Source organism: Triplophysa dalaica, chromosome 9 (genome assembly GCF_015846415.1).
Source record: "Triplophysa dalaica isolate WHDGS20190420 chromosome 9, ASM1584641v1, whole genome shotgun sequence".
NCBI lineage: Eukaryota > Metazoa > Chordata > Actinopteri > Cypriniformes > Nemacheilidae > Triplophysa > Triplophysa dalaica.
In genome coordinates, this window is record NC_079550.1 from 10,672,962 (window position 1) to 10,734,012 (window position 61,051).

The window sequence follows — 61,051 nt, forward strand, 5'->3', positions numbered from 1 at the left end:
TTTTTAGGCCTTTGCAGGGTGAGAAGAATAAAATAGCCTGAATGAACCTTAAAGATGATTCATTTGGGCTAACGATTTTGTTTTTCTCCAAAAGCAACTGCAGGTCGAATCTAGTTCCTCCAACTCCTCATACCAGTTGCTCAACTTTCTTTGCTACAGTGGGGTTGGACAGGGAGTAGCAGAGGTGTATAAAATGTGCACAAAATCTGTGTGAGACTGTAAAACCAACAGCTCAAGATGCGGGCACTGGGAACGCTGCTAACAGTACTGCTACTACAGTATGATTCAAGTGGAGCAACTGACCCGTAAGAACACTTCTCATTATCCTTTTTAATTGAGTAGATATGCAAGTACTATATGTTCCCTTTAGGTGCAAAGGCGTACTTTTTAAAATTTATCATGACAGTTTTTGTACCTTTTTCCGCCTGTTAATTTACTTAAAATAATTTAATCAAAATGCACCATTCAATGAAGAACATATCATAATTTTCACTTATGAAAAATTTCCATTTCTTCAGTATTCTATTCAATTTCTACAGTACCTATGAATTAAAGATAGCGGGACTGTATTGCAAGCAGAATGACAAGCATTATAATACAATTACATAATACAAGAAATAATCCTTAGTTCCTCAATAAAGCACACACACACATTCAAAACAGTTATTCTATAAAAGCTGTGTTCCCCTTCAGTCGGTCTCTCAATGTTGTGTTGAGAGACAGACTGGAGTTTGATCTTGAGAACCTATCATCTCTGAGAGCAATTTAAAACGGCAATGGGTTTAGCGAATTGCACATGCACGTCAGTCTCCGTCCCATACATATGGGTATGAAAGGAAGATGGCGGCAATCATTCATTCATCCTTTGTTCTTCGGAACCTGCATGACGGCATGTCAAGCTGCATCTCATCGAGATTCATCTAGATTGCCGGAGTTACGACCCGAAGCAGCAGATTTGTCCCTCTCGGTGGTGGGCTTTCCCCTCTCAGTGGTGGACTTTCCCCTCTCGGTAGCGGTGTTCTCCTGGGTGTCTCGGCAGGGAGCTGAAGATATTTCTAAAAGAGCAAAATTTCTTCGGGCATGTCTTGCACATGTGTTCTTTGGTATGACAGACTCATCCTCGAGTCTTACGGGCACGACACCTGTACTGCACGTCGGGGTTCCAGCGTGCAATGGCACGGCTTGTCGATTTAGCTGTTGCTTGCTGAGCGTGACTGCTGCTTCGGAGAGGTCGACCGCTCCAGCGAGTGGCCGGGGTGATCAGGGATTCCCGTGGATGTCACTCCGCCAGCTTTGGCTCGTGGATCATCCATGCCCCGGCACTTTCACCTGGCTCGTCCCCGATGGGCGGTGGTGTACTGTCCCATAGCGGACAGACTCAACAAGTTGATGGGATGAAATTTCTGTGCAAAACATAGGACAGCAACCTCCTGGCATCAGATGCGAAGCCCCTTGGAGCTCCCGCCCCTGGGCGGTAGAGCCCAAGAGGAGGCGTCGCAGAGATGACGGCCGTGCTTCCCCGGGCAGCATGGAGGGCGGAAGCAGTTTAACCCACAGCATCATAAGTGTAAAAAGAGCTTACATGTCCTGGAAGGGAGACTTTGTCAACCCCTCTAAGTGGCAGCATCCGCCATGCTCCATGGCTGCTCAAGCCACCTTGGGGGTCAACTTATCCCTTAGCTGCCCTTCAGACAGGAACATGTTGCGAACGGCATATTCCACGTCTTTGTGACCTCCTCATGCATCTCCAGGTCAGCCACGAGCGTTCGGGTATGATCTGATGATGATCATTACTTTGGCATACCAGTTCCAAGCTCGCCCGTGCCCACTTGCAGTACATTCGCGAGGTTTTAAAACCTCTGAGTGAAACCAGTGTCAGCATATGTCTTACACGCCACCGCCATATAGGACAGGCCTCTGCCCTGGGTGTACGCCTACGAAAGCACCTTCTCCCCTTTTCAGGTGAGTCCAGCGCACTATATTGTTTACCTACTTTCCTGAATTTTTTGTTAAACAGGCCGGGTGGAGCCGTCTGTTGAAACCAAGTCCAGCATTGGTAGAGTCGGCCCTGCTCAGGTGGACCCCTATACTAGGACTGTTGCCCCATACGTAGTGACTTCCCTGAAGGGTGGTTCCGTATGTTGAATCCCTCACTCCTGATTCCCCTGTTGGTGATTCTGTGACCTCCCCTCCGGTAAATCTCCCACCTTCTCCCTACTGGTGAGACCATGTTAGTGTTGTCCACATGTACCTCCCGCAGTGGTAGGATGTGGTCTTCGAAACACTGCTCTCCAAGAGGAGAGCAGTGTTTCTCCAGTATTACGGCTCCTGACGGCACCTCACTACTAGAGGCAAACACCTCTGTCCGTGATGACTGTCAGCTGTCAGAACAGGCTTCTTCGTATGACCACTACTGTTCCCACTGGAAGATTACGTCTCGCTGTAGCGCCCAGTCCGACTGAAGGGGAACGTTCCGGTTACGACTGTAACCTCTGTTCACTGGTGGAGGGAACCACTTGTTGTGTCTTCGTGCCTCAATGTTTCACCGATCCGCTGCAGCAACCGTGATATACCTCTGAGGTTTCTCAGCCCAAAGAGTGAATGAATGACCGCCGCCATCTTCCTTTTATACCCATATGTACGGGGTGGAGACGGGCGTTCGTGAGCAATTTGCCAAGCCCATTGGCGTTTTGAATTCTTCTCAGAGATGATAGGTTCTCAAAATCAAACCCCAGTCTGTCTCTCAACACAACGTCTAGTTTCTTTCCATCAGGGAATGGAGGTTACAGTCGTAACCGAGACGTTTCCTTTGTGTTTTGTCTTCTTATAGCACATACCTGGTGGCAGTCACTTCTCAGACAGTGAGCGGCACTACAGAGACTCTGTGTGCACATATCCATGAGTCCAGTACAACCCTTTCTTTAGTGGTAACTTTGAGCTCAGATAATGGAAATATGACCATTCTTAACGAGAAATATATTAAAAGGGATTACTACAAGTGTGTGCCTTTCCAGGTCAGTATACTTCACATTTTAGTACATTGTTATTTTGTGGTCATTCCCTTTTGTTGTATGTCATATATGCTTTTGAATTTTTCTTAATAAAAACACAAGAAAATACATGATTAATAAAGATTCAAACAAATCCATTTATTATATATTAACATCTTTGGAAGCCTGGTTGGACAATTTAGCAAAGTGGCTCTCTAGGAGCAAGAGTTTATAAAACATCTTGGCTTTAAAGGTCTTCTTGTTCCTTGCTTTGGATCTTTTAGGTCCCTGTAGTGCTTGTAGACACTGTGGGAACTGTCTATGTTCAAATCAAAGGAGCTTCAACAACGCTTGTCAAAACCACCCGGATTCTCATAAATCCTCCAAAGAAGCTAGTTTTCATCCAAACAGACAAGCCAATCTACAAACCTGGGGAAACAGGTAATTTTTTTAAAAAGATTTCCATTGTCAGTTCTTCTACACATTTATCAATAAATAAATGTGATTTTAACAGCATACCCTTCGTTCAAATTGCCAAGTTTACACTCACTTTATTGCTTATGTGCTACTGTTTTGTTTTACAATTGTCTTACCCAGTAAAGTTTCGCATCGTCTCTTTGGATTCCAATTTCTTGACTCACAATCAGAGGGTAAAATTAATTATATATTTTTTTCTTTTTGTAAATAGCATAGTCAGTAAATTTCTGTAAGGGCCAACAGTAAGAAATTATTTTATGATAATTGAGGCAACGATTAAGTAATCTTAAAGTGTGGTCAGAGTTTGAAAAGCTTTTATGCCAGAGCTTCAAGCATTGTCACTATAATACTATTGATCAAACTAAACAATTTTCTTTTTCTTTTCAGTTTCAAACAGTAGAACTCCGGGTACAGTATAAAATCCTATAAAATCCATTTGTTTATGTTTCCTTTCTGTCAATCTCTCGACGTTATGTCGAGAACACAACAATATGGGGTTTGAACTTAAGAACCTATGATCTCTGATAGAATTTAAAAAAGTCAATTAACTTGATGACTAAAAAACTACTTCAGAGTCTCCTGAGAAACATGGCATCCTCGGCAAGAGTTATTTTAATCAGGTTGATGCACATAAAGCTGCTTTACCACTGGCTTCAGAATCAGGTTCCCTGGAATGCATTACACACTTTGGAGCTCCCTGACCGAGTGCACAGACAAGCAGAAATAAGCCTGTGAAAGGTCAAAGAAGATGAGCATCATGCTGCTCCCTTGTACCCTACTGGCCAAACCATACTTGATTCTCAGAGGTTATGCTTTTGACAATAACTCTTCTGGATTCCCTTCATGAAGAACCTTCTTTCTCAGGGGAAAGTTAAGTGTGGCACCCCAGGACAGACCTGTGGAACCTCCCAGCCTTCAGGTACTCTCTGTGTCCAAAGTGTATCTCAAGTTCAGTCCAGATGGTCCTGAGACCTGGGCCTCCAAACAGAGAATGTCGCACTGGATGGTGGATGCCACGGCTACAACATACTGGTCCCCAGATCTCCCATGCCCACTCATTAAACAATGTTAAAAATGCGCATTTGAAAGGCTGAAATGAATTTGAACGTGCTAGACGTAGGTTTTATCTTGAGTGTGCCTTGGTTCAAATATGCGTTAAGGTAATGGAAACAGTTTATTGTCACAATGAAGATGTAGTAAATATTTGTGTATGTTAACAAATATAACATAGCCCTCAACATCTGTGTAGAATTCTGATGTTTAAAGTTAAACTCAAATTACACCTGGGGGTGCAGATGGAGGCTGGCGTGTTTAACTCGGCCAGAGAAGCCAGAACCCAAGCGAAGGCAGCGATACAAAACACATACTGTATTTAACACACAAAAATGACCCATGATAAGGAAACTAAACAATACAAATTTAAAAAAGCCAACACTTCCCACAAGGGGACAAAAAGCAAGAAAGACTGATAACTAGATACTAGGCAGGAACAAGACAAGGTAAACTGACATGGATATTCATCCAAAGCACGAACCAAAATGATGAACCAAAATGAAACAGCACAGGACAGCAAAAAGGGCATTAAATAGGGGAACTAAAAGTTATTAACAAGGGGCAGGTGTGGGGAATCAAACACTGTTGGGAAGCTAAACGAGCAAACAAGGTTTCATCAGTTCTTCAGGCGTCTCTTAGCAGCAATTTTCAACCACACAAATCTCTCTCTCTCTCTCTGAAGTGTCCATCACCACAAGTTTCCTTCCGCATTAAATGCAAAACATGTGACGGAAATAAATATACAAGGAATATTTGACAATTTACAGATCAATTAAACGAAACGAAATACAGTGACAATATGCTGCTGAGTTTGGTTCCGTTTGTGCGGCACAGTTCACCACAAATATAGGAAATATGACAGAGCGCATCCGGATTTCATTATTTTGCAAAAGAACAATGTTCTGTTTTTAGTGCACTTGTGTACATGACTAAAAGTAGCTATCTTTGCAGAAACTTATGACGTGCTCTCAGTCATTCGAGAGGTGTTTGAGACTTCTGAAAGAGCTCATTTCTACAGCGTGGCTTGTCCCCCTGTTCTCCTGGTGTGATACTCTCATCGAGGTGGGGGACGGACACAATGTCTGCCTCAAGTGTTTGGGTCCCCAGCACGCTGAAGAAACCTTCGTGGATACATCCTGCACACACTGAGGACGGATGGCGATCAAGACATTGCAGTCACGTGTTGCTGTGTTCTTTCGGAATCCGGCTGCCACCTCGACTGCTTCCCGTTCTATGACAACAGTGGCTACAGCCCTCGCGAGCGACAAGGAAAAATGGGGTTACTGTGAGCGTAAATCCATCACCGGACCGCTCGTACCCCTTCTCGCCTGACCGTTGCCCAGGAGGAAGTCCCACCCTGTCTTGTTCATCAACAACGTATTCGGAAACGGTGCATGAAGATGATGAGATGTCTAACGCAGCATCGAAGGGTGACCTCCTGGCATCCAACCCCGAAGATTCCTTGGAGCTCCCTTCTTCCGGGGGCAAGCCCCGGAAGAGATGGATGTTGAGATGTCAGCCATGATTTCCCTGGCCAACGTGAGCATTGGGCTGCATTGCAATGCACCGCCCCTTCCCCAACACTAGCGGTTGAACAGCGCGACTCCAAGCCATGCCCTGCTCCGGTTCCATTCTTCCCGGAGGTGCAGGAGGATCATAGTAAGACCTGGAATGTCCCCTTTTCAGCTCGTTCACGCCAGACTAGTTCCGTCGCCCTTACTTCCCTCGATGGTGGGGAATATCAATGTGCCCCAGTTGGAACGTGCAGTCGCTGTGCACCTGTGCCCGCAGATGGCGGCCACCTGAGAGGTCGACCTAGACTCCCGTCCAAAGCGTGTACGATTTCGGCTTCCCTGGTGTTTAAGGCTTTCACTCCCTTGGGCCAGGCTGCCTCCTCTCTCAACTTTATGGCAATCCTGCAGGTCCATCAGGCCAAGGCGTTGAAAGAGCTCCATGAGGGTAATACTGACCCAGGGTTGATGCACCTTATGGCCACCGGCCAGGTGACCCCGCGGGCCCTGGGCCTGACGATGTCCACACTTGTGGTCCAGGAGCAGCACCTCTGGATCAACCTTGCGCAGAGAAGTGACGCCTAGAGCTCCCACTTACTTATGGCGAGATACAATGTCAAGTATACTCTGCAGCCCTCAGCCCTCTCAAATTGACGGTGCGTTTAGCTGCATTTCCGGACAGGTAAATCAGCAGACCAGATCTCCTCCCTGGGGCTTCTCCACGGCGAGGGATCCGCACGACCAGCAATCGAACCACCCCTCGGGATGTCGATGAAGCAGATCGAACCCCTAGGCCCCCTGTCTCGGTCCCTGGGAGCCTAACAAGAGCTTCCCAAACCATCATGGTGGCTACAGGATACGATCCGTCTCGGCTAGGTGATCCAACTCACCAGACGCCCCCCCAAGATTTGAGATATCCTCTCAATCTCATTCAGAGGCAAGGATGCTCCCATGCTTCAGATCGAGGTCGCCACCCTTCTGGCGAAGGAAGTGATCGTGCTCGTCCCTCTAGATGAGATGTTCCATACTACATCATCCCAAAAAAAGGCTGGGGCTGTTGTGTAGATCTGAATACCCTGAACAGGCACCTACACAAGCTGCCGTTCAGTATGCTCAATTCTCCCTCGTCATCCCCCGTTCATACGGTTCGCTTTCGAGAGGCGGGCATATCAGTACAGAGTCCTCCCTTTCAGTCTGTCCCTGTCCCCATGAGTCTTCACGAAGGTTTTGGAAGCCGCCCTCTCTCTTCCCTCATCTCTACGACTGGCTAATCTTGGCACAATCGCAAGATCTGTTTTGTACACACTAGGACCTGGTGCTCCGACACCCAGATCGCCTGGGACTTCAGGTCGACCGGGAAAAGAGGAAGCTCTCCCCTCTGGAACATCCATGTCTGTTTCCTGAACAGGATGAGGAGATCCTGAGAGACCCCATGCGGTGGTCGAGACGATCACGACCACTCAGGCTAGGCAATTCGCCTAAAAGTGGAGCTTCTTCTATTCCTGGTGCTCTTCTGGAAGAGAAAACCCGTGGAGTTGCTCAAACGGGAACGTGCAGTCCTTTTTACAACAGAGACTCGAGAGTAATCTCTCCCCTTCCACATTGAAAGTGTATGTAGACGCCATTTCCACTCATCACAACCCAGTTGCTTGTAAGTCTCTAGCACAACATGGTCATTAGGTTCCTAAGGGCATGAGAAGGCTCAATCTGCCTCGTCTGCGCTCCGTACCCTATTGGGACCTTGATGTGGTCCTGGCGGGCCTCCGGAGGCCCCCCTTCGAGCCCCTCGGAGATGCCATTATTTCTCACCTCACCATGAAGACAGCACTCCTGATGGCGCTCGCCTCCATCAAGAGGGTAGGGGACCTACAAGCATTCTCCGTGTCCACATATTGCCTAGAATATTGCTCCCCTACTTTGCAGCTCTTTGTCTGTTTTTTAGGTCAAAATAAGAGGAGGGCTGTCTCCAAAAAGAGATTGGAGCACTGGATTTTGGACCCATCACTTAGCACTTCCTGTGGGCAGGTTGGCTGGGCAGAGAAGCCCTACCCCGTTAGGCCGGGTACCTGCTGAGTTATCCACCGCATAGCTCTAACCGGACCTAGTGCTCCAGACGTAGCAATCCCCCAACCTGGCGGTTTTGTCTGCTGTATCCTCATGATTGGTTCCCGCCTTGGTAACCATGACCTTCCCTGGGTAGACCTCCCCCTTGTGGTACTTCCTTTAATCCGCACATTCCTCCCATGAGTTCTCCCCTATCGGCGAGACCATTTGGGTGTCTCCATTAAACTCCTCCCAACCGTAGAAATTGGTCTCTGTAGCGTATTCCCCCACTGAGGAAATAACCCTTACCCAATGGCCCTTACGGTCCTGGGTGGCTTCTCGTAGTTATAGAAACTAGGCCGCCGTCTGTGACAGCGGCCTATCCACTGGAAGGTCACATTTTCGCATTAGCTCTAACGTCTGACACGCCCAGGCCAGTCACCATTGCTTCGCTAGAGATTGTGACATGGCACAACGCCGTGGCATTTTCCATAGGATCCCCATCTGTTTGTTCGAGACAATGTCGGGAGACCAACAGAAAGGGAACATCTTGGTTACGGATGTAACCTCAGTTCCCTGATGGAAGGAATGAGACGTTGTGTCCTTCATGCCAGAATGCGTGCCGCCTGCTGCAGCCAGTTCGTTATCAAAATAAAATAGTTATGGTCATTATAATTATTATATAATTATATTATTTTTTATGAAATATATAGACGCAACAGGTCCGCACAAACATTTTTCCGTAAGCACTTGAGGAGCGGGATCTTCTGAATGAGTTCCCGGATTGGATTTCGGAGCTGCCGGATCCGGATCCTGCTCATACCGGCTGGGCCCACACCTGCCTGAGCAGCTTCTCCCCTTCATTCGGTGAGTGAGTGGGCAGATTTAGCCATCCCTGCTTCCTCCATTTTAATGAAGTACAGTATAGGCATTTCATCCATCACTTAAGCACTTTTCTGGTAACTAGCTGGACGGAGCGGCCCAATTACAGAGAGTTATCCCTGGTTCAGGTGAATCCCATACCTTAGCCAGTGCTGCTCCATACATGGTGACTTGTCCGTTTTCCCCATGTTGGACTCTACCACCTCTTGTCTTTTCACCCCTCGTATGGAATCCAGCACACCTTTGTTCCCATGAATTCTCTTCACTGGTGAGACCATGCAGGGGTTTCTATATGGATACCCCCTGCGGTAGGATGTAGCCTCTGTAGGAGAGGGGGTAGCGCTTCAAAGTGTCGCTTACGATGCCTGGGATCATATTACGTTCTCGCTACGTGGAGAAGGAAGTAAACCGCATGTGATGGCCCATGGCAAGAGCTTCTCATCTCTCAACAAGCTCAAGGTGATGCCTTACTACCACCCAGTGTCGCTCTGCTTGAGGTCATAAGGTTGTGTCGACATAACATCGAAAGACAGACAGCAAAGGAAAAATCTCTGTTGCGACCTTAACCTCTCCTTTCCCTAAAGGAAAGAACGGGACATTTTGTCCCTCAGGCTCGAAAGTGCTCCATCCGTTACACCGATCGGTAGTCGCCTACCAGGTTCCTCACCACAAAGCCTGAATGAATAGAAAGCCATCTTCCTTCTATACCCGTGTGTACAGGGCAGAGACTGGTATGCGGATTCCATTCGCCAAGTTCATTGGCCTTTTTAAATTACGATTAGAGATGATAGATTCTCTAGTTCAAAGCCCATATTGTCATCTCAACATAACATCTCATTCCCTCAATCAGGGAACAGAGGTAACATATGTAACAGAAACATTTTAACACAAATTATTATAAATTATTTCTAGCATTGTTTGCAGTTTCATTATACTGGGTTTGTTCATTATGTGCCACTTCTAGGATCCTAACTCAAACCGCATTGGTCAGTGGTTGAATCAGACCACCAGGAATGGCATTTTAGATCATTTCCACCGCATGACACCTCAGGCCGCTGAGGGCAACTACGTCATCACTGCTTGGGATAAGAATAACCAACAAACAACACACTACTTTGAAATTAAAGGATATGGTTAGAACTAGAAATCAGTTTTGAAAGTTTTTCATACTTTGTCAGTCCATTATTTATCCTGTTTTTAAACTCATTTTATCTTGCTTCTTATAGTTCTGCCTAAATTTGATGTCAACGTGAATCTTCCTCCTATTATAACTCCCACGAACAAAGAGTTCATGCTACACATTTGTGCTCAGTAAGCTTTTGGTAGAGAACTTTGCAGATAAATGAGATGTAAACAACAATATTATCGGTCTCTTAATTTTTTTTGTGTGTGTAGATACACCTATGGGAAGGGCATTCAGGGATCTGTGACTGCTGAAGTGTGTGGAATAAACTATAATTATTACTGGTCTCGCCGAGTTGATTACTGGAATCATGGAAGTACACCAAAAACATGCAGAAACTACGTCATAAAGGTTTGCTACAGCTAATGAAAAACTTTAATTGTCATTTATGTTCCTGATTCCCTAATGTCTTATGCAGTCACAGTTAGAAGACACAATATATGTCATTGTTCAATGAACCGCAAATAAAAGCTTCTCACACCATGTTACATGGCGAAATTCTTGTATTCACTTCATGTCAATGATTTCTGTTTCATTTAGACCGACAAGACCGGCTGTGCCTCTCAAGTATTAAATGTGACTGAATATCACATGAGTCCAGGAGGATATTTTCAGATCAATTACAAAGTAGAAGAGGATGGAACAGGTAAGAGTATCAAATGAGACTGCTCTTCTACATTTTAATAGGAGAAGGACTAATGAAACATGTTCTTCTGGTTTTCCAGGGATTACAGTGGAGGGTTCAGCTGGAGCTTCTTATAGCAGCGACGTTATCACAGTTTCCTTTGTTGACGCAGCAGATACATACAAACCTGGGATTCCCTATGAGGGAAAGGTTGGATGTTCATGATATTTTGCAACCAGTTTATAATAAAGATGTAGACAACATTCAAAAAAAATAATCTTCTTAAATGGTACCAAAACTGTCACTTTCATTAAAAAAAATTCTCCACATGCTTTTTTGACAGGTTCTGGTCACTGATGTAAACAGCAAACCACTGAAAGATCAAAAAGTGTATCTCATTGTAAACCACGATTTGAAAAGTGTGAATAGGACACTAATGACAGACAGCAAAGGCATGGCTCACTTCTCTTTAGACATGACAGATTGGTCAAGTCAACCTGTTTATTTACAGGTTGGTGCTGTTTTTACAAAAGTATTACTTTTATAACTTTGACATGCAGTAGAAGGATGTGTGTCATTCATTTGTTCATTTATTCATTCATTCTTTCATTTAAATTAGGTTCGCCACAGTGGGGATGAACTCCAGAATGGTTTCTGGCCTGCAACAAGATATTATAATGGAGCCAGTCTCTGGTTAAGCCCGTTCTACTCCAAAAGCAAAAGTTTTCTAAAGTTAATTTCGACTTCAAACCCATTGAGTTGTTTGAATGGGGCAAATGTAGAGGCCAGTTACATCATTCAGGGCAGTGCACTGAAAAAGGGACAGAAAATATTGGATGTCTTCTGGATGGTATGTTTAACTCTAAATCCATGTACAGTGTAACATTAAATCCATACCTTCAATGCATTGTTAGTTTTTTTTTTGTAAGTGTCAAACAATGTCTGGTTGCATTTCATAAACTTTTCCCACCTTGTGTGTTCCAGGTCTTTTCGAAAGGCAGTATGGCTCAAAATGGCCTTGTCTATGTCAAAGTGCAGTTTGGAACAGGTATGAATTGAAAATTACAGAAAACACACAATAAATATTGTATTGTTGTATGTTCTAAGATCCTCATTTGCTTTCATTGACTGGTTTCTTCCCTTTATTTCAGAAAACAAAGGCAAATTGTCATTCAAATTAAGAAAAAACGCAGCCCTGTCTCCATTTGCCCAGGTAGTGGTGTACACAGTTCTTCCCAATGGAGAAACAGTAGCAGACAGCTGGAACTTCCCCATTGAACAATGCTTGCCAAACAAGGTCAATAAATACGAAATGAAAACCAGAAACTCATTTAAATATCTATAAAATTATCCTTTACGTATAATAAACGTGTTTCTGTGCTCCAGGTGTCCTTAAATTTCTCATCTACCACGGCTCTGCCTAAAGAAACAGCGACTCTAAACCTGAGAGCCCAGCCTGGTTCCCTTTGCTCGGTCAGGTCCATTGATCAGAGCGTTCTGCTTTTAAAACCAGAGGCTGAACTAAATGCTGCCTTTGTAAGACATTTTTAACAGAGGAATCTTTCAAAATATTTTGATTGTTCTATTTGATTTTGCGGTGTCAATTCATCCTGTAAAATAACTTTAAATCTGTAGGTTTTTGGAATGTTACCAGTCCAAATGCTGGGCGATTACCCATACCAAGTTTGGGAATATAATGAAGATCCCTGTATACCTAGAGACATGGATCCAATTGACCCCCCGATACTCGTGAGGGATCCAATTGACCCCCCAATGCTGGCGACGGAAAGACGTTCACTCTTTTATTACCCTTATTTCAATAGAAATGATGCATACAGTGCCTTTAAAGTAAGATATCATATTCTCTTGTTTCAGTGGTTGTAGGTTTATCATTATTCACTATCCATTTAATAATGAGACATGGTGCGTTCTTACTTCTAGGCAATTGGAGTCAAAATTGCTACCAACTCTGATGTGAAAGAACCTGTTTACTGTAATAAATATATGTTTATGAGGCCAGCAGTGGGTAAGTAACTTCATCTTTGTTTTCGAAATTCTGTACTTTCTTTCCTACTATCTATCTACTATCTGCTCAAACAGCACCAGGTGCAGGTGATGTTCAACCAGATGAAAGAACAGAAAATATGGGTGTTGGTCCACCTATGGAAAAAACTGTTCGAAATACAATCCGCAAATTCTTTCCGGAAACTTGGATATGGGATCTTGTGCCTGTGGGGTGAGTACAGCTCATGTTAATTTCACTATACCTACATTCCCATTCTATCATATAAATATTTACTCCTTATGCAATTACACTTGGATGAATATGTTTTTATTCATTAGGAGATCTGGATCCGTGACACTTAGAAGAACTGTTCCTGACACCATCACTAAATGGGCCACAGATGCTTTCTGCACATCTTCTGTTGGTTTCGGAGTGGCACCCAGCACTGCTCTCACTGCTTTTAAGCCGTTCTTCGTCAGCCTCACACTCCCCTACTCTGTTATACGTGGAGAAGTTGTCATCCTCAAAGCAACTGTATTCAACTATCTTTCCAAATGTATTATGGTGAGGCCCTGAAATATTCCTCTATCACTGTGACTTTGCTCCCTCCTCCTGTATACTGAATGTTTGATGGGTTGTGCTGCAACTATTTAGCAAATTGTAAAAGTCTAGTTGTTTTTGTATTTTTTGTATTCTTGTGATACAGGTAAAGGTCACCTTGGCAGGTTCAAAGCAGTTTGAAGTTTCTCCTTTCAACATTGGAAATTATACTCAATGTGTTTGCTCAGAAGAGAGCAAAACCTTTGAATGGATTGTTACACCAATTGTCCCGGGTAATTCAAATACTTTGATACAAAAGAAAAACACATAGAAAACATAGAAAAAACATTTTCTATGCTCAAACTTAAAGTGTTCAATCGTACTAGAATAAATTTGAATTAGAGCAGTACAGTGTCCTAGTGTTCAATTTGTGTTTTCAGCATATTTTGGGATTTTTTTATTTAAACATTATTAAATTGTGGTTAAGTGTTAAATGATCTAATGATGACGCATCATTATTAGAAAATAATTTGAAGCCAGATTGTTGTCAGATCAAGAATTTACTCCTAATGTCAGTCTTGAAATTCACAGTTCATTATTACAGAGTCTATGGCACTTTGCTGTAAATCAAATTTACCCAGGAAACACACATATCAATAATAATCAATCCACCGAGTCGCTTTAGATATAATCATCAAAATTATATAATCATCAAAATTTGCCAAAAGCAAAAAAATATACAGGTTAGTGTTGTCGTGTATTCTGGCTTTGTAATGAAGGGTGCATGTACATTTCAGGACGAATTAACATTGCTGTGACATCTGAAGCTCTGCAGACTCAAGAACGTTGTGAAAATGAGGTGGTGACAGTGCCAAAAAGAGGGCATATTGATACTGTGGTGCACTCACTTTTGGTGGAGGTGAGTACTTTTACAAACAGTAACTTCTCTTATAAGAACAGTTCACCGTCTTTTGGATATACTGTACATCATTCGTTTGTCAAACATTTTCATTGTAAGGTCCCCTTTGTGTAGACTGCTGTTATGGTTTGTTTGACACGAGGGAAACGGGAAACAGGAAACAGGAACAACGACTTAGCATAGAGCTTTAACAGGAGTACGTCAAACAGACTCAGCACACAACGTACAGCATACAAGTACAATGAACGCGCACAAGACAAGGAAACATGAGGACTCTTTATAGGAAGAGGTAACAAGAGGGAACAGGTGCAAGGGATTACACTCAAGGAAAGCTAATTAACACAAACTTGGAAACAGGAGGGTAGGAACGATGACGAGACAAGAGAGAGATGAAATCGTCTCTCTCCCACATGAAACAGAGGATTCTGTATGATTCCACCTCTAAACCAAGAAATACCTGACGAGGAGAGGTGAAACCATGACAGAACCCCCGCCTTAAGGAGCTGCAACCTGATGCTCCTCAAAGGCACGAACAAGACAAGGCAGACTGAGACAAAGACAAGATCAAACAAAACATGGAAAACAAGACTAGGGGCAGACAGGCAAGAACAATGAGTGGATTAGGGTGGGACAATAAAAATAACAGACAAGGGAGGGGGGGTGGTGGCAAACAAGAAAACATTGGGGGAAGTCCAGAAGGGGCAGGGCTGGGAGGGGAAGTCCTAGCCCTGGGGAACGCGCCAGAACGCGGAGCCCCAGGGGGCTTGACAGGGCTTGGCGCCGGTCGGAAGATCGGCAGGAGAGGTCTTGACGCCGGCTGATGGGCCGGCAGGACAGGGCTTGACTTCGGCTGCGGCGGCTGGGCAGCCGGGCTTGACGGCGGCGGCTGGGCAGCCGGGCTTGGTTCCGGCTCCTGGACCGGGCTTGGTTCCGGCTCCTGGACCGGGCTTGGCTCCTGGGAGGAATCTGCGGTCGGGCTGGCCGCTCGGACCGGCACCTCCCTACGGCGCCCCCCAAAAAAATATTTGGGACTCGGGACCACCGGACCACCGGACTCGGGACCACCGGACTCGGGACCACCGGACTCGGGACCACCGGACTCCTCTTCTTTCTACTCCGCTTGCCAACAGAACTGGTGGGCGGTGGAGTGGCTACAGGAGGCGAGGAGAGACCAACGAATCCGATCTGCAGGGCCTGGTCCTCCGGGATGGTGACCGGCCCCGTGGGAGAGCTCACCCATCCTGCTGGGTTCTTCTTTGGCGCGTTCATTCTGTTATGGTTTGTTTGACCATTCCACCTCTAAACCAAGAAATACCTGAAGAGGAGAGGTGAAACCATGATAGACTGCATTGCTTTGTGGCCCCACAAATAAAGACTTATAATATCATATAAGACTTATAAAACTTAGAACTTTAATCAAAACAAATACATGTTAAGTTGTACAATGCTGGAACATCAATTCCTTTGGTTGGTGGTCTTATTTTTCTGATGTTTGATAGCATAAAATCTATGAAAAATGTCACAAAATCTGCCCTTGGATCCATCTTGCCCTCAGTTTCAAAACTGTTGTACATGACTAAAGGTAATCAGGATTACAGCAACAAGCTCCAAAAAGATTTTTGTAAAGAAAATTATCTAGATGGGATCTTGACATCAATTCTAGCTTTCCTCTGTACGTACATTATCCTATGAGAGAAGTATTGATGTCATGTTTGTTTGAATTTGTTTGATGTAATAATTCAATTAACCCTGTTATTACACTCTTTTGTCAGGCAGAGGGAACTAAACAGATAGTCACTCACAACGACCTCATCTGCTTGACAGGTTAGTGGCATTTTTCTAGAGTTGGTATGTTTCAGGTTTAATTTTAGCTTTGATCAAATTTAAACTCTCTACAATTTCTTACCTGATCAACTTCCATTAGATGCATTTAAATGTTTGATTGCGCAACTTTTGCATAAATTGAGGAATAGGTCGAAAACATTTCCTATGGTAATGCAGTTGAAAGGGCGTAAACTCACAACATTCCTTTAAAACTATGATGGGATGTTTACGTTTTACATTGTTAAATGTTGGAATGATTTACAGTTTTATAGTCTAGGCCTACGTACATTGTATTGGTGTAAATGCAGTCAATGGTATGACTGGTATCTGGAAGTTACTTACCAGTTTGCTAGTATACTGTGTATGACACTTTAACATAATACATGTGGTGTCATTGGTTTAATTTAATTGCGTGTCACATCACTCATCCTTACTTTTTTAGAAAACCAACTGATAAAATAAAAACAAAATATGGTTCCTTAATTTTTGGTAAGTTAATTTTGGAGCTTGCCTTTGTGTCTTAAGTTTTTGTGCATCAAATTGTTGGCAATACAAGCATTATAGATGAGGGAAGAGAATGGGGATTTTTTATCCTTTAGAAAAAAATCTAATTCAACAAAAATTAGCATGTTCTTGTTGTAAACTCCAAGCTCTACAAAAAGTTTGAAAACTCCAAAAATAGCTCATTACAAAACAACATTTAATGTCATGCAGGTTAAAGTTTAGTGGAGTCAATACAATGGCTTGCAACAATGGCTTGGTTAGAAGTGTTTTGAATCCAGATCTACTAAAGTATAACACTGATTTGTAATTCTATTTTTCCACTTTAGGAAATCAAATGAACACAACTGTTCCTCTCACTCTGCCCGAGCAATTTATCGAGGGATCTGTTCAAAGCTTTGTCACTGTAGTAGGTGAGCTTAAAGATGTGCCCGAAAATGTCAAAGCAGTGTAGTGATGTACACTTTAGCATATTGTAATTATATGTTATAAAAAAATTCCAGCTTTTCTACTTAAATTATATGGTTTGGATGATTGGATTCTCATATTTAATGCATTCTCATGTTTATTTTCTTTGCTCAACAGGTGATCTGATAGGTTGTGCTTTAAAAAACATCGCTGATCTGTTGCGGATGCCTTACGGCTGTGGAGAGCAGAAAATGGCGATCCTTGCACCCAATATTTACATCCTTCAGTACTTGGAGAGCAGTGGACAGCTCACTCCTGAGATTTTGGAACGAGCTAAAACCTATCTGGAGACTGGTAAGAAAAGACTTTATGAGAGTGGTGATTTGAAACATATTTCTTATAAATTGTTCTAGTTGTTCTTATGATGTGCTTATAATAAGCATTTATGTCAACTTTAGTTTGCAAATACATTTTAGGCATATGCTAGGAATGTCTATCCTAATAATAATACTATAAATGAACAACCTTTCTAAACGAATATAATACGTGCATTTATTAAAATGACAAAGCTACATTTTCTAAAAATAGTTAAGCATTGTATTAAAATAAATTAATGCAAGTTGTATTATTGTGTACTACAACTTTTTTCAAATATTTAATCATTACCCTTCAGATAAAATCTTTATCAGTTCAGAAACATTTCAGCAAAGTGGCCCTAAAATTCACAATAGTGTAAAAATATTTTTTTTATGGGTGAATACAAATGGATGAAAATCACATTGAAGGGGGAACCTAATTGAAACATAATTTTTGAACAAAAAGATACCATCTAAGCCATTAAATCCAGAACAAGCTATAAACTGTACAGCAAAGCCCCAGTTTATTGAGAGGGCGTGCAAGATAATATATACACATATATAAACTATACAAAAACTTATATGTATAGATTACACTAGTAAAACACCTTACAATTGCATTGTAATTTGATAATCCCATGTGTTTTGAGATCTTTGGCTTCTTAACTTTCTACAAGATACTACACAATAATTTACATATCAAACCCTTCAGACTTCTTATGTTGCTTGCAGGTTACCAAATAGAGCTGACATTCAAGCAAAATGATGGATCTTACAGCCTTCACGGGATGAGAGATGCCTCTGGTAACACTTGGTAAGTTTCCCTAGAAAGACAATAAAAACCTTCAGCTGCATGCCTTTGTGTTTTCTGTGTGGATTGTAATCTCCTATACATCCTTTTAAAGTGCTTATTAGGAAGTCCACGCTGAATCCGTTTACAGTGATTTAAGAAAAATGATCCACAATCTAATGAAAAATGAAATACAAACATGTAAACCCTCAATGCAGGTCAGAAAACATAAAAATACAATTCACCCCTTGGCGAAAACGCCATCTAATGAAGAGGTTTACACAAATAAATGAATTCACAAATGAATTCCCATATTTTTTTATTTCATGAGTAATGAGATTTCTTCAAAATGATTAAAGCAGGTGAGATCATGATTCATTAGATCATGGACATTTAACAATATTTTTTGGTTATCAGGTTAACTGCGTTCGTGATGAAGACCTTTGGAGGGGCAAAGAAATATGTATTCATAGATCAGACACAAATCGACCAGGCAAAGACTTGGTTGGGTCAGCAGCAGCAGACAAATGGGTGCTATGCCTCAATGGGCCCATTCTTAAACAATTTAATGAGGGTGAGTACAGGAGAGAAAGAAAACAAAGCTTAAATTCTCTGTCCTGAATAATTTGCACAAACTAGTAATAACATGTTTTAGTTATTAGCACTTTGTTTGTGTTATGCTAGTGAACAAATCATGTGTCATTTTACCACATTAGATGTATTTTTGTTTAAAATAAAAATGGTTCAAAAAGAGCCAACACAAGTTTTGTTAAAAGTAACACAAAGTTTACTGTCTCAGAAATAACAGTTTTCAGAGTTATATTTTGGCTAGTAGAGCTTATAAAAGCTAGTAAAAACTTAATAATGTTTTGTTTTATATAACAGAATTCTCAGTTGCATTTTCCTCCGTTTTTTTCCAATACTTTAGCAGAATTGTGAAGGGTCATTTGTAAAAATATTTCTGGAATATAGGCTATTAAATAAATGCACATTGTATAGCAAGGAATCTTTGGGATCACTGACTTGGCACACTTTAGTGTATTGACAAATACCTGCACCTGTTGAAACATTGTTAAGTCTTTTCTGAAACAGAAATAGAAAATATGTCATTTTTTTGAAAGATTTAAGAAGCAGGATACACAGCTGTCTTGGACAATAAAATAATTCATATTTGTAATTTTTGTTTTTTGTATGTTGGTTATGTTTTCATACAGTGTGATGTTTATCCACAAACATTGACACGTGTAGTTCAAGCAATTCATTTTTATTTGCAATATAGCTAGCTCTTATTCCGGTTTACATTAACATTTAATTCCGATGCTATCTAACGCTCTAATGTGTAATATCTTCTGCTTTCACAGGACGGAGTCAGTGATCATGTCACTCTAACTGCATACATCACAGCAGCTCTGTTGGAGATGGGCATAAATAAATCTGTGAGTATGAGTTCTCAGTGTTATACAGTACTGTTGTCTAGGGATGTAACGATTCCCTCAGCTCAAGATGCGATGGGATTCACAATACCGTTCTCACAATAAGTTTTTTTCACTATTTTTTATTTATTTAAAAAATTAGAAATGAACAACTGCCCTTTTATACAACAAGCTGCACATTTCTTTGTTAAATAAAAACATAATTGGTCAAAGGACAAAACTAAATTGCTACTCTAAAACAAATTCCAAATCAAGCTTTCCTGTAGCTCAGTGGTAAGAGCATTGCCGTTGTGGGTTCGATCCCAAGAGACTGCAAATACCTATGTAAAATGTATAGGATAAAGCAATGTAAGTCGCTTTGGATAAAAGCGTCTGGGAAATGGCTAAATGTAATGTAAATGTAAACCAAGTGAATAATGTAAATAAATTGACTTTAAAAAAAAATACATTTAAAGTTGGAGACCCCCGAGAGTGAATGTATAGAAAAATAGCAAAGGAATTAAATGTTCTTTAAAATATACTCATAAATATGCTAATTAGGCGTCTGGGGATGTTTTTTGAGAGAATTTTCTTTCTTTAGTCAAAGTGCCGCACTCTTCTCCCTCTCGTGACGTCAAATGACGTGATGTTGAAAAAAGTCAAAGAAACGGTCACTTCTTCTAATAAATCTTTTAAGGCTTTACTGTAGCTCAGTGGTAAGAGCATTGCATTAACAACGCAAGGTTGTCGATCCCAGGGGATTGCACTTACCTAAGTATAAATGTAGAAGTTAATTCAATTTAAGTAGCTTTGGATAAAAGCGTCTGCCAAATGCATAAATGTAAATCCAGCATTAACTTTTCATATGGTACTTTTTATACAAGGTTATATATTTATTTAAAAAAAATCTACTTGCAACATGCACTTTAATACATTCTGCTGTTCGAAGCATTTAACCTGATTCATTTAACATCTCAACTGACTTGAGTAGTCACATATTATAATCTATTTTCAACCGGCTTAAAGTGAATCGTCCCATCCCTACCAGTGTCCAAATAGTGGAAAAAAAACAAGTAGAAGATATTGTAACTATACTAACTATGGAAGCAGATACATTACATCCACTGTTTATTTTTTAAATCTTCTGTCTGTTCTTTAAGGATCCTATGGTAGCGAAAGGCCTTGAATGTCTGATGGAAGCTTCCAGCAACCTTAACAACATGTTCTTTACTGCCCTGTCCTTCTACACATACACTCTTGCTGGAGACCAAGAGATGAGGCAGAAACTCATCTCCAACTTGGATAGTCAAGCCAAGAGAAAAGGTGCAATTTGGATTTGACTTAACAGTCTTTAAATGTACAATATTGTTCACAAGCTGCATTAACTAATACATACAGAATAAAGTAAAAATCAAGGAAATCAACTCACCAGTCCTCTTTACTATCTACGTCAGTTAGTGTACACCTCATCAACAGGTTGATCATCCTAATTTATCCTTATTATGTAGATTTCCTTGCAGCCTTTAACATACACAATCACCAAATTAACGCTTGCCATTGTCATTGCAGGGATTGAGCGGTATTGGTCTAATATACCGTATAATGGAATGGTAGGCTCTTTTGAGGTACAAATGAGCTCCTATGTGTTGCTGGGGCTGCTTTCTGGACCCCTACTGCCAAACTTTGGACTGAACTATTCTTCTACCATAGTGCACTGGCTGGTCAAGAGGCAAAATGCCTATGGAGGTTTCTCCTCTACTCAGGTAACGTTCCTCATTTCCTTATTTACTCTTTCTTGGACCCAGTCTGTTCCTTTAACTTCCTCTTGGTTATGTACTTTATGGTTGTATTATATGAGGGCGTTTTGCTCTATTTTACTGCAGGGGCCTGACTAAAGGGCCACTGGGCATGTCAAGTTGCTCGAAAACTCTTAAATTAAGAAATCCCTTAAGGGATAAGGTTCAGGGACCCTTAATGAGAAAAATCCTAAACATTCACTTAAGGAAACCTTAACTGCTAAAGTGTTGCAACAAAGTCCTGAAAGTAATTTCTTATCTTAAACAAATTTAAGCGGATGTAACACACACAGTTTCTGCCAATCTCATGTTAACCTTGAGTACCTATAGAGTAGTATGGCATACTTTGTATCTTCAAAGAGTCTTTAGTTTGATCACGTTTATAAAAGACAGATACCGCTGTACGATTATTTCCGAAAACAGGCGAGTACCTAGAGGTGTGCAGGGGGCGGGACTACAGCACAAGAACACAATACATAATTGTATAATCCTTACCGGGGGTCGCACATGCTACGGAAAAAGTCCATAACATGTTTCAAGCGTAACACTGTATCTTACTATACAAGGACGAACACATGAACTTGTTTGTGTGAAGCTGCTGTCAAACAAGCTGACCTCAAGCGTCTGAGCTGAGCGACCACCCGGCAAAAATAAAAGTATGCTTAATTTAAACCAGATGATAAAATAAATAACTTGTAGTTGTTGAACATGTACTATTTACACTGCATTTTTATGGACAAATGTATTTACTACTGTATAGTAGAGTATTGAAAATAAAAAATGAATTTGGTAAAAAAAACGAAAAATCATATGGCCCTAATTTATCCATTTGTATAACGTAAATGTCCTTTTTCAGTAACCTGTCTAGTTATGTGATGACCTGAACTTGTGTTTTTTAAAAGACGTATACTTGTGCTACAACTGTTTGGCCTGTGCTTCAAAACTTTAAACCTCTGTAGGACCGGTGCTATGTGTAAATGTTAACGTACAGCCCTGCCCTGTTGATTCACTTCAAGTTTGTGTTATGCCTTATACAGTATGAACGCTGGGGGAGTGTATCGACCACAGAAATAAGCCATAACGTTTAACATTGTAAAGAAGTCAGAATGCATGATACTCTCTGGCACCACCCCTTTAAGAGACCAATATGACTCCCTTAGTCTCAAACACAATGATATTATGTTCATTAAAAGTGGAAGAAGTAATGACGATCATTTGTAAAGATAAAATTAGACAAATTACACGTGATTAAATATATATATATATTTTTGGTGTTTTTATGCAAAATAATATCTTTAGTGTCGTCTTTTTTCCTGTACTGATAATATCGTCTGATAATATCTTTTTTTGTAGCTGTAATGTAACGATTGTTTTTTTCAAAATGTAAACGACAACTAAGTGATTCGTACAGGCCATGGTAATAAAACATCTGGGGCTTTGCTGAAAACATTCAGGGTCCCCTTAGTCCACCCCTGTTCTTCTGTATGTCTTAAAATAATGTATACAGTTAGTGCATAATATTATGTGTTTTATAGAGCGGTTTGCTTAAATTGAAAGGCTAATTTACTATGAATTCCTTTAGGCATTTTCTAATAGGTTTAAGAAATGGCAGTTTTGAGTAAAAAAGGTTACCAATACCTAAAAATTACTTTTGTGTTTGGTTTTATAGTGAGAATTACAGTCATACCTCATATCAGGGCTGGATCTATGTTATCAAAGGGCCCATCAAAAAATGTCTTGCTGACAATTAAGAAATATATTACACTTGAAATATTTCATTATTGTATTATCTCTTAAATATTGATATGTACATTTAATAAGAAAAAAATGCTCATAACATATTTAAGGTATGAACAATGGAAGTAAAGGTGTTTAACACTGAGAGTAATCCAGGAAGGAAGCGGATCCAATGGCAGTAAAAGATTTAATGAATACAACAAAATAAAAGACCAAAGTAACAAGGCGCTACCGTAATCCAAAACATGACTAAACCCAAATCACAGAAACAAAGCCTGACAACTGACAAGTAAAACACAAGGGCTTATAAAGACAGAACCAAACAGGGTAATAGGATACACCTGGGGCCGTTTCAATAAGGAAGTTCAACCAACACCGAGTTTAAATCTGAACTCTGAGTTGATTTACTCAGAAAATCGCTACTCTGAGTTTTCAGTTTCAGACCAGCTGAAATGAGTTAGTTCAATCCACTCTGAGTAAGTTCACTCTAGGTTACGCGCCTGCACCATCAATTGAGTGAAGATAGCACGATTCACCATGGCAACGGCACGTGTTAATGCGCAAGTTTATATGTCAATCACTTTTATATTTATTTTGTTGAAACTGTGAAAATGCGAATTATATTTAACTCTCTCGCTCTCTCTCGCTCTCATATAGGTACAATCCTTCTGCAATAAAATGATCTAGGCAGCAGCTGAATATGAAATAAAATAGCATCATTCATTCAGGAATGTTTAAAGAAATAAAATGCTCTTTCTAGTAGGAAGCCTGATTGGGAAATGTTAAATATATTTCTTAAACTGGCCTTAAAAGTTACGATAAAACGTCAAAACCATGCCTCACAATTCTCTCCCGACACATTGTAACTCTCTGCGAATTAATTCAGCTTCCTCATCTACGGGTTCCTGAATAAACAGACATGCCATTTTAAGGTCTGTGTGACTAAATAGAGCGCGAATAGGAACACGAATCAATAAACAAATGACGTATGCAATTTCAACACCGCTCGCGCTTCGAAAAGGGGTGAAGATTGTAACAAACCCTGGGTTTGCGGAATAAAACCTGCTCCCGACCAGGTTAGGTTCACGGAGTATGTTACTCTGGTTACTCACTCGGAGTATAAGATACCTCGCGTCCATATCAGTGGGTGGTTCTCAATTCTTATTTGTGCACCTCGTTTCAATTCCTCGCATCCTTTCCCCGCGTCTTAGCTCCTCCCCTTCAGGATGCGGGGGAAGGGAACAAAGAAAAGAAGCGAGGACGGAGCTTTTTAAAGAAGTCAAATGGCATATTCTCGCGCCCTTTAGCATCACTTCAAAGCGTCGTCAATTGATAATGACTGTACACGTTGCAAATATAAAAAACAAAGTTAAACACATACTTTAGGCAGATTTCACATCCACACTACAATAAAATAAGTTGAAAACAAGCTTAAAAGTGCTCAGAAATGTATATTCGGTCAAATATGTTTTACATAAATATTAACTATATGAATATTATCTATACTGTCTGAAATAGGTATACATTTACAAAAAAACCGTAATTATCACATTTATGCATGTTTGAATATGATCTAAAGATGTGATTATGTCGGATATACGACACTATGGAGAATCATACGCGCATGGGGTTTTGTGGATAAAACACTTCCGCTAAGGAAACACACGTGTATCCTCCCTCATGACTTGTCAGAAAGCCTCCTCTCTCCTCGATCCTCTTCTCCTCCCGGTGCAATTAGAGAATTGAGACATCTTTAAAGATGTTTGTACTCGATCGGTTTCTGGGTCATAGGATGGAGGACGTAGGAGCGAGGAAACGAGGAGGCATAGGCTGCATCCAAAAAAACCCACTTGCGGTCTTTGCACTTATCCACTACTTTTATGGCGTATTTCCTGTTTTTGGCCCTAGTGTTCAAGTGGGAGTGAATATCCCGAGTGAGCATGTAGCAAGTGCAAACATAAAATGTAATTAATGTGGTGTTTCTAATTATGAGATAAAAAGAAGTCTGAGAAACTCTGGGGTTTTCATCAATAAAATATGTAACACTAGGTTTTACTACGCAATTATATGTAATAGGTAATTATATGGTCAAGTCAAGTCTAATGGTTAATATCTAGAACATGATGCATGATGGGATATGCTTAGCCTTAATACCGCGCCAAAACAGTTTTCAAGCTAGTGGGGGTTTAGTGTGCGTTAAGCGCATTGCCCTTTGGCATTTTTAAGACATTGGACCGACTTGTGCTCTTCCTTCCTGTCGCGTGAACGTGCTCTCAAGTGGCCAAGACCGCGAGTGGGGGTATTTGGATGCAGCCATATTTAAAAGCACCCAAGATGTCCTTAGAGATGGGTGAGCTCGATCGGTTTCGGGGTCATAGGATGGAGGACAGAGGAGCAAGGAAACGAGGAGGCATATTGAGAAGCACCCATTGAGAAGCACCCATTGAGTACCACCCAGTGTCACGCCCTGTTGCTGGCCTCTCATTTCGCCACCTGAGGGCGCTATGCTTCTCTGTGTACTGCCTGTGTTTTCGTAAGGACTCCAGTTCCCGTCTTTGTCTCGTAATCGTGTATTGGTCTCACTTGTGTCAGATTACCAGTTTGTCCCTTCATCTGTGTATATAGCTCTTGTGTTCTGTTGTCTTGTGTGAATCATTGTTGTATGTGCTCCCTTGCGTTTCCAAGGATGGGTCTAACCTTATGTGTCTTTTTTATTAAAAAATTTACTGCACGAGGATCCTATCCTTGCTTTCCTAGCTGAACCTTGACAGAATGATTTGCCAAAGCATGGATCCAGCAGTACGTCTTGTCAGCATGTGCCAAGGATATTGTACCCTCAAGGGCCATATTACAGATTTTCTAAACATTGCAAATTTTACAGATTTACCTGACTTTGCATTTATAGATTTTTTTTGCAATGGATTAAATCAAACACAACATGATCACATCAATCGTAATGCTCCTCGAGGGTCTCTAACTGAATTTGTGGATTTGCTCTGCTGTAGTCTGGTTACACATTCACTGTAGTCGAGTTGAATGAAGAGCTCGGCCCCCTTAATATTTTTTGGGAGGGGCAGTGGGCCACAGGCTTCAGTGCCAAAGAGCCCGCTCGCAAGATGGCCACCAGTCCAGAGCCCGCTCGCCAGATTGCCGGCAGTCTTGAGCCAGCTCGCAAGATGGCCGCCAGTCCATAGCTCACTTGCCAGATTGCCGCCAGTCCAGAGCCCGCTCGCCAGATTGCTTGCAGCCCAGGACCTCCAGTTATCGTGGTCGCTTTGGTGGTGGATCCAAGTCCGTTGATTCCAGAGGTAGCTCTTCCTGAAGCCCTCTCACTGGAGTCGGCTCTATTGGTTGTTACTGCAGCTCTGTGGTGTGTCTGGGCGCCAAGGCTTCCAGCACTGCTTGGCACGCTGAGACTTCCAGACTCTCCGGGACTGTTATTCTGAGGGGCGGCTGGAATCCGCCCTGATGGGGGGCTATGTCACGTCCTGAAGGGGGTACTATGTCACACCCTGAAGCAGGGTTTTTTTCACGCCCTGAAGGGGCTGCTATGTCATGCCCTGTTGCTGGCGCCTCATTTAGCCACCTGAGGGCGCTATGCTACTCTGTGTACTGCCTGTGTTTTTGTAAGGACTCCAGTTCCCATCTTTGTCTCATTACCTGTTTATCCCTTCATCTTGTGTAAATATAGCCTTTGTGTTCAGTTGTCTTGTGTGAATCGTTGTTGTATGTGCCGCCTTGTGTTTCTTGGACCAAGGGTCTACCTTTGTGTCTTTTTTATTAAACATTTTACGTGGATCCTCCTTGTTTTCCTTGCTGAACCGTGAAAATCAGACAGGGGAGAATGCAGACAGAATCATAACAAAAGTTTTTTTTGGCTTGTTATCAGAAATAATCTACAGGCACTCGAATGTGTACCGGAAATTAAACGTCTGCATGTGCAGTAATGTCTGTTTAAATTGTCCCTTTGAAACAGTCTATAGTCCAAATAAAAAACTGCATTTAATATGGAATTCTGACCAAACCTGTCATTTGTTTTGCCTTTCTTGCTTTGAACAGGACACTGTGGTGGCTCTCCAGGCACTCGCTAAATACAGTGCTGCCACCTACAGTCCAACAGGAACCGTTGTTGTCGGTGTGACCTCCCCTTCAAGGCAAAAATATGACTTCACTATAAACCAGCAAAACCGACTCCTTTACCAGGAGAAACAGCTGCAGCCACCTACAGGAAACTTCACACTCGCTGCACAGGGAAAAGGTTGTGCACTTGTGCAGGTTGGTAAACTACCTTTTGATCTTATGATGCTTTACAAAATAAACAAATTTATTTTGTTATTCTTTCTTTTTATTCCAGTTTTCTTTGCATTACAATACCCCATTCATTAGCAGCTTCACGTTCTTCAACCTCGAAGTAAATGCTACTTCCGTTTGTGCCAGCGAAAAGAACATACTTGTTTCATTAGATTTCACTGTCAGGTGAGCAGCACTGCTTCCGCAGAAACAAATTTCTAAGGTTTTGCTAAGCATGTTATTTCATTTTAGGTATTTTATAAAAGAAAATTAAAACGATTCATAAATAAAATATTGCAACTTTAATCATTGTGACACATAATACATATAACTTAATAAAAGTTTGTCCACAGGTATACAATAAAAGTATCATGCAGTCATTTCTCTGAGGTTGGGGCTGCCCGTTGTTTATCCGTCTACACAACACTGAACTGTATTTGATTGTTGGCTGTACTTTTTTACAGTTATAATGGTCCACGAACAGGGACAAACATGGTGATCATTGAAGTGAAGCTTCTGTCTGGATTTGTGCTGGATGACTTGTCATTACAATCTGTGAGTGACACTTTCAGGGCTTCAGTCTTGTTTTGATCTTAAGTTCTGCCCCCAGCATTTGATATGTTCTAATGGGTTCCTCTGTGTCCATAGCTTCAGCAGGATTCCAGAATCAAACTTGTGGAGCAGAATGAAGGACATGTCATCTTGTATTTGGACGGGGTGAGTCTTAATGTAAATTGAGGTACCTTGAGGGATTAACAACAATTTTCGATGAATTTTTTGCATGTTATTAGAATGACTGTGTATGACATCAGCTGTAACGGTTTCTTTTAAAGATGAAAGTTGCAGAGACGAAATCCTTTAACATGAGTCTGCAACAGGATGTGGTAGTGAAGGATCTTAAGCCAGCCTCGGTGACAGTCTACGATTACTACACGACTTGTACGTGTTTGTTCATACCATTATAGTATGACTGCACTCTGATTTGTGGGATGTTTATGCATTAAATAAACACACGTCCCTAAAACAGACGTGAGATGTAAAATAAAAAAGAACATACCAGAATGGTACTGTTAATATTGTATAATATTGCTAATAGTGTTTGGGGGGTGTTAAACAAATTTATTTTTCTTAAGTTATTTTAAATTTAGATTTACTCTTTAAAAAGATTTACTGTATTCGCAGTAATTGCCTTAATTTGAAATATAACAAAGAGTACATATTTCACCCAGCAAAATGAGATCCGCTTCTCATAATGTAAATGGGGCAAATAATGCAAAACTACATATGTAATGCTGAACAAATTCTGCATATTACAAACGCATTACGCATTATGACATTTAATCTTACAATAAAGCATTTCATGAACAGAAAACTATTGTTTTTTCTTTTTAGATGAGCGAGCGGTGAGGAAATACACCTCCCCATGTGCCTAGAGACAGTAAGTACAGTAATTTTTGACAGTTTTTAACTCAAATTTATAACCCATTCCATTTCTACATTTTAGAGATGTGTTACAATTCGCAGGAATATAAACAGTTAGAGTATAAAGCTTGGCTGCAAACTGCTTAAGACAGTATGAAATGTGAATAAATCTAAACATTTATTATTTTAGATGCCGTGGCAGGAGTATCGAGAGGTGTTACTGAGCCGCTGAGTGACCAGTAATTTCATCAGACATTCCAAATCAATGATGGAATTAATTACTGACTTCAATTTTTCTTATCTTCTGACTTTCCTTCCTAAAATCAGAAATATCAGAATATACTGTACTGATGACACATGCTACTGTGTAGATTATCTATAAGTGACAATCAAAAGCCAGACTTGTGATTTGATCCATTTGCAATAATGTAGGTTTTTAAAAGTATCCTGTTGAATAAAACATTTCTGCATCTAAAATCTGTCCTGTCGTTTCTAAAAATAATAATTGGTCTACATAAAATTGATTGGACTTCAAGCTGCACCTTAAACAGGGAAAAGCACATGAATTCAAAAGAAAATAAGAACAGTGTCCAAAAGAGAAATACGAATAGTGAAGCAGTCACAACAGCATGCTTTATTTATTGTACATTTGTGCCTTTGTAGTAATTTTTGCTGCACTTTCTCAGTTACCACTGGAAGGAGCTATTTTACAAAAATGAAGTTTGAGTATGTTGTGGTTGTTGTGTATTTTCCTATTTCATGCTTATTTTTTTACACACATTTATTTTTAGATGTGTATTTTTCCAGCACAAAGCGGTGTGTTTCATAAGTCAGTCTATATGGCTAGAGTAAGGCAATTTAATATTCACATATCACAAAATATTTATATTGATTGCACTTCATAGAATTTTTTTCATCATTTTTATGGTTATTTTGTCAGCTCTCAGAGAAAAGTCTTGAGCTCATAATGTAATAACTTTTACAAGAAATGTATTACAAAACATGCTCATAATATAATCAATGTAAAAGCTTATTATTTTCATTTAAAATCAACAGGGCTGCCTGGGTTTCCAGAAACCTTCGTATCACTATATATCGCTATAGAATATATATAGAATATAGAATATATCGCTTCCAGCGTTAGGTTTCGGGAAACCCGGCCCATTTTTTTGTTAAAAACAATTAAATATAATTAATGTAATTGTTACAACCTCAAGTCATAACAGAAGTAATAACAGAAAAAAGGTTTGTTGTTGACACAGAGTTTTTGCCAAATAAAGACTTTTATTAAATACAGGGAATCTCTTCAGGGGCAGACAAGGCCAAAACAATTAACAAAACGATTTTCTTTTAGAACCTAAATAACCTTTTTATAATGAAAGGAAGAATTATAAAATCTAAAAATCAATTTAACTATCTCCCTTAAGCATAAACGAAGTGAAAAAGGCATATAAACAAATTGGTGACTGACCCTTAAGTTTGGCAAATGTATGTACAATAATATAGGCAATAAATATTTACAAAGTTAAAGAGTGTATATACAACAATCAACAATAACATACAAATCATAAAACAAGAAATAATATTATACAAAAGATTCTGGACTCTAAAGCTTTAACGCACAAATAACTCTCTGGGACAAACTGGTGTAAACTATGGATGTTAAAAGTACGAACAATCGGACTAATAAGAAATTTGGAACGAAAGCGAATCTCAAAAATAACTAGAGTGACACAAGGCTCGAAGATACCATACAAGATAGCACAATGGCACCAAGGCAATAGTTAAGTGTTTGGGGGCGGTCCTTATATCCGTGGTAGGCGTTCTCCAGACCAACCATTATCACCAACTGGTTAAAGGAGACCACGCCCAACTGAAACACTATAATGTCTTCTCATGAGGACAGGGAGGCAGCAAAATACAAACAACAAACAATTCAGATGCATGGACTTTCTCAAGGTCAATAAACAAACTACAATTGGTGCTCACATTTATTATTTTGAAATTGTATTTATTGTATTATATTGAAAGATAATTATTATATTGTGATGATTTCTCTGTAGCATTTGGTTTTACCTTATAAACTGTTATTACATTATACGTTTCTACAGTGTGATCATGTAATACAATTCTCATGTAAAACTTCTTTATTTCATTACAGAAATTATTACATTATTAGCGCCAGATTTTGTAATGTTTTGATATAATTCTTCCATTATGTGCGGTTATAAGAACATTATGAGTTATAACAGCACTTATACTGTGCATATGGTTACGTATAATTTGTCAAGTCATGCTTTAATTATAGAGCACTTTCAAAATAATGGTCCAAAGTGCTGTACATCCTTAAAAATGGTTAATTACGTAAGGTTATTAAGTTACTTTAATTCTGTTTTAAACTGCTTTTAAATTGTACTTACTGTATTTGTTGTTAAGCCTTAACTACAAGGTTTGGTTTAAAAGAGAAGATTAGATTGGAAAGATACAGATACGGATGTTTGCAATTAATTGTAAAATGTAATTTCTCTAAGTTACTTTTTTCCTTTTGCTTGATGTAGGCTACAAACCAAAAAAGAACACATATTACAACTTTTCTGTAAAAGTGTTCATGTAAACTGTAAAATAAAGCTGAGATAGGTGTGAGCTTGACACTTTCAATGGATGACAGTTGACATGTTAAGAGATTTATAAATACTATGGCTCAGAACTTTGCTTATTGTCCCATTCAGATCATTTAATGAATCTTAAATAATCCATTAAGAATGACTAAAAACCGCACCTCTTCGTGTACTCCTTCAATTAAAAAACAGGCTTTTTATAAAATCATCACTGAAAATATGGATATGCATCATAAGTTATTTACATTTTTACAAGATAAAAAGCTTTCTATTTAACGAACAATATATTATATATAGCTTTAGATGCTATGCTTCAGGCGAATACATTAATTTACAAAGGAAAAACTCTTTGCTCTTGACATACAAGCCAGCTGTCGTGATTCTGCCTCATCATGTCATGTCTTTCTTGGTCTTGAGGCAGAGTCATAGCAGGATCTCTTGTTTCATGTGGAGCGAGACAATTTTGGATCTTTTTGATCGCCATACTCTCTCTCAAGGTCTTGTCTCTGTTCCCGCCCTTTTGTCTCGTTACTGCTTGTTTATTAGTTAATTCCCCTCACCTGTTTTCTATTGATTTTGACCCCTTTAAATAGTCCTCCTGTTTCATTGTCCTGTGTTCGGTCATTGTGTGTGTTTTGTTACCGGTGTATGATAAGCCTGTCTAGTCTATGTACCTTGTTCCAGGCGTGAGTAAATGTTTATTTAGTTTATGTCAGTTTGTATCAAATGTTTTGTTAGTCAAGTTAGTTTATTGTTCCTGTTTAGTCTGTGATTTTTATTCCCCTTGTCATCATTGTTGTTTTTGTTGTTGTTGTTTTACCCCCGCGTGGGTTTTTGTTTTCTGTTTTGTTCCCTATAATAAAAGTCATTGTTTCTCACCACCTCCTGCCTGCAATTTGTATCTTTCCTTGTGATTCACAAAAAGTTCCAGGGTATGAAATTTTGTTGCATCTAGTGGTGAGGTTGTGAACTGCAACCAGTGGCTGAGTCAACCCCTCCCTTAAGAAGCACTACGGTGACTGACACAGAATTGAGATGGTGTTACATTTTTTTTTTTGCACAAAAATAGAGATCATATATTTGTGAAACGTGCTCTGTAGAGCAGTTTGTCTGTTTAGGGCTTCTGTAGAAACAACATTGTGAATTCTGCGGTGTATGTAGATAGAATTACATTACATAGAAGTACATTCTTATGTTATAAAAACAAATCGCTTCATTACGTAAGGTCTTTATACACCTCTGAAGCCATAGCTATTTATATTATATTGCATTTCTGTCAATAGAGCACAGCACCTTGAATGCATATACTTTGAAATGAATGTGCCCGGTTCCCCCCATAGTCTGTGACTTTCATTTATGTATGTTGCATTTGTGTAATTTCATGATTTTTTATAACTTTATAACAGATCCATCATGCATTAACTCTGTGTCATTATTATTGTCTTATATCATAACCATAATTCCAATAAAATGTAATGCTTTCCTGTGTCGTTTTTCTTCATCCTTCCTCGTGTTTTATTATTCTCATGGGTTAGGTTTGAGAATAATTGTCCCAAATTAGTTAAATTATAAAAGAAAATTGGTAGCACTATCTTGTTTCAGGTGACCCAGCTCTCATTAATGAGGTGTGTGTTTAATTAGTTAAATTAGTTATTGCGAGTAATCACAACAATTGTGTTCCTGTGGCTAAGAGGTTGAAATTCACAGTATGACGTCAAGAGTAGTGACAGAAGCCTGAAGAATCAGTGCAGAGTCTGCTAAACACTTAATTGGAGCATCTGCACATCTAATATTATTTTTTCCTGATTTAGGAAAGCTTTTCCTTCTCTAATCTGTTTCATTTGTCAAAATTTGAAAGTTTAATGATCTCTGTGTGATGATTTCTGTGTTTATTCTTAGTTTGCAAGTTGGATGTTAAGTGCTTAAATACATTTATTTGCAGGATCTATGAAGAGATACACTCACCACTTTCTGTATATGGACGATTGTTGATACACCAAAATTCTATGTAATTTTTGGGTGCAGTGTTTACAAAACAAAAGCATTTCTAAGCAACAGCCCAAATGATAAAAACACCTCTTGAGAATCCACACCTAATAAGCTCCATAAGCTGTTTTTGGCAAAATTACTATTTAGGACACACCACACCTGGTGTGATTAAAATAAGATTTCAGCCTATGAAAGGTTTATATGATTATATGCTAATTGTATGCTGTACTCTTACCATAACTAATAACCAATTGTGACCCTGGATCATAAAACCGGTCATAAGTAGCACGCGAGCATGTTTATTAAAAGACAAAAATACATTGAATGGGTCAAATTGATGGATTTTTCTTTTATGCCAAAAATCATTAGAATATTAAGTAAAGATCATGTTCCGTGAAGATATTTAGTAAATTTCTTACCTTAAATATGCGAGTATTTTTGCAAGTGGATGGCAATTTTCACAATATTTTGTTTTTGCTCCCTCAGATTCCTTATTTTTAAACTGTTGTATCTCCCGAATCAGATTATTCCTCCGAAGTTGGTTAGGTGAAACAAAATGGAAGATTACAAATGTGGAGCAAAAAAAAAAATGATTTTAGACTATATGTTTAACAACTCTGAAGATGAATTTTTTAGTTCATATTGTAATCTTCAATAATATTGACATTTGATTGCAGATTTGGCAAATTAGAGCTCAGTTTGTGAGCTTTTTTGAGACATTTGTGAGATTTCTACGTCTTTTTATTAGTAGAAATTTCTGAGGTGCTGAAGTCTTCATTCGCATTTCATTTAATACATTATGTAATTTATAAAATGGCAACTTTAATTTCATGAATATTTCTCTTGAATTCTCATTAAAGCTCATACTGGAGTTGGAGTGTTCATGTTCAAAATCAGTTCAAAAAATCTCACCATAAATATAATTTTATTTTCATGCTTTTGCAGGGTGAGAAGAAGAAAATAGACTGAATGAACCTTAAAGATGATCAATCTGGGATAAAAATATTTATTTCTCGTAAATCATTCATTGTGTTACACAAGAGGAAAGAATACTGCAGGTTGAATCTAGTTCCTCCAACTCCTCATACCAGTTTTTCTTTGCTACAGTGGGGTTGGACAGGGAGTAGCAGAGGTGTATAAATTGTGCACCAAATCTGTGTGAGACTGCAAAACCAACAGCTCAAGATGTGGGCACTGGGAACGCTGCTGACAGTACTGCTACTACAGTATGATTCAAGTGGAGCAACTGACCCGTAAGAAACCTTCTCATTATCCTTTTAGATGTGACCTTAGTAGATATGCAGAATACTACACTGGGGGAAAAAGATAAAAAAAACTTTGCACCTAAAGGGTAGATATAGTATCAGAACCTCAAATGTACATATTGATACCAAATGTATACATATTTGTTTGTAATTTGTACATATTAGGACCTTGTCATGGGGTACCATCCCGTTGACAGGATTATATGTCTGCATTCATCAAGTCCTGAGGAAAAGTTTTGAACAGTATATAACAACATTCATTAAGACACAACAGAAATATTCTAGACTGTTTATTCATAATACAACGATTCAATATCAAATAAAAATAAAATAATAATATTTGTATGTATTTCACAAGCCTTTAAAAACTTTTTAGTTAAAGCCTGTTAATTCACTCTTTAATTTAATTTAAATGCACCAACCAATGAAGAACAATTTTCAGTTTCTTGTCTTCCTTCATTTCTACAGTCCCCTATGAGCTAGAGATAGCTGGACCGTCTATTGCAAGCACGATGACAAGCATTACAGTACAATTACATAATACAAAGTCATTTGTCATTCTTAGTTCCTCAATAGAGCACACACACACACACATATTAAAAACAGTTATACTATAAAAGCTGTGTTTTCTTTGTGTTTTGTCTTCTTTCAGCACATACCTGGTGGCAGTCACTTCTCAGGCAGTCAGCGGCACTACAGAAACTCTGTGTGCACATATCCATGAGTCCAGTACAACCCTTTCTTTAGTGGTAACTTTGAGCTCAGATGATGGAAATGTGACCATTCTTAACGAGAATTCCATTAGAAGGGATTACTACAAGTGTGTGCCTTTCCAGGTCAGCATACATCACATTACAATGGCCTTCTTTTATATGTAATATGTGCTTTTGAATTTTTCTTACTAAAAACACAAGAAAGATAAATGATTAACAAGGATTCAAACAAATATATTTATTATGTATTGGTATATTTGGAAGCTGGTTGGACCATTTAACAAGTGGGTCTCTAGGAGAAGAGTTAGTCACACACTTGGCTTTAAAGCTCTTCTTGTTCCTTGCTTTTGATCTTTTAGGTCCCTGTAGTGCTTGTAGACACTGTGGCAACTGTCTATGTTAAAATTGAAGGAGCTTCAACATCGCTAAACAAAACAACTAGCATTCTCATAAAGCCTCCAATGAAGCTCATTCTCATCCAAACAGACAAGCCAATCTACAAGCCAGGAGAAACCGGTAATGTTTTATTATTAAAGAGTTTAATTACCAGTGCTTCTACATATTTATCAATAAATAAATGTGATTTTAACAGCTTGTTAAACATATTGCCAAGTTTTCTCTCACTTTATTGCTTATGTGCTACTGGGTTGTGCTTACAATTATGTCTTCCCCAGTCAAATTTCGCATCGTCTCTTTGGATTCCAATTTCTTGACTCACAATCAGACGGTAAAATGAACAATTTTTTTATCTCTTTGTCAAAAGCATAGTCAGTAATTTTCTGTAATGGCTAACACTAAGAAATTATTTTATGATAAATGATGCAAGGATTAAGTAGTGTTAAAGTGTGGTCAGAGTTTGAATAGCTTTTATGCCAGAGCTTCAAGCATTATGTGACTATAATTCTATTGATCAAAGTAAACATTTTCCTTGTTTTTTCTTTTTCTTTTCAGTTTCAAACAGTAGAACTCCGGGTACAGTATAACATCCTTTAAGCATATGTTTATGTTGCCTTTCTGTCAGTCTCTCGACGTTATGTCGAGACAACAATATGAGGTTTGAACTTGAGAACCTATGATCTCTGATCGTAATTTCAAAAGGCCAATACATTTGACTCCTTTGAAACTATTTCAGAGGCTCTCGGGACACATCCTCGGCAGGAGATACTCCATAAAGGTTGATGCACATAAGGCTTCTTTAGAGTTGGGTTCCTTGGAAAACGTGGCACACCAGCACAAGGCGTATTACCATCACACCTTAATGCTGTCGCACCCTAATCTCCTGGTCAGACCTGACCTTTTTAGGTTCTAGAGTTCGCTCGTGCTGATCATGAGACATGCATTTGATGACCGATGGCTCGTTGCTCGGTACGGGGGTTTATCTGCAACGGGGATGCAATGTCAGATGAGCCCCGCCTGCAGTGGCACATCAACTGCCTGGAGTTGTTGGCTGCCTGGCTTGCTCTGAAAAGTTCTCTTGGCAGGTTATGTTCTGAAGAGAGTGGGTACTCCATCCATGTGTAGTTCAGCTCATTTGGGAGACAGGAACCGTCAGTCTCTGTTCTCTGTTCATTGACCTTTTGAAATTACGATCAGGCATAGGTTCTCTGGTTCAAATCACCATACTGTCATTTGACATAACATCTCATTCCCTCCAAATGGGAACAGAGGTTATATTCGTAACCAAGATATTTTTACATTAGTTGTTATAAATAATTTCTTGCTGTGTTTGCAGTTTCATTACATTGGGGTTCTTCATTATGTGCCACTTCTAGGATCCTAGATCAAATTACATTGGTCAGTGGTTGAATCAGACCACCAGGAATGGCATTTTAGATCTGTACCACAGCATGACACCTCAGGCCACTGAGGGCAACTACGTCATCACTGCTTGGGATGAGACGAACCAACAAACAACACACTACTTTGAAATCAAAGGATATGGTAAGAACTAGAAATCAGCTTTGACATTTTCTGTCATCATTTGTCAGTCCACAATTTGTCCTGTTTTTAAACCCATCTCGTCTTTTTTGTAGTTCTGCCTAAATTTGAAGTCAACGCAAATCTTCCACCCGTTGTTACTCCTATGAACAAAGAATTCATACTGAAGATTTGTGCTCAGTAAGCATTTTTGTTCAGTACTTGCGGATAAATGAGATGTAAACTACAATATCATCGGTCTCATAAATAATCCCCCCCCCCTGTAGATACACCTATGGGAAGGGCGTGCAGGGATCTGTGGCTGCTAAAGTGTGTGGAACAAACTATAATTATTACTGGTTTCGTCAAGCTACACCTAAAACATGCAGAAACTACGTCATAAAGGTTTGCTAAAGCCTATAAAATACTTTAATTATCATTTATTTCCCTGATTCAGTAATGTCTGTTTCATACAGTCACAGTTAGAAGACACAAGAAATATTATTGTTCAATAAATCGCATAGAAACTCCTCACACCATATAACATGTCTAAATTCTTGTATTCACTTCATGTCAATAATTTCTGTTTCATTTAGACCGACAAGACCGGCTGTGCCTCTCAAGTATTAAATGTGACTGAATATCGCATGAGTCCAGGAGGATATTTTCAGATTAATTACAATGTAGAAGAGAATGGAACAGGTAACAATATCAAACAAAACTCTTCTTATCCATTTTAGTTGTCTTAAAAGGACTAATGAAACATGTTCTTCTGGTTTTCCAGGGATTACTGTGGAGGGTTCAGCCGGAGTTTCTTATAGCAGCGACGTTATCACAGTTTCCTTTGTTGACGCAGCAGATATATACAAGTCTGGGATTGCCTATGAGGGAAAGGTTGGTTGTAGTGATCATATTAATTTGCAGCCCAGTTTATTATAGAAGATGTAGTCAAGATTCAGACCAAGACCTTACTCTGAAGTCAAGATCAAGACTCTTATTCTAATAATTTGTACCAAAATTGTCACTTTAATTTTAATGTTTTTCTCCAAATGCTTTTTTGACAGGTTCTGGTCACTGATGTTAACAACAAACCACTGAAAGATCAAAAAGTGTATCTCATAGTAAATTACGATTTCAAAAGTGTGAATATGACACTTACGACAGACAACAACGGCACAGCTCACTTCTCTTTAAACACGACAGTTTGGTCAAGTCATCCTGTTTATTTACAGGTCGGTGCTGTTTTTTAAACCAATTTTCAACAAATTTAGAATAACATACTTTTGTAACTTTGCTGTGCAGTAGAAGTATGTGTGTCATTCATTTGTTAATGTATTAATTCATTCATTCACATTAGGCTCGCCACGTAGATGAAAAATGCCAGTATGGTTTCTGGACAGTATCGATAAATTATAACTCAGCCAGTCTTCCGTTAAGGCCGTTCTACTCCAAAAGCAAAAGTTTTCTGAAGTTCATTTCGACTCCAAACCCATTGAGCTGTGTGGGCGATGCAAATGTACAGGCCAGTTACATCATTCAGGGCAGTGCACTGAAACAAGATGTTAACACACTGAATATCTTCTACATGGTATGTGTATCTATAAATGTTTGTTTAACACTAAATCTATACCTTCAGTGCAATGTCAGTTGCTTTTGGAAGCGTCAAACAATGTTTGGTTGCATTTCATAAACTTTTACACAATATTTTTTTCACCTTGTGTGTTCCAGGTGTTTTCGAAAGGCAAAATGACTCAAAATGGCAAAGTGTCTGTCAACGTGCAGTTCAGAACAGGTAGGAAATGGAAATGACAGAAAATATTATATAGTATAATTTTCTTTCATTGACAGGTTTCTTCCCTTTATTTCAGAAAACAAAGGCAGTTTGACATTCACATTAAAAAACATCAAAGCCCTGTCTCCATTCGCCCAGGTAGTGGTGTACACAGTTCTTCCCAATGGAGAAACAGTAGCAGACAGCTGGAACTTCCCCATTGAACAATGCTTGCCAAACAAGGTCAATAAATACCAAATGAAATCCAGAAACTCATTTAAAACGCCCGTCTTTAATATTACTAAATAAATAATCCTAACGTATAATAAACATGTTTCTGTGCTCCAGGTGTCCTTAAATTTCTCATCTTCCACGGCTCTGCCTAAAGACACAGCGACTCTAAACCTGAGAGCCCAGCCTGGTTCCCTTTGCTCCGTCAGGTCCATTGATCAGAGCGTTCTGCTTTTAAAACCAGAGGCTGAACTAAATGCTGCCTTTGTAAGACATTTTTAACAGAGGAATCTTTCAAAATATTTTGATTGTTCTATTTGATTTTGCAGTGTCAATTCATCCTGTAAAATAACTTTAAATCTGTAGGTTTTTGGAATGTTACCAGTCCAAATGTTGGGCGATTACCCACACCTAGTCTGGGAATATAATGAAGATCCCTGTATACCTGTAGACATGGATCCAAACAACACCCCAATGGTGGCGAGGGATATACGTCCGCACTTTTATAACAATTTAAACGATGCATACAGTGCCTTCAAAGTAAGATGTTATATTCTCCTGTTTCATTTGTTGTAAGTTTATCATTATTCACTACCCATTTAGTAATGAGACATGCATTCTTTCTTTTAGGCAATTGGAGTCAAAATTGCTACCAACTCTGATGTTAAAGAACCTGTTAACTGTTATGAATATACTCCTAACATGCCAGATATGATTATGAATGTAGTCAGTGGTAGGTAATTTATCATTTTTTTTCGAAATGTGGTACTTCTTTCTTTCCTGATATCTATCTTCTCTCTGCTAAAACATTAACAGGTTCAGGCAGTGGTCAACCCGATATAATACCAGTACAAAATACAATCCGCACGTTCTTTCCGGAAACTTGGATATGGGATCTTGTGCCTGTGGGGTGTGTACAGCTCTATACCTCCATTCCCTATCTATGATATAAATAATTACTCCTTATGCAATTATACTTAGATTAACATGTTTTTATTCATAAGGAGTAACGGATCCGTCACTCTTACAAAAACTGTTCCTGACACCATCACTAAATGGGCCACAGATGCTTTCTGCACATCTTCTGTTGGTTTTGGAGTGGCACCCAGCACTGCTCTCACTGCCTTTCAGCCATTCTTCATCAGCCTCGCGCTCCCCTACTCTGTTATACGTGGAGAACAGCTCTTACTCAAAGCCACTGTATTCAACTACCTCTCCAGATGTATTATGGTGACTCACCCTAATAATTCTAATAATATGCACAAGACTAACATTTAAACTGTTTTATACACTTTTAAAAAAAACACTGTGAAACAAACACATTTTCTATTAGCTGGAGCGACGTAAATATGGATATCCCAATTTTTCTTCTAAATTTGAAGTATTTTTCTGTCATTTCTGTAATAATTTCAAAAATATATACATTTTACGTGGAAACTCTGTAAAAAATAACTGTTCCCTGCTTGTTTTAATGTATAGGTGAAGGTCACACTGGAAAATTCAGATCAGTTCTCAGCTCTGCCTTGTAATGGCTGCAATTACACTCAATGTATTTGTGCAGAAGAAAGCAAAACCTTTGAGTGGACGGTTACAGCCGCTGTTCTGGGTAAGTCCAATACATTGACTGTACAGAACATGTCATTTTATGTTTGTTATTGACCAGATTGCCAGTACACATTTGTGTAACACTTGACTTAAAGCATATATGTGTAATGAATTATAAAAGTAGTTTTAATGTATTAATTATGCCTTGTATATGCACCTCATGCATTTTAATGCCTTATGAATAATTGTAACTACAGTTAATACATTTTAAAACCTATCAATTCATTGTTTAAATTTAATGTATTACAACACACATTATAGACTATTATAATGCATCATACCCTTTAATAACCCTTTATAATGCATTATGGCTTTACATAAAGTGAAATATTTAAGTAAAAAATATTCTATAAATGCTGCTACTGTCTGCAGGCAGGTATGCACTGGATATATTTCATGTAATTTTCTAACTTTATCCCTATGATTGAATCATATATTTTACATTTTATTTCAAAGGCGTAGTTCACTTCAAAGTTTGTCCCTATTGACTTTCCATAGAAATTTTTTATCAAACTGGGAAGTCAACTACTTTTTTAACATTAACAGTCCAAAATATAAAGTAAATTAGATATACCCAGGTAAGGACAGTGTAAACTTGTGATTTAATGGTGTATATATTGCAGGAGAGGTGAACGTGACTGTGAGAGCTGAGACCGTAAGGACTCAGGAACGTTGTGGGAATGAGCCGGTGACAGTGCCGGAAGGACGCCGTATTGACACTGTTGTGCAGACGTTTCTGGTCGAGGTGAGCCTTTCTAAAACCATAGACGTTATTACTTTCTTTAGAATTCAGTATCCTGGTGTATTAATAAAGCTGTTCTTTGTTGGTTGTTTTTTAAAGAAAGGTTTTAAGAAACTTATTGCAGAGCATAGCCGTGTTGACCAGCAATGCCTTTACGGTAAAGCTGTGTAGTACAATAGGAAATCTTGCGGGTTTAGACAGTTAAGAAAGAAGTCTTTCTACAATTATAATTAAAGTAATCAATAAAATACATTTCTTTTTCAGAAAAAAATTATCAAACGTTCATTTTTTTTCACAATAATACTGAAGTATTTTATTTGTCAGGCGGAGGGAGTTAAACAGACAATCACTCAGAATGAGCTCCTCTGTTTAACAGGTTAGTAAAATTGTTCTGTCACTTTAAATGAACAAAGAATGTTCCAGGTTCAATACAATTTAAGCACTATGATATCATGTGTGGCATACCATCAGTTAACACAAAAAATCAATCCTAAAGTTTGTCTACTTAGAATCAAACTCCCACCTCCAAATGGATAAATATTCATCAACATAATAACAATCAATAAATTAAAATACAAGTTTTAAATTTTTAAACCCTCTGTAATTGTGGTGTATTTTTTGTGACAGTAACACTTAAGCTGTTTTGAACATTAAAATGTAACTTTATGCTCAGTCCAAAAGTCAACCGGTCAACATCGCCGTATTGCAAACAAAGCAAGAGAGATGTACTATTGACTTTTAATTATATTTCTATTAGGCAACCGAGTGAACCCAAATGTCTCTCTTAAACTCCCTGAAGTTGTTGTCAGGGATTCAGAAAAAAGCTTTGTTACTGTACTGGGTAAGTTTAAAAAAGTAAATGTGTATTAGCATCATGTGTGAATGCATAATATAAGTATTAATAAATATTCAACCTCTCAATAAAAGCATGGCTACTCATGCTATTGACTGTATGGACCTCAGGACATGAGTAGAAATAATCTGCTTCTGTTTGCTCCACAGGTGATCTGATCAGTCATGCTTTAAAAAACATCGCTGATCTGTTGAGGATGCCTTACGGCTGTGGAGAGCAGAACATGCTGAACTTTGCACCCAACATTTACATCCTTCAGTACTTGGAGAGCAGTGGACAGCTCACTCCTGAGATTTTGGCACGAGCTAAAACCTATCTGGAGACTGGTGAGAAAAACTATAAGATGTATAATGTTTTTCTGTGATAATGTCTCTTACAGTCGCCACAACATTTCGGCAGACAGATTAGAGTTCAAAATAATTTCTGTGACGTTTAGTCTATAATTACTTTTCCAGCCATGGATGCTCAGCATAGTTAAACAAATTGATTACAGTAAATTCAGACATCAAACTTCATACAAAATTCAAATCTGTATTTTAATTAAAAATTCTAAAACATTTTAGATTCTGAATATAACTTTGCTTATACTTTTTCAATGGGGTTTGGTTAACCACATTAAACTGCAGCACTCTGTGTAGCTTGTAAAATGATTTAAAAAAAGGCAAAAACTTGTTGAATTTCTGAGTCTTAGTAGAAGCTCTTTCATTTAGTTTGTCCTGCTCATTTTCTTTTCGCAGGCTACCAAACACAACTGACGTACAAACATTATGATGGATCTTACAGTGCTTTTGGGAACAGTGATCCTTCTGGGCACACCTGGTCAGTTTAAAATCAGAGAACGCAAACCAATCACACCGAAAAGATTATAGAACTAAATGATTCAAAGTATAAATATTATAGTTTTTTAAACATTTTTGTTTTCCTCCTATTCTCAGGTTAACTGCATATGTGATGAAGATTTTCGGAGGGGCAAAGAAGTATGTGTTTGTCGATGAAACAAACATTGATCAGGCAAAGAATTGGTTGGGTCAGCAACAGCAGAAGAGTGGGTGCTTTAAAACAGTGGGCATCCTTCACCACAATGAAATGATGGTAAGAATAAAAACAGAAAAAATCTGAAGCAAATTTTACATTTCATAGGATTGGTGTTTACGGCTCAGATGAACTAAACACTTAGATCTGCAGGGTTGTTGGTCTGTGTGGGATAATCATATTATGGAACATATTATATGTCTGTTTTCATGTGAAGAATGGCTATAGTACATTACGGACATTTTTAAGTACAACAGATTGTTTATATTCCATTTTACTTTAATATTGTGTAACACTCAATGTTTCTGTTTGTAACGTCTCTCTGCCTTGTTTCTTCTTTAACAGGGTGGTGTCAGTGATGATCCCACTCTCACCGCATACATCGTTGCAGCTCTGCTAGAACTGGGTGTGAACAAAACTGTAAGTGTTAAGACTCCAAGAATCCAAGTAGAAGGCCTTTGGCACACCAAACACGTGTGCGTTATTACATAACTTGCCACCCATTTCGACAAGCTTCTCTCTTAATATTGCTTGCATTGATGGTGGGCTTCGGAGTAGCTGCAAGTATAGATTCAACCTTACTTTTTGGGGCATTTTCCCGGACAAGGATTAGGTTAAGACAATTTTAGGCCTTAGTTAAATTAGGACATCTGAGCAGTTTTTACAATCACACGCATTTTGAGACAAAACAATGACACTGATATGTCAGTGCTACCTGTTTTCAGTTAAGACTGCTCTAATATTTATTTTATTCTAGGACAAGTCTAAACCCTGAACGGGAAACCAACCCTTTGTGTCTATTTTTGTTGAGTGTGAACGAAAATATGAAGAAAATGATCAGTAAACACGTTTGTCAGCAGAATATTATGCAATATAGTCCTATTTAGAACAAGAGAAAATAAACTACACATCCATTTTTACAAGAAAATAAACAAATTAAAGCATCTGCTTGATGCAACATAAACACAATAGTACTTTCTATACTTTGGTATATTAAAATTGTCCGAATCCAGATGATTTAAACAGTTAAGCTGTTGCCTACTTTTAGGGTTTGGATTTTGTGTAAAGTGCATTTCAGAAAACATAAAAACCTCAGCTTTTGAATATGTTCATGTTGACAGGCTTCAAAAGTGGGCTTGCTTTACACATTGTTTTTGTGTGTGTGAGTGTGTGTGTGGTGTGACAAAAGCCTGACTTTATAAAGACAATTCAACTAACAAAGAGATTTGACTGAATTTTGTTGAATGTTGCATACTCTTTAAGGATCCCATGGTGGAGCAAGGCCTTGTTTGTCTGAGTGAAGCTTCCAGGGACCTTAGCAACATGTACTTCACTGCCCTGGCCTCCTATACATTCACTCTCGCTGGAGACCGTCGGATGAGACAGAGACTCCTCTCCAATTTGAACAATCGAGTGAAGAGAGAAGGTGACATTTAGCTCTGGATAAGAAAATATGAAAAAATAGTCAATGAATTTTTAATTAAGAAAACTAAATAAACCAAAAGTCCTGAGTCTCATGGGCTCGTGCCATTGTCTTTTCAGGGGTTGGGCGATATTGGACTCAAAATAGTGGGCAAATGACAGGCTCTTTAGAGGTAGAGATGAGTTCATACGTGTTGTTGGCGCTTCTTTCTGGACCAACACTGCCATCGTTTAAGCTGGACTATTCTGCTACCATAGTACGCTGGCTGGCCAAGAGGCAAAATGCCTATGGAGGTTTCTCCTCTTCTCAGGTACAGTAATGTTATTTCAAGGCACTTCATTCATTCATAGTTCGACTACCATGGTTCTCCGTCCAAGAGTATAAACTCGTAACAACTTTATAACATAAAGTGTTTCATTATTTTCTATATTTATATATGCTATTTTGAAGACCGCCTGTAATGGGATTTCTCCCTCTCTATGAACAGGACACTGTTGTGGCCCTCCAGGCACTCGCTAAATACAGTGCTATCACCTACAGTCCAACAGGAACGGTTGTTGTCAATGTGACCTCCCCCTCAAACCAGAAATACAACTTTACTGTCAACCAGAGAAACCGACTGCTTTACCAGGAGAGACAGCTGCAGCCACCTACAGGAAACTTCACGATCGCTGCACAAGGCCAGGGCTGTGTGTTTGTTCAGGTTAGTTAGATGCCTTAACATTTTGCTATTTTGATGAGCTTCATATGAGAAGTAGAGATAGTTCCCCAAAAAATTTAAATTGACTAATCCTCATGCCATGTTAAATGTAAATGATGTATGTTTTCCTGCTGAATTCAAGCAATTTTGTTGAAATGACAATTCAAAACCCAATAGCATCCATGTGGCACCACTGGGTTAATATAAGTCTTCAAAAAAAACTGAAAAACTAATTCATTTTATTGCCAAATGTAAATAAAGTGGGAAGTCAACAACTTCATATCTCATTAGTGCCTGCGTTTCCTGTGACTAAATGTCACAAAATGATCTTGTGATGAAATATTATCTTTTTTATGTGATAAATTCCTTTACCAGCTATACTAAAGTGAAGTTAAATGTAGTCTTGCACATTTTCTTTTTCTCTCAGTTTGCCTTGCACTACAATGTTCTTCCCTCTGCAAACTCCCTGGCCTTCAGCATCATAGCAAATGCTACTTCAACTTGCAGGAGACAGTACTATACTGTTACATTAGCTTTAACAGTCAGGTGAGCAGTTTATCTTCATTCATGGAGAAGCCCTCTTGAGTTAAGAATGTGTATTTTTTATGTTTAATTAATAATGAAACCGATTTATAACAATATTTCCACAAATACATATTATATATTCTTAATATAAAGAATATATAATGTGTTTGTGGAAAAATATTGTTATACACCTGTATCATTATTTATTAACATAATATATATATATATTAGTGGTGGGCCGTTAACGGCGTTAACGCCGTTAACGCAGTGAGACTATTATCGCGCGTTAAAAAAAATGTCGCCGTTAATCTATTCTCAAAGTTGGGTTGGCAGCTGGGTCTATACTACGCAAGCTATGATGACTTTCACCTTGATATTTTAGCGCGGATGTATACCAGCTTAACTGCACTGTACCGGGCGAGAACGAGATTTTTCAACTCGCGTGATTCGCGTCATTCGCGGAAGCAGAAGCCGCCTCATCATCTCATAACCGGGGCTTCATTCGCGCAGCAAGTAGGTCTATTGGCTCTTTGCATTAACATATAAATCACTCGCGCTTGACACGCCATTCGCGTTTGGTCTGAACACAACATAACGTTACTGTGAAATTACCGCATCAAACCTGACGTGCTAACATGGATGCAGCTATGAAGCCGCCGGGTTTGCTTCAGGGAATATTAATTTTTAAGAAGCTTCCCAATAGAAACATCGACAAGACTAAGGGTGTTTGCACCTTGTGCAATGCGGAATTGGTTTAAAAAAAAACACTTTCTCTCAACAGGTAGTGGTCTAGCTTTAGTTGAAACCAGTAACTTGTATTGGCACCTAATGTATTATGGCTCCTGTATGACATATCGCTTGTTGCTCCCTCACTCTTTGTAAATTGCTTTGGATAAAAGCGTCTGCTAAATGACTAAATGTAAATGTACAGTAGGAGCTCTTCCAGTCTCAAGTACCACCTAAATGGAAATCATCCCTTAGCTAATGCGGAAGTAAACACAAGTTCATCTTATTGAACATAATTTAATTTTCATCACCAATTATCATAGTAGAACAGCTTTCTCAAGCAGTTTGTGATGCATTTTGGAAACAGGAGATGAGCCCCTGGTCTAATGCGCCACCTGGCTTGAGAAACCGGTTCTCAAAGACTTACTTTAAGTCATTATTTGGGTAGCACACATATTCTGAATGCCTTCGGCAGAATTCAAATGAGCCATTTTAATCTAGATTAATCTAGATTAATTTTGGAATTAATCTAGATTAATCTAGTTTAAAAAAATTAATCTATGCCCACCACTAATATATATATATATATATATATATATATATATTCTAAACTTACGTATATGCATATAATATATACTATAATTGAACATTTTAGGGACTTATTTGGTGCCTTAACCAAGACAATCCCTTAACTGTAATCAACAAGAATATGGCTTAGTTTCCAAGTTAAATAAGTATATTAGTCTATAAAGGAATGGGAGCAGGGTGCCCCTAACAACAGTTCCTATAAAGCATTTCATATTTCATGTGTGTTAAAGGTATAATGGTCCACGAGAGGAGACAAACATGGTGATCATTAATGTGAAGCTGCTGTCTGGATTTGTTCTGGATAACTTGTCTCTACAAACTGTGAGTGACACTTTCTGGCCTTCAGTCTTGTTCTTTTTCATCTTAAGTTTTATATATTCTCTCTGTGTCCATAGCTTCAGCAGGATTCCAGAATCAAACTTGTGGAGCAGAATGAAGGACATGTCATCTTGTATTTAGACGGGGTAAGTCTTAATGTAAATTTAGGAATTTTAAGACGGATTTTCGGCATGTGAATATAATTGATCTGAATGATATCAAGTGTTTTTTTTTCTTTTAAGATGAAAAAGGAGGAGGAGAAATCCTTTATATTGACGCTTTGGCAGAGCGTAGTAGTGAAGAACCTGAAACCAGCTGTGGTGACTGTCTTCGATTACTACAAGACTAGTATGTGTTTGTTATTACATCACAGTGTTCTTTTCAGTATTTCTATTTTAAATATTTATTAAACTAAAACATTTAAGAGGAAAACAATGCTTTAAGGGTTATAAATTTAGCCTGAAAATATTTGAAGCTGGGGAATAAGCACTTTTTATGATGTTTTAAAAGAATTGTTCTTGCCAGATTAAATAGAATAAATACATTATACGTAATAGTTTTAAATGGGTTTTATACCTCAAGAAAAATGATGCCAACGTTGACTGTAATTATGGAATCTGAATTGAAAATGATGTAAGCGTCGAATTATGTAAATGGGGGAAATAATGCCAAGTTGACAATGCACATTCAATTTTTGAATGTGCACAGAAATTCAGTTTTTGTAAATCCTAGTCACAAAGATTTAGATGTCATAAATATGCTTTTGGTAAGTTGTAGGTTTTAAAAGCACATTCTCTTATTTTTTTTAGGTGAAGGTGCTGTGAAGCAGTACACCTCCCCATGTGTCAATTAATATGTCCGTAAGTAGTTGTTGACTATCATTTTTGAGAAATGTGCTTTTCAATTTTAATGCTATAGACAAATGTGGAATTTGGTCTTAATGCCTAGTAAGTATTGACTTTTAATAAAAATGTGTATAAATCACAATAGTTTTTCACTTTTAGATGAAAGTGCCGGCACTGGAGCATTGAGAGTTCTTATGCAGTGGTGCGACTGTTCATTTCATCAGACATGCAAGATCAAAGATGGAATAAATACTGATTAATACTTATGCTTGATTTGTTCTTATATCTTCTGACTTTCTTAAATATCAGAAATATCACCATATACTCATGGCACGCTATTGTGTAGATAAATACTAATAATCAAATGATAATGATAAATGATAATAAAAAAACAGATTTATAACCTCACATGATTCAGATGATTGCAATGATGCTATTAAATAAAGAGTTTCCGCTTCTTAAACATCTGTCCTGTAGTTCTTCTAATACAGACATTGGCTGGACTTAATCTATACTGAAGTACATCAGCCTTGAATGCAAGAAATTATGAATAACAGGATATTATTTCATTAAAAAGTATAAAATTCAATTCTAAAAGTGTTTTGGAAGTCAGAAGGTTAACTAATTATTTTTTGATATAAATATTTATTAAAGCTCTAATGCATCATTTGTCTGTATTGTTTAATTGTTTTCATGATGTAAAGAAATAAATAAATAAATAAATAAATGTCTGTAACCAGTGAGGAAATTAAATGTTGACAGTATAACGCCAACAGTGTCTGAACCTAGGGACTGAAGAAACTAGTGCTAACTGCTCCAACATGAGTGCTGAAAACTCATGTAGGAGCAGTTGCACATTTAACATGTTTTCCTGACTTTGTAGAGCTATGCCGTCTCTACTGTATGTGTCACTGTTATCGGAAATTGAAGGATTTTTTTATTGTATCATTCTACGTTTATTCCTAGTTTCCATGTTGGATGTTCATTAAAACAGTTTACATCCAGTTTAGCAGGATCTAAGAATAAACACTTGCCATTTACTGTATATGGACGCGTATTAATCAACCAAAATTAAGAAATTTATAGGTGCATTGTTTTGAATCATCATAACAACAGTACTCCTAAGCACTTTAATGAGAATGCACAGCGGGCATAAAAGGAAGATGGCGTGCCCTTTCATTCACCTTTCAGGCTGAGGAACCTAAGAGTCATTCTCGGCCGCTGAGTTGCGTCACAACTTCCATCACAGTGACACTGACTGGCCTGGGCGAGCCACAAGTGAGCATTACCGCGAATCGTACCTTTCAGTGGTGTAGTAAGGTATCAGTTCGAGTGAGTCAACGACAAGAGGCTCTTATCAACGGCCACAGTACATTTAGTAATTAAGCAGACGCTTTTATCCAAACTATGTGGTTGACCGGACCGAGCTAGGAAGAATGTTCCACTATGAAGGAGTTGTGGACGAGAATGAGCGCGAAAGCAATTTACTTCCCTTATGGGAAGGCAATATAAGAAGCCGCTGGTTTGCTGAAAACAGGGATCTAAATGGGGTGTAGGAGTGCAGGATGGTGTGAATGTAAGCCGGTGCAGATCCAGTGATAGTACTGTAGGCAAGAATTAGTGACTTGAATCTGATACGTGCTTCGACCGGTAGCCAGTGAAGAGAGAAATGAAAAGGGGAGTCACATGAGCCCTATTAGGCTGTTGGAAGACGAGGCGAGCTGCTGCGTTCTGAACCAGGTAGAGTGGTTTGATAGCCTTTGCAGGAAGACCAGCAAGGAGAGCATTGCAATAGTGCAACCTTGAGATCACCAGGGTCTGGACAAGGACTTGTGCCACATGCTCAGTGAGATAGGGTCTAACCTTTCTAATGTTGAATAAGGCATATTGGCATGACCGTTTTGTCTTTGCAATGTGATCATTGAAGGACAGCTGTTCATCAAATAAGACTCAGAGGTTTCTTGCTGTTTTGGAAGGAGTGATTGTGGTATAGCCAAGATGGATGGTGAGATAGCGTTGCACCATGGGGTGTGCCGGAAACACAAGTAGTTCTGTCTTGGCAGGGTTTAGCTGGAGGTGATGCGCTTTTATCTAAGCTGAGATGTCTTCGAAGCATGCTGTGATGCGAGCTGCTACAGAGATTTCATACGGGGGAAGCAAGATGTAGATCTGGGTGTCGTCATCATAACAATGATACGAGACGCCATGTGCCCGTATGATGGGTCCTAAGGATGTAGTGTAGATGGAAAAAAGCAGAGGTCCAAGCACCGATCCCTGAGGGACCCCAGTGGTCATGTGTAGAGCAGTGGACAGCGAGCCCCTCCATGACACCCCGAAGGACCTGCCCGAGAGGTATGATTTGAACCAGCGAAGAGGAGAGCCTGAGATTCCTAGCGAAGACAGGGTTGCTAGCAGTATCTGGTGATTGTCAGTGTAAAATGCAGATAAGTGCAGATAGGTCTAGCAGAATCAGGACCGTGGATTTAGATTCTGTCTTGGCTAGCTACAGTGCCTCTGTGACCGATAGCAATGCAGTCTTGGTGGAGTGGTTTGTTTTGAAGCCAGACTGCTTGTCATCCAGAAGTCACGCTCTTGTGTGGATCCGCTATGAGTCATTCGACTGGTTTGTTGGGAGTATGGGGGATGGACAGTATGTGGCATTGGCTGCGGCGGGTTCACGTCCATGGGAATCCCCAGATGAACACCATCGCTCACCACTTGGCACCCACCGCTGAACGGGAAGCAGACGATGTTCTGCCTGCATCCAGAAAGAATACAGCCAACCGTGAGAGCAACACCTTAATGGACATATGCTCGCAGTGCGGGCATGCCGTATCGACGAACGCTTCTTCAGCATGCTGGCGGCCCAAACATTTGATGCAGGTATCGTACCTGTCAGGTTTGAGGACGAGGTAGTCACATCCACGATTACAGCAGTGAGACATGTCTGACGACACAAGCACAATGTAAGAAATATCAGCCCTTTTTTAGAGAAATTTGGACCTAGGTCTGCTACCGAAACGCTCAGGGGAAGTAGCACACAAGAGGACGAGTCCGCTGCATTGCAACTTAGAATCCAGTTGAAATTTTCAGAGATAATAATCATATTTGATGAACAGCTGTCCTTCAATGATCACATTGCAAAGACAACGCATGCAGATATGCCTTCTTCAACATTAGAAAGATCAGACCATATCTCACGGAGCATGCGGCACAACTCCTGATCTCAGAGTTGGACTACTACAATGCTCTTCTTGCTGGTCTTCCTGCAAAGGTTATCAAACCACTCCAGCTTTTCAGAACGCAGCACTACACCTCGTCTTCCAACAGCCTAATAGGGCTCATGTGACACCCCTTTTCATCTCTCTCAACTGGCTACCGGTTGGAGCTTGTATCAGATTCAAGTCACTAATTCTTGCCTACAGTACTATCACTGGATCTGCACCGGCCTACTTTCACACCCTCCTGCACTCCTTGCATTAAGCAAACCACCGGAGTCTCGTAAAGCCAGTTTGATTAACTTTACTACCTACGTTTTTAAAACATCCAAGGTGAAACTTTTTACGTGGCAAAGTCATTCTGTTGTCCTGAATCTTACTTAAAAATAAATCAAACATTTAGTAATCATAAAAAAATATTTCAGTTACACTTTTTTTGAAACATGTATGTAAAATGCATTATATAAGTAGTTTTAAAGCATTGTAATGCACGTTTTGATGCATTGTAATGTCTTGTGAATAAATATTACAGTTGTTAATAATGTGTACGCTCTGCAAACGAACAACGTCTTGTGGTGCCATCCCAAAAAGGGAAAAATCGCTCTCACAAACCTTCTCTGGATCAGTAGATTCTGTGGCCATCTTTAAGAATCGGCTGAAAACACATCTCTTCCGTCAGCACCTGACCGATCATTTCTCTCTGTACACTGTAGTAGGCTTTGTGAGACATGTTTTATTTTACTTGTATGCTTTTTAATGTCCTTACTCTGAAATTGTCATGTGTGTAACAGCGATGCTTAAGATGTTTTGAACAAGGAACATTTATTTATACAGGCTTTGGAAGTCAGCAGGTCATCCTCACCATTTTGGATTCAAAGCAGGAGAGACATACTATTGACGTTTAATATATATTTATATTAGTCAGCCAAGTGAACACAACTGTCACTCTTAAACTCCCTGAAGTTGTTAAAGAGTCGGCCAAAAGCTATTGCAGGTGAGTTTGAAGAAATAATTGTGTATAAATATGATGTGCATTGTGTATGTATAAAATATTAATAAATATCCAACCTGCCAATAAACGCACATCTATTTGTGCCCTTTACTGTATGCACCTCAGGACATGAGTAGAAATGATCTGCGCCCGACTGTTTGCTCCACAGGTGATCTGATCAGTCATGTTTTTAAAAACATTGCTGATCTGTCGCGTATCCCTTACGGCTGTGGAGAGCAGAACATTCTAAACTTTGCACCCAATATTTACATTCTTCAGTGCTTGGAGAGCAGTGGACAGCTCACTCCTGAGATTTTGGCACGAGCTAAAACCTATCTGGAGACTGGTGAGAAAAACTATAAGACTATTGTTCTCTGTTAAGAGAGAGTATAGTAATGCATCTTACCACCGTCACAACATTTTGGTGGACAAAAAAGTGGTGAAAACTGTTTCAGTGATGTTCAATTACCGTATATTGTGCTCGGCATTTTAGATTTTAAATTAAATATTACTATTGCTTATATAAGGCTTTGCCATTAAAACAGTGATCATTCTGGGCACACCTGGTTAGTCTCAAAACAAACAATGAAAGCATGACTAACTTGCAAATGACGATAGTTTTTGAAGAGCAATTTTTACTGCACATGTTTTCAGGTTAACTGAATATGTGATGAAGATTTTCGGAGGGGCAAAGAAGTATGTGTATGTAGATGAAACAAACATCGATCAGGTAAAGAATTGGTTAGCTCAACGCCAACAGAAGGTATGTGAACAAAGCATTCATAGCTGCAGGGCTGTTGGTCTGTTAATTGTGGGCTTATCATATTTCGGAACATTTTATGGAAATATGTGTCTGATTTAATCTAAAGAATGGCTATTGTACATTAAGGACATTTTTAGGTCCAACAGGTAGCTTATATAAAATGTTACTTTAATATTGTCAATAATCAATCAATGTTGCTGCTTGTAATGTATAACTGTCCTGTTTCTGCTTTCAATGGGTGGTGTCAGTGATGATGTCACTATCACCCCATACATCGTTGCTGCTCTGCTAGAATTGGGCGTGAAAACATTGATGAGTTTAAACACATGTTCCATTTGCAGGGCTCATTCCTATGATCTAAGCTCTTTAAGAAGGGTGTAGGGGACCTAAGGGGAAGAGTAAATAAAGAGGCCCTGTCGCCATGCAAGAATCAAGGGGACGCAAAGTGTCTATTATGAATTTGCCAGTTATGAGCACTTTGGTTTTGAATGTTTTCACTCTGAAGTGCCCTATCAGAGGGCAAAATATCCCATTTGAAATGTGCATGGTGAAAGGCTTCGGAAGTGGGACAACTCAACTAACAAAGATAACTGATTGCATTCATTCATAAATATTTTGTTTGCTTTATTAGGAAACCATGATGCAGAAAGAACTTGTTTGTCTAAAAGATAGATTCCAGCAATGTTAACAACATGTACTTCTCTGCCCTGGCATCTTACACATTCACTCTTGCTGGAGACAAAGAGATGAGAGAGAAACTTGTCTCTATCTTGGACAGATGAGCCAAAAGAGAGAAGGTGCCATTAAGTTCTGAATTTAAAACATAAAAGTAAAAAAATTAATCGGGTGAAAAACGTTGAGTTTAATATGAATATATTCCTCCATTTTATGTTTTCTTCAAAAATCATGTTTTTTACTGTGCCTTCCAATTAATATCAATCAACTTGCAGTTGTTTTGATTTGATTTAAGACATTATTACAAAGAAATACAGCTAACTAACACAATAAAACACGAGTTATCTCATTTTGAAACCAAACTCTTCATATACAGTATATATATAAATGCACAGTTTACATTTATTCATTTTAAACATTTTTCTAATTTAAGGTTTGACGTTATTTCATGTTTGTAGGAGCTCCTTGAAAATAATTGATTATACAGTATAAAGGTGTTTCATGAAATGTTCGTTTTTCTTCCAACATTTTGCCAACCTAAAGAATTTTGTTAATAGTGAATTTAGATAGTTTTAGCTGAAAATAATCAAAACGAATAATACTAATATTTTGTTTCTTAAAAAATACTACTCAGTCGTATAAACTCTTTAAACTCAAAAATTGTCATTGTCATTTAAGGGGATGGCCGATGTTGGCAAATAATGGGCAAATGACAGGCTCTTTAGAGGAAGAGAGTTCATACTTGTTATTGGCGCTTCTTTCTGGATCAACACTACCATTATTTAAGCTGGACTATTCTGTAGTACGCCGGCTGGCCAAGAGGCAAAATGCCTATGGAGGTTTCACCTCTACTCAGGTAAAGTAATATTATTTCAAGGCACTTCATTCATTCCTTCATTTATGGGGAACAGTAACAACTTTTAAAACATGAATGTATGTTACTTTGACAAAATGTGATTGGTTTTGCATCCTTGCTTTATAAACAGGACACTGTGGTGGCTCTCCAGGCACTCGCTAAATACAGTGCTGCCACCTACAGTCCAACAGGAACCATTGTTGTCAATTTGACCTCCCCCTCAAACCAGAAATACAACTTCATTGTCAGCCAGAGAAACCGACTGCTTTACCAGGAGAGACAGCTGCAGCCACCTACAGGAAACTTCACGATCGCTGCACAAGGCCAGGGCTGTGTGTTTGTTCAGGTTAGTTAGATTTAGCTTTTTTGATGAGCATTATAAGAACTCAAAGATACAATTCCCTCAAAAATAAGGATTCTCTCATAATTGACTCCCCCTCACAGCATCCAGATGTACAGTATATGATGGTATTTCTTTAGCTGAACTCAACAATTTTATTAATATGCCATATTTTAATGTGGGATCCAAAATGTCGATGATCCAAAACTCACAAACATGTGCCTCAGTTGGCTTTATAAATGTCTTCAGAATAATAAAAATAGAGATCAAAACATATGCATATCATCACTAGACTAGTTGTTATATAATATTTCATCACAAGATCATTTCCTTTTTTGTGTGAACTATTCCTCTAACATTTAAATGTGGCTTATAGCACATGACATTGTTACTGTGTCAGCTTACCTTGCTCTACAATCTTCTGCCCTCTGCCAGCTCCATGGCCTTCAGCATCATAACTGATGCAACCTCAACTTGTAACAGGAGACAGTACTATACTGTTACATTAGCTTTAACTGTCAGGTGGACAGCATTACTTCATTCATGGAAGTAGCGCCCGTGAGTTAAGGCATGTGTAATTTGTTTAATAAACCATTTTGTGTATTAAATATTTTTTTGATAGGTACATTATAAAACAAATTAATAACAATATTGTCTTAAATACAAGAGACCAAAAACAAGAGACCATTTCAAAGACCATTTTCACTTTTTCTGAATTTACTATTCGTAGATTTGAGTATTATTTTGTTTTATTCTAAAATGTATTACATTATTTATTTTTTATTTATTAAATATGGTAAGTGAACTACTAACAATATTTCTCCCAAATTTCAAATAAAAATATTGTTTCTATTTGCATTTATTTGGCAAAAAATGAAAAATGGAGAAACAGGTATTCTTTCAAATACTTCAAAGAAAACATGTATTTATGCACTTTTAAGCGATACAACAGTATATTTTGTACTTGTATTTTTTATGTGATAACCTCTTTTGCACAATTTTCATTTGTGTTGCCACGTTGTCAGACTTTCACATTGCTGTTGTATGACTGTATTTCACTCCTGAGGTTTGATTTTGTTGAAATTCAACATACCCTGGACTGGAATGGACGCAATACATCTAGAAATGCTGATTACATGAACATTTGGAAAGCTCTCTTAATTTTGTTTTCATCCAACAGCAATGTGAAAGACTGACAGCATGACAAGATACACAAAAAAATGTAACTGTAAAAAAAATATCTTTTGAACTTTTCCTAAATACATGTACAAATATCACTGTTGTATTGCTTAACAGTTACTATGAACTTGTTTTCTTTGCAATATTTGAGGGCTGTAAAAACCCAGAGCATCTTTTCAGTTATTTTCACCTGTTTCTAAGTTTTCATTTTCTGCAAATAAATGCAAACAGCAACAATATTTATATTTGAAATTTGGGAGAAATATTCTTAGCAGTTAGAAGATGGATACACTGTGGTCATATATGGATGGACATTAATCAATGCTCAGTTGGTACTAAGGGGCACAAAGTTTGCCAAGAAAACTTTTGGTGACTACACCATCACCACCACCGGCCTGAAGCATTGAAACAAGGCAGGATGGATCCATGGTTTCATGTTGTTTTTGTCAATTCCGACCCTTCCATCAGAAGGTCATAGCTGAAATCAAGACTCATCAGACCAGGCAACTTTCTCCTTCTTTTGTCCAATTTTGGTGAGCCTGTGCAAATTGTGGCCTTCATTTCCTGTTCTCAGCTGACAGGAATGGCACCTGGTGTGGTCTGCATACCTTTGATGTATTGGGTGATTGGGTTACTGTTGCCTTATATCATCTCAAACCAGTCTGCCGATTCTCATGACATCAGCAAACATTTACGTCACCACAGATGCTGTTCAATGGATATTTTCTCTTTTTCTGACCATTTTCTGTAAACCCAAAAGAAGAAGTTCATTTATATAGCCCCTTTCTATAGCTCAAGGTCGCTTAACATTGTGGTACACAATACATGTGCACATCCATGTACACAATACATAATGCCACATATAGCCACATTATCCAAAATACATACTGAAAAGATGCGTTTTTAGTTGAGTCTTGAAGGTAGGCAAGGATGATATACACTCACCTAAAGGATTATTAGGAACACCTGTTCAATTTCTTATTAATGCACATATGGTGGTGGTGTAATGGTATGGGGGATGTTATCTTGGCACACTTTAGGCCCCTTAGTGCCAATTGGGCATCGTTTAAATGCCACGGCCTACCTGAGCATTGTTTCTGACCATGTCCATCCCTTTATGACCACCATGTACCCATCCTCTAATGGCTACTTCCAGCAGGATAATGCACCATGTCACAAAGCTCGAATCATTTCAAATTAGTTTCTTGAACATGACAATGAGTTCACTGTACTAAAATGGCCCCCACAGTCACCAGATCTCAACCCAATAGAGCATCTTTGGGATGTGGTGGAACGGGAGCTTCGTGCATCCCACAAATCTCCATCAACTGCAAGATGCTATCCTATCAATATGGGCCAACATTTCTAAAGAATGCTTTCAGCACCTTGTTGAATCAATGCCACGTAGAATTAAGGCAGTTCTGAAGGCGAAAGGGGGTCAAACACAGTATTAGTATGGTGTTCCTTATAATCCTTTAGGTGAGTGTATTACGAAGTGTAAGGGGAAGCGCATTCCATAATTTAGGAGCATTAACACTAAATGACCTGCCACCTACAGTGGACAGTTGAAAACGAGGAGTGGACAAAAGGCCTAACTCAGATGATTTGACGGTCCGGGCAGGAGAGTAGGAGCAGAGTAGATGAGACAGATATGGAGGCACAAGACCATTTAATGCCTTAAATGTTGGAAGTAGTATCTTAAAGTGATTGTGTGATGCCACAGGTAGCAAGTGAAGATCATGTAGTAATGAGCAGAATGCCTGGTGTAGGTGAGAACTCTAGCTGCAGAGTTTTGAACATACTGTAACCTTGCTATGAGTTTTTTGGGGAGACCAAGAAATGAAACATTGCAATAATCCAGACGTGATGTGATTAATGCATGAATTAAGATTTCAGCATCAGCTAGAGAGAGAGAAGATCGAAGACGTGCAATATTACGTGGATGGAAAAAATAGTTTTTATCGACAGAAGAAATATGAGAGGCAAAAGATAGAAATGTGTCAAATAAGACACCCAGATTACGGACAGGTGAAGAAGGCTTAACATGAGTCCTATCAATTTCAAAGCACCATTTTGACTAAGGTAGCAGCTCCAATCATCAATATTTCGGTTTTGTTATTATTTAGTTTAAGAAAATTCAAGGACATCCAATGCTTGATATCCCTGATGCATGCAAAAGATGGTTGTGTGTGAAAATGACAGTAGATCAGCAGTTTTTGAAATACTCAGACGACCCTGTCTCGCTCCAACAACCATGCCACATTCAAAGTCACTTATATACCCTTCCTTCCCCAATCTGATCCTCGGATTCCATAACCTAATGAGACTTTGTCTGCTGTTTATCACGTCCCAATCACTTAACCATGATTGTTGGTGACATTGTGCTACAGGTATAATGGTCCACGAGAGGAGAAAAACATGGTGATCATTAATGTGAAGCTGCTGTCTGGATTTGTGCTGAATTCCATGTCTCTAGAAGCTGTGAGTGACACTTTCAGGCCTTCAGTCTTGTTTTCATCCAAAGCTCTGCCCCCAGCGTTTGATATGTTCTGATTGGTTCCTCTGTGTCCATAGCTTCAGCAAGATTCCCGAATCAAACTTGGGGAGTAGAATGAAGGACATGTCATCTTATGTTTAGACCGAGAATGACATCAGGTGTCATTTCTTCTTTAAGATGAAAAAGAAGGAAGGGAAAACCTTTATCCTGATGCTTCTGCAGACTGTAGGATTGAAGAACCTGAAACCAGCTGTGGTGACGGTCTAGGATTATTACAAGACCAGTATGTCTTGTTACATCACTATGTGCTTTTTATGTTGTTTTTTTATTTTAAATATTAATTAAATAATGAAATATTTAAACAAAAGGCATGAAAACAATGCTCAAACAGGTTGTTCATTGACCCTTAAAATAAACCATAAACTATTCATGTCAGGTTAATACATTTTTTCATAACTATTTAAACGATTTATGCCTCAAGTAATAAATGAGCTTACTGTACTTAGGAAATCTACATTAAAAAAGAAATGAGTTATAAATCCTGGGGACAATGATGTAGACAGCATAAATGTGCTTTAAAAAGAGCTTACCAAAATGCACAAAAAGTGACTGTTTTCTATTTCGAAGAAACGTTGCTGTAAAGCAGTACACCTCCCCATGTGTCAAGTAATGTGTCAGTGAGTAATTGTTGACCGTGGTAAACATTTTTTAAAAATTATATTTGTAATTATTTTGAGAGCTCTTCAATTTCAATGCCATAGACAAATGAGGAATTTAAGCATTGTGCTGTGGATTGTTAATAAAAATGTGTAGGAATTACTAAAACATTGATCCCTTTTAGATGATTTAGATGAAAGTGCCGTCGCTTGAGTATCGAGTGGTTGTAATCAACCAGAATCACTGGTCATTTCATCAGACATGCAAGATCAAAGACAGAATAAATCCTGAGACTTGATTTGTTCTTTTATCTGCTGACTTTCACACATTAAAATCAGAATATACTTATGATGACACATGATACTGTTTAGATGATCTGTAAATGATCATCAAAAGCCAGATCTGTGACCTCAAATGATTCACATGATGAAGGGAAATTCCAGCGTTATGTACGTGACATAAAAATGCTTTTACGATTATATTGAACCATCTGTTTATATTTTACTGAACCCTTGTTGATAGAGTCTAAACATAAAGATTATATTTAGGAAGGGAAATAAACATGCATTATGGATGTGACAAAAAAGGACGCTGTTTTTGGGATACGATGAACTTTGTAGGATTCCTTAAAAATAAACGCACAATACTTAAACAATAACACCCAATGCATGGAGAAGAAATGCCTCTTCATAGAACATAAAATAGTTACTTTATATTAATTTTCATGTGTCCATTTGTGAGGAATATTTAGCGTTATGGATGTGACAATCCTGAAAATGGCACCAAAATCATGCACTTAAAATAAAACAAGTGTTTTATAAATTTGAAGAGTGATCTCACATGGGTATTTGAACCACCAAATGTTAGTATATAGTTAGTAATAGTAAAAACAGCTGGTCAAAACTTTTTTCGTGGTAAAGTTGACATTTTCCAGGAATTGCCCTTAAATTGCTATTAGATAATTAAAGAGTGTCTGCATCTACAACATGTGTCCCGTAGTTTTGGAATTTCTTTAAAACACATAAATTGGCTTTAAGATGTTGCTAAGTAGTTCATCTGTATTGAATGCAATAATTATAAATCACAATAAATAAAAATTACTTAAAACTAAAAAATTCAGTCCTAATTGTTGGCTCTTAATGGTCCGTCAACTTACCTAAAGGGATAACTAAATATATTTACATGTATTTTAAATAGTGCATTCAAAGAGGCTGGTATTCTATAGCAGATCCGATAAATGGTTCAAATAG

At 38.7% G+C, this 61,051-nt stretch overlaps 2 protein-coding genes across 2 annotated transcripts; both read left to right on the plus strand.

The window, feature by feature from the left end:
* The first annotated feature begins 222 nt into the window (after window positions 1-222).
* LOC130428572 (alpha-2-macroglobulin-like protein 1) lies at window positions 223-29,235 on the plus strand. Its single transcript, XM_056756718.1, has 36 exons — window positions 223-305; window positions 2,831-3,014; window positions 3,275-3,431; window positions 3,588-3,640; window positions 3,855-3,875; window positions 9,921-10,089; window positions 10,183-10,267; window positions 10,352-10,490; window positions 10,680-10,785; window positions 10,865-10,974; window positions 11,108-11,275; window positions 11,384-11,614; window positions 11,749-11,812; window positions 11,916-12,061; window positions 12,151-12,300; window positions 12,400-12,612; window positions 12,706-12,790; window positions 12,865-13,000; window positions 13,108-13,333; window positions 13,476-13,602; window positions 14,107-14,228; window positions 16,001-16,052; window positions 16,883-16,966; window positions 17,139-17,315; window positions 18,050-18,131; window positions 18,525-18,681; window positions 19,469-19,543; window positions 20,680-20,842; window positions 21,089-21,282; window positions 27,112-27,327; window positions 27,407-27,528; window positions 27,807-27,897; window positions 27,991-28,059; window positions 28,176-28,281; window positions 28,735-28,780; window positions 28,955-29,235. The coding sequence occupies exons 1-35, from the start codon at window positions 238-240 to the stop codon at window positions 28,773-28,775; spliced, it is 4,389 nt and encodes a 1,462-aa protein (XP_056612696.1). The 5' UTR covers window positions 223-237; the 3' UTR covers window positions 28,776-28,780; window positions 28,955-29,235.
* A 5,254-nt stretch (window positions 29,236-34,489) lies between these two features.
* Window positions 34,490-49,082, plus strand: LOC130428574 (alpha-2-macroglobulin-like protein 1). The gene is made up of 36 exons (XM_056756719.1): window positions 34,490-34,624; window positions 35,289-35,472; window positions 35,709-35,865; window positions 36,024-36,076; window positions 36,301-36,321; window positions 37,122-37,290; window positions 37,383-37,467; window positions 37,554-37,671; window positions 37,863-37,968; window positions 38,051-38,160; window positions 38,331-38,498; window positions 38,624-38,854; window positions 38,995-39,058; window positions 39,135-39,280; window positions 39,386-39,535; window positions 39,635-39,808; window positions 39,899-40,001; window positions 40,085-40,178; window positions 40,273-40,498; window positions 40,748-40,874; window positions 41,497-41,618; window positions 41,940-41,991; window positions 42,373-42,456; window positions 42,618-42,794; window positions 43,206-43,287; window positions 43,404-43,560; window positions 43,846-43,920; window positions 44,764-44,926; window positions 45,043-45,233; window positions 45,411-45,626; window positions 46,051-46,169; window positions 47,693-47,783; window positions 47,858-47,926; window positions 48,023-48,128; window positions 48,590-48,640; window positions 48,785-49,082. Exons 1-35 carry the CDS (start codon window positions 34,557-34,559, stop codon window positions 48,631-48,633), a joined length of 4,302 nt encoding a protein of 1,433 aa, XP_056612697.1. The 5' UTR covers window positions 34,490-34,556; the 3' UTR covers window positions 48,634-48,640; window positions 48,785-49,082.
* The last annotated feature ends 11,969 nt before the right edge of the window (window positions 49,083-61,051 follow it).

What these genes read in the sequence shown, in the direction of transcription:
- LOC130428572 (XM_056756718.1), top strand. Translation starts at nt 238, where the DNA reads ATGCGGGCACTGGGAACGCTGCTAACAGTACTGCTACTACAGTATGAT. An exon ending in CAAAGTGCAGTTTGGAACAG is followed by an intron (nt 11,813 to 11,915) that starts GTATGAATTGAA and finishes CCTTTATTTCAG; the next exon opens with AAAACAAAGGCAAATTGTCA. An exon ending in ATGCATACAGTGCCTTTAAA is followed by an intron (nt 12,613 to 12,705) that starts GTAAGATATCAT and finishes TCTTACTTCTAG; the next exon opens with GCAATTGGAGTCAAAATTGC.
- LOC130428574 (XM_056756719.1), top strand. Translation starts at nt 34,557, where the DNA reads ATGTGGGCACTGGGAACGCTGCTGACAGTACTGCTACTACAGTATGAT. An exon ending in GCAGAAACTACGTCATAAAG is followed by an intron (nt 37,672 to 37,862) that starts GTTTGCTAAAGC and finishes TGTTTCATTTAG; the next exon opens with ACCGACAAGACCGGCTGTGC. An exon ending in TGTAGAAGAGAATGGAACAG is followed by an intron (nt 37,969 to 38,050) that starts GTAACAATATCA and finishes CTGGTTTTCCAG; the next exon opens with GGATTACTGTGGAGGGTTCA.